The sequence below is a fragment of the Juglans microcarpa x Juglans regia genome, chromosome 2D (genome assembly GCF_004785595.1).
Source record: "Juglans microcarpa x Juglans regia isolate MS1-56 chromosome 2D, Jm3101_v1.0, whole genome shotgun sequence".
Lineage (NCBI taxonomy): Eukaryota > Viridiplantae > Streptophyta > Magnoliopsida > Fagales > Juglandaceae > Juglans > Juglans microcarpa x Juglans regia.
In genome coordinates, this window is record NC_054596.1 from 19,319,725 (window position 1) to 19,391,813 (window position 72,089).

Genomic DNA, 72,089 nt, shown 5'->3' on the forward strand with positions numbered 1-72,089 from the left:
ATGTTTATATTATTTGCTGCGGTCCCGTGTTGCCGTAAATAAGTCCATAAGCGGAAAACTGTCAATTCCATGTTGCGGCGACTACAATTACGCCATTATTAAGCATTAGCTGTGATTTTCCTGGTGGACAACAAAATGGCCGCAACAATTTTAATCATCTGCGGCGAAATGTCAAGACGCAACAAATAAATGGACTTATTGTGGTGACTTCATGATCGCTGCAATAACACGTAGCTGTATGTATGTTGCGGCGATTGTAGTTCGATTCGGTTTATTAGTGGCGAAAACCCATGCGCCGCTATAGATTTTTTACTTCTATCGCAGCGAACTGGGCAGAAGTGGCTCAGAATCGCAGCAAACACTTCCCCTGCCGCGTCGACGAATCTCTCTCGATGAGTTGCTGCGCCACCACTCCTGGTTAAGTTAGCCTCTGCTGCGTCATGTCTCCTAGCCGGCATACCAACACTCTGAAGCAGATTTATCTCCTCGTCGAGTCTGGTATTTTTACGGGTTCCCTCCCTCTCTCTCTCTCTCTCTCTCTCTCTCTCTCTCTCTCTCTATAAGTCGTTCGACCCTGTGTCTCCCTAGGCTTCCCCACTGGGATTCGGCATCCCCACTGTGTCTCCTAGGCTTCCCCACCGGGCTAGCCCACGCCTTGTAGTTTACAAACTACAGATTTTGTAAACTACAAATTAATTGAAAATTGATCAATTTTCAAACCCCCATTTGAAATTATTTACTTGTTCTATTTTCTTTTATTTTTAAGTTGCTATGAGTTGGTTAAGATTTTCAGTGATTAATTGTATACTTCCAAGTGCTGGCAGTGCAGTAATTCTGTGTTTACTTTTACTCAAGATGGACATGGTGATAACTTAATAAGTGGGGCTAGTATGTCTATTGTGCATCTCTATCTTTATGGAATTATGCTTCTTGTTGATCTTCGACTCCATGCAAAAAAGTAGAACTGTTTTATAATTGCATCTCTTTATTTGCTAAATTTTTGGAGATCCAATTTTTTTATTATTCAAAGTGAGTTTATGTTTGTGTTGAGAAGATGCCAAAACAGTGATACCCACAGGCTGTCATGATAGGGGAATACCACTAGATTATTCCCCGTTTCAAACTTTTTACAATATCATTCAAGTATCATATTCTTCAATCTATGTAATTAATGTTTTATCTTAGTTTGTTATTTGTTGTTGTTTTGATGGATCAATGTTATTTGGCCCGGTTTAATAGGTGATATGATATATATACTACTATAAACATGTTTTAATTTTGGCTCATACCAACATAACAGCTTATGAAACAATATGGAATATTAATGTAATTTTGGCATGTTAGAGTCATATACAATCTTTATGACCACGTATAAAAAATAGTTTCTCAATAAGTTTCAAAAATATTTATTTCTTTGCTCTTATATAGTTTAATTAATCATTTTAGCAACCTAGCTCAATTATTTCATTCATTGCTTAAGGTTTCATTCATTTTCCTTAATCGATTCAGCTGAACAATGGACAAGAATTGGATGCATGTGGCAAATAGGTTTATGTCACGGGAATATGGTGAAGGGATAGATAATCTCCTCACCATGGCAAAAGCCCATGCACTTGGACAAACTACCATCAAGTGTCCATGTCGGAGATGCCGTAATAACCTATTCCTACCATTCATTGAAGTCAAAGATCATCTATTCACGATAGGTATTGATCCAAGTTATACACATTGGATATTCCATGGAGAGGGTGACGGTTGGAGTGTGAATTTGTCAGACTCTGGTAACGATACTAATAGTGAATCTAATAATTTCATTGATGATATGGATGAGATGATAGAGGACACTCGGGCCGCATCATTCCTTGACCATGTGCTCGGTGAACATGACAGTACTTCAGAACCAATCATGAGTGATCGGCAATCAAAAACATTTGACCAATTGTTTGACGATGCGAGACGTCCACTTTATCCAACTTGCGAGAAGTTTTCTAAGCTCTCATTTATAGTCAAGTTGCTTCATATCAAAACTGTTGGTGGGTGGACTATCAAGTCATTTAACATGGTTTTACAGTTGTTAAAGGCTGCTTTTCTAGATATTCAGATACCTAACTCATACCACGAGGTCCGACACTTGGAATGTGGCTTGGGTTTTAGTTATATGAAGATAGACGCTTGCCCAAATGACTGCATGCTATTTTGGAAACACGATGCGGGCAAAGAAGCTTGTTCTAAATGCCTTGAGCCAAGGTGGGTGTCAACTAGGGGGAAAAAATGGAAGATTCCCCAGAAGGTATTGTGATACTTTCCTCTAAAGTCGAGATTACAAAGACTTTTTATGTCAAAAAATATAGCGAAGTCCATGAGATGACATAGAGATGAACGAGTTGATGACCATAGTACTTTAAGGCATCCTGCTGATTCTAAGATGTGGAGACAATTTGATAAAGATCACACTTTGTTTGCCCAAGATGCTCGCAATGTCAGACTGGGGCTAGCCAGTGATGGGTTTAACCCGTTCAATAATATGAGCAGACCTTATAGCATATGGCCAGTCATACTCGTGCCATATAACTTGCCCCCTTGGTTATGCATGAAAGAACCATACTTAATGTTATCCTTGCTCATTCCTGGCCCCAAAGCACCAGGAAACGACATCGATGTTTATTTGCAACCTTTAGTGAATGAACTCAAAGAGTTATGGGAGGATGGTGTAGATAGCTATGATGCATCAAAGTTTGAACATTTTCGCTTACATGCTGCACTACTGTGGACTATTAATGACTTTCCTACATATGCCAATCTTTCTGGGTGGAGCACAAAGGGAAAGATGGCTTGCCTGTTATACAATGAGGATACAAATTCCATGTGGTTGAAACATGGTAGAAAATACCGTTACATGGGTCATCGTTGCTTTTTGCCATCCGCTCACCCTTGGAGAAAGAAAAAGGCTGTGTTCAATAGAAATGAGGACCATCAGTTGCCTCCTCTAGAACTCAATGCTTCTTTTCTCCTACACTAACTACTGCAGGTTGGTAATGTGGCATTTGGCAAATGTGCTCAAAAGAGAAAACGCTTACCAGATGAACTGAATTGGACTAAAAAAAGTATATTCTTCAAATTACCTTATTGTTCAACGTTGCCTTTACGACACAATCTCGATGTCATGCACATTGAAAAAAACATTTGCGACAATGTCTTAGGAACATTGCTTGATATTGAAGGAAAAAATAAAGACACGGTTAATGCACGTAAGGACTTGGAAGAGCTTGGGTTAAGAAAAGAATTACATCTACAACCTACTACTAGTGGGTACTCCATGGTGCTTGGCTCCTACACACTGGATTTAGATCAGAGGAGACGTTTCTGTGAATGGCTCGCAGCTGTTAAATTCCCAGATGGGTTTGCCTCGAACATTTCTAAATGTGTTTCAGTTGGTGATGGAAAGATATCAGAAATGAAAAGTCATGATTGTCATGTCTTCATGCAAAGGTTATTACCAGTTGCAATTGGTGGGTTTTTCCAACCTAATATACGAAATGTATTGACTGAGTTAAGTTCATTCTTCAAGGCTTTGTGTGCACGAACATTGACGTTGGAAGTATTGAAGCAACTACAATACGACATTGCAATCATCCTCTGTAAGCTTGAGATGATTTTCCCACCTGGCTTCTTTGATATAATGGTACATCTCGCCATCCATTTACACCGCGACGTTTTTCTTGCGAGACCAGTTCAATATAGGTGGATGTATCATTTTAATGATATTTGGAAAAATTCAAGCGTTATGTTAGAAATAAGGCTCGTCCGGAAGGCTCAATTGCTGAAGCCTATGTTCATGTTGAATGTTTGACCTTCTGCTCCTTATATATCCATGATGTTGAGACCATATATAATTGGGAGGAACGAAACAGAGATATAGATAAATCTACAAAAGGTGGAAATGACTTCTCTATTTTCTCCCAGAAGGTACGTCCTTTGGGCTCCCCTACCTCTACTCGATTGGATCAGACTCTACTTGCAAAGGCAAGGTGGTACGTGCTTAATAATTGTGCAGAGATTAGTCAGTACGTTGAGTAAGTATTTTGTTTTTTCTTTCAAATACATCTACATGATAATATATTTCAACTTGAACAATGGAAATGAGGACCAACCTAATTTAAGTTTTGTCTTGTTGGATTCCTAGTGAGCACTATACGAAGATCAAAGATGCTTCTCCAGATAATGTATATTGTAGACATCAAAACGAATTCCCCACTTGGTTTTGCACACGAGTAGGTTTATATACAGTAATTAATTTACACCCCGTAAGTCTACACGCTGGGTAACTATTATTTCTAACCTTTTACTGCATTCAATGGATAGATTCAAGAACTCCTTGCTGCAAAGCTTGAAGACATATCTGATGACATAGATGCACTAGCTTGTGGACCAGACCCATGGTATGCTTCATTTTCTGGTTGCATCATGACTGGGACCAGATTCAACACACAACGTCGTGGGGAACATCTCCGAACCCAGAATAGTGGGGTGGTTGTTAAAGGGGAACACAATTCAAAACCCATTGATTTTTATGGTGTTTTAATAGATATATTGCAATTACGCTACATGGGTTGGCGTCATGTATATTTGTTCAGATGTGAATGGTATGATGTCGGTGATACGAGGAGAGGAATAGTAGTTGGGAAGCACATAACAAGTGTAAACACTTCACGAAAATGGTATAGGGATGAGCCATTCGCCCTTGCCTATCAAGCATGCCAAGTGTTTTACCTTAAAGATACTAGTAAAAGTGGTAATTGGTCCGTCGTGCAAAAGGTGACCAATAGGAACATGTATGATGTTCCAACATTACCATTGGTCAATGATGATGATGATCCTGAAATGGATTTTGCAGCTTTCCAAGAGAACAAACCATCATACGCAGAAGTAGAACGTGAATATGATGATAATGGTATTAGGAATCCCTTGCATAGGTCCGACTTAGAACCTATCCATGTTGCTGCTGATACAACATTGGAAGACACAATACTCCTTCCCAATGATGAAGACTTCATTGATGATGGTACATCCAGTAACGAGGATGACGACATTGGTAGTAGTGAAGATCTTGAATCTAATTCTAATACCTTGTCTGAGAATGGTATCTATTAGATAACTATAAGTTTAACCTGGACCCCCTCCCATAATGAATAAAAATCTGAATACATAACATAGTATGCTGACTTCTATTGGGAAATTATTTCATTTTGTTACTTAACCTTCCATTTTTTTCCCTAATTTATAGGTGAATGAGGGTAGCTCATGTGATGTTCGACTAGCTACAGAATATCATGAACAATGGTATCTCTAATTCACTCCTCATTGCCATTTATAAGCTAGCTTCTGCATATGTTGTGCCGGGGCCTAATTTATCCTCTTTAGTAGAGCATATGTATATACTCTGTTGTGATGTTGAATATTACTGCCTTGGTAGATATACTGTTGTTTGGAATTTCAAAAACGAGTGTCAACTAAATTGGGAGATGAGTTGTTTTTTTGTTTATTAAAAAAAGAAAACCAACAAGTTGCTTTGAGATGTTTGTTTCATGCTAGAATATGTAATTTATTTGGTGGTTAACATCACGCTGTTTTGACAGGTTTAAACAGTCTTGTGGACTTGAGCGTTATATATGTTCGTTTCCCGAAAGTAGCAATAAGCAAGGGCAAGGACATATTTTTGGTAGTCCGCGATACTTGAGTTGTGGTTTGAAGTGAAGGTGAAGATGTTCACAGTAATGGCGTGATGCTTTAAATTCCAATATACAGATGTATAAATCAATTCCTTTTGAATACTATGCACATGAATAGTGTGACGGTCTGATATTCGTGCTGGTTTTACTAGTGAAGTATTTGGGGTTTAACTTGTAATGTGATATCTTGATTGGTTTTCAGCCTCTTTATATTTACTTATAAAAATTCTGGTTTTGGGTGGAGCAATGTTTCGGAACATGGTTTTACAATTGATCACGAATGATCCGTCTAAGATAGTTCCTCAGCATTTCTGTGCTCTTTTTTTAAGAAGATTAATGTGTTTTATTATGCCTTCTTATTAGCTTTGCCACAAATGGAAAAGGGAAAGTTTATTTTTCTTTTCTAGATCTATCATTTCTCCTTGCTCCATGTGGATAGAGATAAATAAATAAAATTAAGATCAACTCCTAGAAATGAATGGTGGAATCGTGTGACATCGAGGGACGGAAATTTAGACCCCGTTTGGATAGTAAAAGTATTTCATCTCAACATTATAATTTTATTACAATGTTATAGGAAAATATAATGTCGTATTTTATTTTATTTAAATTATAAAATAAAAATAATAACTCTTGATGGTCTGTTGATAAAGAATTGCAATTGGCCAAATGATGATACAGGCTAATTAAGAATTGACCATGGCATCTGGAACGACACTACTAGGAAGAATATATGCTAATTAATTTATATATATACAAGGTTTTATATATGATGATAATGTAATTACAAGGTTTTATACATGATGATAATGTGGATATGGAAGTAATGTGATGAGATACACGTGTGGTGATGAATATTTAATACACGTGTTGGTGAGGAATATACACGTGTGGTGAGGAATATTTAATATACTCTCATCAATACCTAACCTCCTTGACAAAATGACACATTTATGTTGGTAATACACTTAAATACACATGCCGTACAGTTCTCTATCCACATGCACATATATAAGCCTCTTTTATATATGTGATGATGCCGTAGCTTTTATCACATGCACACGTGTGATGATGACCTGATTAGACGCAATAGATGCATGGTGCCGTAGCTTCCAATAAAAATGACAATTTGATAAAAACGTTTACACATACAGGTATGATGACTTGAATTGCTTAATATAGATGGTGTCGTAGGTTCCCATCTGAGCATCTATTTACATAATATATATATATATATATATATATTAAATCTGGGAAAGATGGCATGTCTTTTACTCGCCAGTTGTAAATACAGTTGGCTCAACATGGTAGCTTCTCCTTATAATACAAAAGTAATATATAAAACCAAATGATGGCTAACTGCTGCTGATGTATGTCCTTCTTAAGTGACATATTACTACAGAAGCTACGGACTATACTTATTACGTTGGGTCTAATTATCTAAGCGGGAGACGGGTAAACATTTAAGCGGGAATGTTGTTTTTCATTACCAATTGTCATCAGTCTAGCTAATAGCTTGAAACATTTAGGCTTCGTTTGTTTTCAGGAAATATCTCATCTCATCTCACCTCATTATTACAACTTTTCTAAATCTCCACACAAAATAAAATAAACAATTCAACTTTTTCAAATCCCAAAACAAAAATAATATTAAAAAATATATTCTAACAATATTTTATTCAATTTTTTAACTTTAATCTCAACTCATCTCATCTCATCTCATCTTTGAAAACAAACGAGCCTTTAAGTGTGATACTTTTTTTCCATTTCTGCTGGGTGGAGCTGCAAATTTGCGAGAAGCTATCTTCAGTACCCTCCATTTCTGCATATCTTCAAAGGTGCATGATTTCCCATTCTGGACAGCGCTACTGCCTTGGTAGCCAAACTCTAGTTGATGTATGTTAGCTGGAGTTTACAGAGCATCTATTTACTTGCTTCTCTTGTGCTGGTTTCATGGCCATAGTGCAGTTGCAATGATTCATAGCACCAGAGGGAGAGGCCAAGGAGCTTCTGGACCTATGCGAGGTGGAGTGTTATAGCCTGTTGGACGAAACCCACAGCCAAAACCAGCAGGTTGGAGTTTGGGAGATGAAGTTGCTGCCGTGGACTCTGATGATTCCACTCAACCCCCAGATGACTTACATCCATCATTTTTGCATCCTTCTACTGCTGCAGAGGTGAATACCACAAACAATGGTAAGTATAAGTTACATCCTTTCCTGCTGGTATTTCATAAACATTATGCTTGTGTTGCTCCTCTATAGGTAGTGTATATATATATATATATATATAGTACATAGTTTAATAGCAAATCCGAATGTTTGTATTGCTGGTATAGTAGCAAACACTAGCCAACGTCGTAGGGGTGTATCGAAAGGTACAAAGTTTGAGAGGATGCGGAAGTTTGGCAGGATACCACTTGAGATAAAAGATGGGAAGATAGGACCATCATGCAACAACAGAACAGTCTACACAACGAGAGTTACATGGATCGTGAAGCACTATGCGGAAATGAGGCATGTTAGTTGGAGTGTTGTCAATGAAAAAGAGAAAGAAGAACTTATTGAACGTGTTCGAGTATGGCTTTCGTCTTTCTGGTTCATACCATTGATTTGCTAAGTGCAAGTAATTAAATAATTTCAATAAGTTCTTTTGATGGTGTTTTACAATATAAGGATGCTGTAATTTGAACAAGAACTACTATAAGAATTTTCCTGCTTATTAGAAGTTATATATGCTTATTCTGAATTCCCAAATGTGAAGCAAGTAAATGAACTTTTTATGAGTTAAAACTCATGAGCTTTTGGAAGAAACTATGCAGATATTAGGTTTAAAAAATTGCTATGAGTTATTGACACAATTGTGCAAAGTAATAAAAAAATCTGAGATGGGTTTTTAACTCAATGACATTGATAGGCTGACTTTGTCTTGGATTGGACCAAGAAAAATCATCGTCGGACAGTCACAAGTCAGCTATCTCATGCATATAATGCGTTTCATTACAAGCTACACCATAAATACTTGAGTTATGCAAGACATGAGGAGGCACTAGCTAATGGAGGTGGGTTGGTAGAGCAGACAATTTGGGAGTGGTTATGCAATCGGTGGGGGAGTGATGCATTCAGGTAAGAACTATATATTCAAATCAAAATTCATATGTTTAAGATTGTGATAATGTGGCTGTAAGCTTATACTTAAGTACTGTGAAGGTGATTTAGACTTGTGTCCATTAGTGGATGACATATAGCTAATAAAAATGGTAAGATGGGAAAAACTATACAGATTTGGTTAACACTGAATTTGCTGTTGCTATAAGTTTATAATTGTGTCTATAAGATAACTATTACATATGGAATTTCCAACCCCCATATAATCTGAAAAGACTAATTTAAGTAGAGAATAGTTAAGTGATGACATGTTATAAAACAGATACATAATTGGGTAGCCAATGTGATTATATAGCTATATTACTTAGAAAAATAGATTTTTGGACAGATTCTAGATATGGAGAAGTAACTTAATAATTTCCCAAGTCTGATAACTATTTTAAGTTTAACCTTTTTCCTATTGGCATCCATTCATTCAAACTTAAGAAAGTGAAGCAAAAATCTATGTTATTGCAGAAAATGTCTAGGCAGAACAAAGAAAATAGGAGTAAACAAAAAGTCAACCACACAAGCGGAAGGACATCATTTGTTGTACTAATGGAGAGAAAAGTATTGCCTATATTCCATGTCATAGGTGTTGTGGCAAACTCTAGTTGGTCAATATGTGGAATACTATAGTAATGTGACTGGTCTTTTTATGACAAGTAGAATGACAAGAATTTGATTGATTTCTACAAAGATGTGCATTTGTCAAACAAAAGGGGAGATTTATCACACCAACACAGAAGACAATTATGTGAGCATCTATTTGTTTAAGCAAATATAGCTGCACTAGTATTAATTATTACTTGTTTATTATGTAGCGAGTGAACTGATTTGGTGTTAGCAAGCATACATACACGTGTAAGGTTATAAGTTAAGTTGTTAGTGATATGATGGTGATGGTGGTTCTGATTCATGCATCAGAATCATATGGTAGAAAAGATGAATGCTATTGAGCCAGATGCTCGCACAGATGAAGCAGCAGCAGGAATATTTAGGGAGGTTTTGGGACATAGGCCAGGATATTCCCGAGGGTTAGGCCACTCTGTTATGTCCGAATCTCCTAAAGTTCCTGGAGTACCCAATGAGGAGTATGAACGGCTTGCCGAGAAAAATGAACAAAACAGAAAAAATGCAGAGTATTACCAAAATCGGCTTAAAGAGTTTGAAAGTGGTCTATTGGAAATGCAAGAGCATATGCGAGAGTATGAATCACGTTTAAACATGAGAATGTCAGAAGTGGAGACAGAAGTAGAGTCTCAAAGAGAGACTCAAGCTGAAGTTCCTTAGGCATCCGCTATAAGCCAGCAGTAACTACTACCATTATTTTGTCGTACACTTTTGCTAACCTTTTTTGATGAAGTTGTCGTGGGGAGAATGAAGATGGTATATTAATTTTGTCTAAGATTCTACTCTATTCTACTCTTGTTGGAGAGGATGAAGGAAGCTTATGGAGGTAATGTGGAACTTGAAAAGTTAAAGATACTTTTCCCTAATATTTATCCTGGTTACTTGGTTTTGTGATTAGTCAATGGGTAAATAATTTAACTTCTTTTAAATGCTGCTTAAAAAAGTTAGGGAAACTACTATTTCATTGATGAATGAAGAAAAAGTAGTAAGAATAGGGATACTACTATTATTTCCAGCTTTGACAGCTCATGTATGAGTCATTCGGTTGTTACATAGAATATCTTGAGGATAACATGCTGTATAGTCTAACTGGATTACAGAAATTGGCCCACATATATGCTTGCATGCTATTTAATTCATAGGTGATAGGTGGTAGATAAATTGGTCAACTTTGAATTTATAGCCTATTGCATGGAAATATCCTCTTAATTATTTAAGTGGGTGTCAATTGTTGGTCTGCTTTAATGTTGTATAAGATAGGCAAGTGTAATTAAATCAGAACTATTGTTATAGTGCTCTAGTAAAATGGAGTTTAATATATAACATTAGCCAATTTTGTAAAACCAGAATTACTCTTACATTACTGGTATTATACACAGGGTTCTTGTATATACAAGTTATGATTCCAGTTCAGGTGGTACACAAGAGGTTGGTAATGGCCCTGGCAACTTATCAGGTAAATATAAACTCATGAATTTCAAATTATCTCATCATTAGTTATATTTTCGAAAAGGCCATTAATTTCCAGCTTCTAACTAAATGACATGTAGCCCCTTCAAGGAATTTTGTTTAGGATGTTTTAGGATGAAGCTGGAAAAAGATGAGTGCTTTGTTCTTTTGGCCATTGTAAGTACTTCATGATGCGTGGTATAAGGATGACCAATGAGTCATTATAGGTTGGTGGTTGTGTGGAATTGAATGTAGGATATTAATTGATTTTATGAGATTGATGTGTTTTGTAACAGGTCAATCCACCTTCTAAGGGCAAAGTTTTTCTGGAATGTGCTAGCCAATACCCCAAACAACTTCTAGAAGTAAAAATTCCTGTGGAGTAGATAGAGATAGTAGAACTGTTGGCATGTTGAAATAGCAAGTATGGATGCATTGTGGGCAAAAAAACTTATAAGTTATCAAATATAAATGTTTGAAAGAGTAATTTGTAGCTGATGAGATGATGATCTCATCAAGTAGAAATTGCCCTCCAGTTTCATTTATATATAGCATCCTCTCTAGTGGTTTTACATGCATGCAATTTGGTTGAATGTTGTACCTACAGGCCGAATTAATATTGATTTTTGGCATGTTTTAAAACCAAATGCAGGCATTGGTTTAAACCATAGTTTTGTATGCTTGGTTATGGCTAGAACACAAGTGGCAAGACTGATTAGGATGTAAATTATATAAGGCCTATATGTGTGTGTGTGTGTGTGTGTGTGTCATTATCATCATGTGTAGGAATTACCATATAATCTGCAGAACCAATGGAGCTAAAAAAGTAAGAATAACATGACAGAAACGTACCTTAAATGTTTATGGTGCCAATTACTTGCAAGTAATTGATTTGTAATCCATCCAGCACAAATCATGCTCAAACACCAATATACATGCGCAAATCGTGCTCAAACATGATTTCGTGAGCATGGTTTGCTCAAACACCACAGATCTTGAATATAGAACTTTTATAAAATATAAGAAATTTGATAAAATTTATGAAATTTTGTGAAATATTAGAGCCAACTTAATGGGAATTACTTTAACAATCGTTAGATTATGGAATAATTTAGAAACCTAAATTAAATCCCTAATGCGCCGAATAAACCCAAAAAAAATTTACCTCGTAGATTTTGAGAATCGGCGTTTTGCGCAGACCAAACCATTCCGTCGGATGGTGATAACGGCGGTCGGGTTAATGGCTTTTCTGGCATGTAAATCGTTGAAAATATTGCACATCAGTGGCGGTTTTGGTTTCGGCGAAAAACATAGCAAATGTCAGCGTAAAATCGCGACGTTTCGTCTGCGATGAAATAATCGTGGCTGAAGGGTATTTTCGGCAGAACAGAAGCTTGTTGCGGCGATGTTCTAGCACCACTTAAAACATCATCTGTCGTAGTGTAAATGGGATTGCTTTAAATATATATTTACAGAGAATAACTACAGGCACAAAAAAATTACATAAAGTAAACTTATAAATTGATGTGGTTTCATGAAATCGGTTAGATCTATTTTATAATAAAAGTAACTTTACAATCTGACGTATCATATCGAGTCATATCAATTTGTGGGTTTACTTTCTGTAATCACTTTGTTGCTGAAGTTTTTTCATTTATTAAATATGAGTTATGTGAAATTATTATTTGTTTTAAAAATATAGACAAATGATAAAAAAAAATAGATTGTAATATTTATATTTGTCTTAACATCGGCCATCTGCACACACGTGTCTAACATGTGAAATATTTAATTAAATTTGTAAAGTATAGAGTCAAATTTGAAATCAATATCAACTCTAATACCGACTCTAATACCGTGTGAAATGCAACTTGTAACAAATCATGAAAAGATATCTAACTATACATGTAGGAAATATTCCTAGATACACTAACTGGTTCGATCTAGTTGCAAATATAACTACTTTTGTAACTGTGGTAATTATATATATGATGTGGATTAAGGATGCATGCTGTAAGGCCCAGTGGGTTGTGAAGCCGGTCCGTGCTTGAGGGCCTAGCCCTTTCATTTTTTTCGGTGGGCGAACGACTTCGTTTGGAGGGGTAAGCTTTTCTTTTTCCCTCCCCCGATTTCTTTTCCTTCTCTTTCGGCATTGCAGTTACTCTGTTTAGTTTTTTTTTCTTTCTCCGCAACTCTCTCCGTCCCACGTTTCTTTCCTTTTCCTTTCAGTTTCAACTTCATTTCTTGTTGTTGGCATTAGTTTGAGTTTCCGAATCCCATGCCCTAAACCTCCTCACGTGGATTTCTGTTGCTGCGTTGCTTCTAGTTTCCCGAGTGTTGCCGTCTGCTACACTCTGTTTTCTCTCCATTTTGCATTTCGGTTTTCGTCTGCAACACACGGGCATCAATTCGCATCCCCTCCATTTTCGACTGGTAAGGGTTTCTTTCTCATCCAAGTTTCGGTTTCTCTTTCTGTAACCGTGCGATTTCTTCTTCTTAGTTTTGGGTTTGGTTTATCTTCATTTTGATGCAGTATCTGTTTTGGCTGTGAGATTGAGTAGTTTTTTTGTGAGTTTTTCTGGTTGTTGCGTGGTGAGTATTTCGGGTTGGTGCTTTGTCCTAGGTTTGGATTATTTGAAGTTTCATTGTAGTGGAATTGTTGGACTGGTGGTTGAGGAAATATTTGGAAGTATTAGTTTATACTTTATGTTATGGAGTTGAGATTGGAAAGAAGAGTGCTTTGTGTGGTGTAAACTGGTTAAGTTGACAAAATCTGCGTACTTCGCTCGAGCGAACAGCCAAATGAACATTGGCTTGAGCGGAGTGTCGAGCGAGACTCGAGCAAACCTCTCTGACTTGCATTCGCTCGAGCGGAGTGTCGAGCGATACTCGAGTGAACCTCTCTGACTTGCCTTCGCTCGAGCGGTCTGTCGAGCAAACTTGGCTCGAGCCAACTGTCGGACTTTAATATTTAGTTTATATTATCTTATGAATAGGTGGCGAGACGGATAGAGACCGTATTCAAGTCATAGATAATACACTGCAGGAGTCAGGTAAGTGGGGTTCCTATGCTAGGTTTTATACAAGTTAATAAGACTGAGGCTGATTTTATGAAAAACTTGCATATTTTGTGTTATGTTGGGAACTTGTGAAAATAAAGATCAACCTCGGTCACTCATCTGCATTATTCATGAAATCTGTGTGAAAAAGGAAAAAATATGTTTTGGCATGCATTGTGTAGACATGAGCTAAATTCTGTCCTGTGGTTTCTGAAATCTGGAAAAAAGAGCGATATTGAGGATATGAAAAGTTGTGCATTTATTTAGAAAGATGTTTTGGCTTTTGTGTTCAGCGTGTGTAACTGTATGATTTTGTTTTGGTACTCTGTATTATTTTGTTATAACATCTGAAAACCTTTGGCATGGTGTACTGGTTTTCGTATCTGACTCTGTCTCTGCTTTGCTCTGCTCTGCTCTATTATGCTCGGCTCTGTTTGGGTTGGTACCAACTTCTCTGTCTCTGAGTGCACCCACTTTGGAAACAAAGTGGTTTTATTGTGGTCTTTCCTGTGTGTACACTCGGGGCTCCGAGAAGAATAAAGGAAAGATTTCACCTCTGTCTCTGCCTGGTTTGGCCACTAGGGTTAGCACAACCCTACCACGGGGGTGAAACATGGTCTCTGCTCTGTTTGATGCTCTGTTTTGATTTGATAATGATACTCAGTTTATGTTATGCCAAAGTACCATGGGTTTTACTTGTTTTAAAACCATCGCTCTGTTATTTTGAAAATATGTTCTGTTCTGCATGATAACTCTGGAAAAATATTTTGTTCTGCATACTCTCCTTGATAAATGCTCATGTTTGCACGCTAGCATATGATTTCTGCTTACTGAGTTGTTGATAACTCACCCCTATCATTATAATATTTTTCAGATGATGTGGTGAGTCTAAATGAGGACCTGGATTAGAATGCTGTTTGTGTCTATGCTGAGGAGATGTTGGTAGAAGAAGGACTTCTGGTGTTCTTAGTTTTAATATCTTTGAGTTTTATTTATGTCTTGAGTTTAGTAAAATTTTTGAACTATTCAGTTGGTTTGTTATGACTATCAGGAGGTTATGGACCCCTTTGATTTATTATTATTGCATTAAAGATTGTGTGGAGTTTGTAATGAGATTATTGAGAAGATTTGAGATTGATTTTATTTATGAAGTTTTTTGGAGTTTATTCTTTGGATGTGTTGGGAGATATGTTTATGAGTGACAAGTAGAAATTCTCCAAGCCACCCGGGTTTGGGGCGTTACATTTTGCATCAGAGACCGGTTAGAATTCTGCATACTATAAACCTAGGAGGTTTAGATTTCTGTGGGTGCATAGGATTGAATATTGTTGAAGTGGGAAGTCTTAGAATTCACAGGCTTTGCGAATAATTATGAAGTGTGGTATTTCATAGGTCTATGAACTAAATTCATGTTGATTAAGGTTTAGTTTAGTGGCGGAGCCTTCTTAAATACTCAGATGGAGTAAGTTGTTAAATTTTGGAGAGATTGACTATTACTACCGTTGTGTGTTCCTCTTTTGTCTCTGTTATAGATATTCTTATATTTTTGAATTCTAATATATATACGTTTTGTTTTTACAAATACCACTAATTTTCTATGTTCTTATAAATTCTATTTTCGAAGCGATTTTTAAAAATTCTAGTTATTTTGTCAGGATGCCACCTCATCGTAGAGAACGAAGCATGTCGGATCTGAATGCGATCGAGAACGAAAGGGAAGCAAACCCGAGTGCTTCCGACGTATTACGAGCAACTGCACATCAGTTAATTGATGACCTTGTGCAGAATCCCATGGGTCGCCAGCGTAATTTCAATGAAGGGGGTTGTACTGTTGAGCAATTCAATCATATGCACCCTCCTTTATTTAATGGGAGAGGCGATCCAACTTTGGCGGAGGATTGGATTCAGGACATTGAGGAGATTTTGCGAGTCCTAACTTGTACTGAGGAGCAAAAAGTGGCGTACGCCACATTCAAGCTTACTGGGGAAGCGAAGAGGTGGTGGATCTCTGAAAGATCTATCAGGGAAGCAGAGGGGACAAAGATAGTCAGTTGGCTGCACTTCAAGCAGATCTTTCTTGAGCGCTTCTTCCCTAGCTCTTTCCGGAGGACAAGGCTGTGGAATTTGCCACCTTGGTTTAGGGAACAATGACGGTACATCAGTATGCTGCTAGGTTTACTGAGTTATCCCGTTTTGCTACTTATTTGTTTCCCAATGAGGAAAAGAAGGCACGCAAATTTGAGCAAGGACTGAATGAGAAACTGTATGTGCGTGTGGTGGGTTTCCAGATTCGGAACTTCTCAGAATTGGTGGATAAAGCAACAGTTTTTGAAAGAACCCTTCAAAGAAGCGCTGCAATGCATGAACAGAGGAAAAGGACTACTCCTACTGGGTACCAGTCTGGCATGGATCAGGGACCATGGAAAAAGAGGAATGAAGGTAGTAGTTCGGGAAAAAGGCTGGTTCAGAGTAATCAACAGCCCTACCAGTGTAGGACATGCAATCAAGTGCACTCTGGAGAGTGCAGAAAAGGGGCGGGATTGTGTTTTCGTTGTGGCAAAACAGGACACTACATCAGGGATTGCCCAATGCAAAATAGGAGCAACCAGACATTTACACCGCCACCTCAGAGGAATGAAGTATCGGCCCGGGGCAGCAATCAACGTCCTACTGCGCCTGCTCGAGTCTTTGCACTAACACCTGGAGAGTTTGAGGGTAGGAATGACGTGATCACTGGTATGACTCTTTGGTTTTACTTTAAGGATTTATAGTTTCTACTATTTTCTTTTCTTTGATTGATTCTGGTTAAGACTTTGAATATTCTTGGTTCATGGATGAGTTTGAATGTGATCACAGGTACTCTTTCTCTGTTTTCTAATAATGCTTTTGTGTTATTTGACTCGGGAGCGACACATTCTTTTGTTTCCACGACGTACTCTAGATTTTGCACTTTAGATACTGAAAGGTTGAGGAACAAGTTAGTGGTTGCGACCCCAACAGGAAATTCTGTAGTCTGTAGTGAGATTTTACCTGGATGCCCTCTTTCTATAGAGGGAAGACTGATGCCAGCAGATTTAATAGTTTTCCACATGGTTGGGTTTGATGTAATTTTGGGTATGGATTGGCTGGCTTCCTACCACGCCAGTATTGATTGTGCTAAAAAGGAAGTGGTATTCAGACCCCTAATGAAGGTGAATTTCAGTTCACAGGGTCAAAAGTGAGGTTGACTCCACCCATCATTTCTACCATTCAGGTTGGAAAACTGCTGCATGATGGTTGTCAGGGGTTTCTAGCCTGTGTGGTAGAAGCACCAAAGGGGGAAGTGATGTTGGACCAGATACCTGTTGTGAGAGATTATCCAGAGGTCTTCCCTGAAGATTTATCAGGACTTCCACCCGAGCGGGAGGTAGAGTTTGCTATTGAGTTAGTTCCAGGCACGGCACCCCTTTCGAAAGCACCTTATCGCATGGCGCCATCTGAATTAGCGGAACTCAAAGAGCTGTTGCAAGATTTGTTAGACAATGGTTTCATCAGGCCCAGTGTTTCACCTTGGGGAGCTCCAATTCTTTTTGTGAAGAAGAAGGATGGATCGATGAGAATGTGTATTGATTATAGGGAACTTAATCGGGTGACCAAAAAGAATAAGTACCCGCTACCCCATATAGAGGATTTGTTTGATCAGCTTCAGGGTGCTCAAGTATTTTCGAAGATTGATCTTCAATCAGGTTACCACCAGTTGAAGATCAGAGCTGAAGACGTGGCTAAGACGGCGTTCAGAACCCGTTATGGCCATTATGAGTTTTTGGTCATGCCTTTTGGCCTGACTAACGCCCCAGCCGTATTTATGGACTTGATGAACATGGTGTTCCATGAGTTTTTGGATAAGTTTGTGGTTGTCTTTATTGATGATATACTGATATACTCCAAAAGCGAGACCGAGCATGAAGAACATTTGAAGTTGGTACTTGGGACACTCAGAGACAAGCAGCTGTTTGCTAAGTTGAAGAAGTGTGAATTTTGGCTTGATTCAATCACGTTTCTGGGGCATGTAGTTTCGAAGGATGGTATTTCAGTGGACCCAGGAAAAGTGGAAGCCGTGGTTAATTGGTCGGCACCGAGGAATGTTCATGAGGTTAGAAGCTTCTTGGGATTGGCGTGGTATTACCGTCGATTCATTGATGGGTTTTCCAAGATAGTAGTTCCTCTCACTGCACTCAACAGGAAAAATAATAAGTTTGAATGGACAGCAAAGTGTGAAGAAAGCTTCCAAGAGTTGAAACAGAGATTAGTGTCAGCCCCGGTGTTAACAGTTCCCACAGCTAGAGGCGGATTTGTTGTCTATAGCGATGCTTCTAGGCTTGGTTTGGGGTGTGTACTGATGCAACATGGGAAGGTTATAGCTTATGCCTCACGCCAACTGAAATTGTATGAGCAGAATTATCCCACTCATGATCTGGAACTCGCGCAAGTCATTTTTGCACTTAAGCTTTGGAGACATTACTTGTATGGAGAAAAGTGCGAAATTTATACGGATCACAAGAGTTTGAAGTATTTCTTTACCCAAAAAGAATTAAACATGAGACAAAGGAGGTGGCTTGAGTTGATCAAGGATTATGATTGCACCATTAATTATCACCCAGGCAAAGCTAATGTTGTAGCCGATGCTCTAAGTAGGAAGTCAGTGGGACCGACAATTGCAGCTATTACCACTCAGTATAGGTTGTTGATGGATTTAGAAAGAGCCGGTATTGAAGTCTTTTCTAGTGATACAAATGCTGTCATGGCCAGTTTAGTGGTTCAACCTGCTTTGATAGATAGAATCAAAGATGCTCAGAAAGTGGACTCAGAGTTGGTGAAGCTAAGGGAAGGGATCGGAAACGGGGACAAACCTGATTTTTGTATTTCCAAGGATGGAGTTTTGAGGTTTAGGAGTAGAGTATGCATACCTGCTGATACTGAACTAAAAAGGTTGATTCTTGAAGAGGCACACCATTCTTTGTACACTGTTCACCCAAGGAGTACCAAGATGTATCGGGATTTGAGAGAGTCCTTTTGGTGGAATGGCATGAAGGGAAATTGCTAAATTCGTAGAACAATGCCTGACTTGCCAACAAGTGAAAGCGGAACATCAGAGACCTGCAGGATTATTACAACCACTTCAGATTCCAGAGTGGAAATGGGAACATATCTCCATGGATTTTGTGACAGGTCTACCAAGGACCGTAAGCGGGCAAGATGCTATATGGGTGATCGTGGATCGCTTATCGAAGACCGCCCGTTTTGTGGCCATTAAAGTTTTTTATAAACTAGAGAAACTAGTTGAACTGTATGTGCGGGAGATAGTGAGGTTGCATGGAGTACCGGTATCCATTGTGTCGGATAGAGATCCTCGCTTTACCTCGAAGTTCTGGCGAAGCTTACAAGAGGCAATGGGTACTCAGCTAAGTTTCAGTACTGCTTTTCATTCTCAGACAGATGGACAGTCAGAAAGAACTATTCAGATTTTAGAAGACATGTTGAGGGCATGCTTGATGGATTTCAAGGGATCTTGGATGCAACATTTACCATTGGTTGAGTTTGCATATAATAATAGCTTCCAGGCTAGCATTGGGATGACACCTTACGAGGTTTTGTATGGCAGGAGATGTAGGTCTCCATTGTATTGGGATGAAGTAGGTGAAAGGAAACTTCTAGGGCCAGAGATTATTCAGCAGACCACCGAAAAGATAGATATCATTCGGGCTAGAATGAAAGCAGCTCAAAGCCGACAGAAGAGCTATGTAGATAAACGCCGCCGTCAGTTAGAGTTTGCGATGGGAGATAAGGTATTCTTGAGAATTTCACCAATGAAAGGAGTTATGAGATTCGGAAAGAAAGGTAAGTTGAGTCCTAGATACATTGGGCCGTTTGAGATTCTTGATCGGTTTGGACCGGTGGCGTACAGGGTGGCTCTACCACCGGCGTTCTCGGGAGTGCATAATGTGTTCCATGTGTCCATGTTGAGAAAGTATATCTATGACCCCACTCACATCATAGATCATGAACCCTTGCAGATTCAAGAGGACATGACCTACACCGAAGAACCATTGCGGATTCTGGACAGGAAAGAGCAAGTGTTGCGGAATCGAACTATTTCTTTGGTTAAAGTATTGTGGAATAATCATGCTATCAATGAAGCATCTTGGGAATTCGAGGAAGAGATGCGAGTAAAGTACCCTCATTTGTTCAAAGGAAATTATTATAGCTTATAGCAAATTTCGAGGACGGAATTTTTGTAAGGGAGGGAGGATGTAAGGCCCAGTGGGTTGTGAAGCTGGTCCGTGCTTGAGGGCCTAGCCCTTTCATTTTTTTCGTGGGCGAACGACGTCGTTTGGAGGGGTAAGCTTTTCTTTTTCCCTCCCCGATTTCTTTTCCTTCTCTTTCGGCATTGCAGTTACTCTGTTTAGTTTTTTTTCTTTCTCCGCAACTCTCTCCGTCCCACGTTTCTTTCCTCTTCCTTTCAGTTTCAACTTCATTTCTTGTTGTTGGCATTAGTTTGAGTTTCCGAATCCCATGCCCTAAACCTCCTCATGTGGATTTCTGTTACTGCGTTGCTTCTGGTTTCCCGAGTGTTGCCGTCTGCTACACTCTGTTTTCTCTCCATTTTGCATTTCGGTTTCCATCTGCAACACATGGGCATCAATTCGCATCCCCTCCATTTTCGACTGGTAAGGGTTTCTTTCTCATCCAAGTTTCGGTTTCTCCTTCTGTAACCGTGCTATTTCTGCTTCTTAGTTTTGGGTTTGGTTTATCTTCATTTTGATGCAGTATCTGTTTTGGCTGTGAGATTGAGTAGCTTTTTTGTGAGTTTTTCTGGTTGTTGCGTGGTGAGTATTTCGGGTTGGTGTTTTGTCCTAGGTTTGGATTATTTAAAGTTTCATTGTAGTGGAATTGTTGGACTGGTGGTTGAGAAAATATTTGGAAGTATTAGTTTATACTTTATGTTATGGAGTTGGGATTGGAAAGAAGAGTGCTTTGTGTGGTGTAAACTGGTTAAGTTGACACAATCTGCGTACTTCGCTCGAGCGAACAGCCAAATGAACATTGGCTTGAGCGGAGTGTCGAGCGAGACTCGAGCGAACCTCTCTGACTTGCATTCGCTCGAGCGGAGTGTCAAGCGAGACTCGAGCGAACCTCTCTGACTTGCCTTCGCTCGAGCGGTCTGTCGAGCGAACTTGGCTCGAGCCAACTGTCGAGCCAACTTTCAGCAAACACTTTTTCAGTTCCAAATCAGTCTCCACTTATAACCAACATACTGAGTTTAGTATAGAATATTTTGGGTCGAAGTGTGGGCTGTCCGGATTGTTATTTGGCTAGTTAAGTTTGATTAAACTCGTTGAATTATGGTCTAGAGTTTGAGTCTTGAGTTGTTTAAGACCATTTGTGTATTGTTGGACTTTAATATTTAGTTTATATTATCTTATGAATAGGTGGCAAGACGGATAGAGACCGTATTCAAGTCATAGATAATACGCTGCAGGAGTCAGGTAAGTGAGGTTCCTATGCTAGGTTTTATACAAGTTAATAAGACTGAGGCTGATTTTATGAAAAACTTGCATATTTTGTGTTATGTTGGGAACTTGTGAAAATAAAGATCAACCTCGGTCACTCATCTGCATTATTCATGAAATCTGTGTGAAAAAGGAAAAAATATGTTTTGGCATGCATTGTGTAGACATGAGCTAAATTCTGTCATGTGGTCTCTGAAATCTGGAAAAAAGAGCGATATTGAGGATATGAAAAGTTGTGCATTTATTTAGAAAGATGTTCTGGCTTTTGTGTTCAGCATGTGTAACTGTCTGATTCTGTTTTGGTACTCTGTATTATTTTGTTATAACATCTGAAAACTTTTGGCATGGTGTACTGGTTTTCGTATTTGACTCTGTCTCTACTTTGCTCTGCTCTGCTCTGTTATGCTCAGCTCTGTTTGGGTTGGTACCAACTTCTCTGTCTCTGAGTGCACCCACTTTGGAAACAAAGTGGTTTTATTGTGGTCTTTCCTGTGTGCACACTTGGGGCTCCAAGAAGAATAAAGGAAATATTTCACCTCTGTCTCTGCCTGGTTTGGCCACCGGGGTTAGCACAACCCTACCACGGGGGTGAAACATGGTCTCTGCTCTGTTTGATGCTCTGTTTTGATTTGATGATGATACTCAATTTATGTTATGCCAAAGTACCATGGGTTTTACTTGTTTTAAAACCATCGCTCTGTTATTTTGAAAATATGTTCTGTTCTGAATGATAACTCTGGAAAAATATTTTGTTCTGCATACTCTTCTTGATAAATGCTCATGTTTGCACACTAGCATATGATTTCTGCTTACTGAGTTGTTGATAACTCACCCCCTATCATTATAATATTTTTCAGATGATGTGGTGAGTCCAAATGAGAACCTGGATTAGAATGCTGTTTGTGTCTAAGCTGAGGAGATGTTGGTAGAAGAAGGACTTCTGGTGTTCTTAGTTTTAATATCTTTGAGTTTTATTTATGTCTTGTGTTTAGTAAGATTTATGAACTATTCAGTTAGTTTGTTATGACTATCGGGAGGTTATGGACCCCTTTGATTTATTATTGTTGCATTAAAGATTGTGTGGAGTTTGTAATGAGATTATTGAGAAGATTTGAGATTGATTTCATTTATGAAGTTTTTTGGAGTTTATTCTTTGGATGTGTTGGGAGATATGTTTATGAGTGACAAGTAGAAATTCTCCAAGCCATCCGGGTTTGGGGCGTTACACATGCCCTCATGAATGCAAAAGTTGCTTTCATTCCTTCTGAAGTAATAATAATATTAATATATAAAATTATATCATGACGCGAAATTAATCATTTTACTATATATATGAATATAGTATATTGATAATTCGACTGATCAAAGGAAACAGGCCGGTACATGCATGCCGAATTCACAGTAACTAATTTACTTTCATAAGGAGATGGGCTACGTATCTTTGATTTATATAATGATATATACGTCGATTTAATTGACACTAGTTCTATATATATATATATATATATATATATCACGAACAGGGCCATCCATGAGGACATGCCCTTCTAGGAGCATATTAACTCCATGCAATAATATTAGCATAGAGTGAAAGACTCCAACGATTGAGCATGCAGCATGCGTGCTGCGTAGATCACTAGCTGAAACTTACAAATCATGTACTCTGACAAAGCTCAGATATTCGTCATTGATCCAACTATACTTATCCACGAAAGGGTTGACTAGGCCGGTTTTAGGTGGATAACTGTCTATGCAGTCTTTCCAAACATTTCCACCGTCCAAGTCCCTCATCACCTCCCACAAACAATTGTTGCACCGTCACTTGCACTTAAATCCGGCTCCGAAGCTGATCATCAGAATTCTGTCTCCCTTTTTAAGCCTCTTCTTAGCCTCCATGTAACCCAAAACATACCAAAGGCCACCGGCAGAAGTGTTACCAAATCGATGAAGCGCCATTCTAGCTGGCTCGAGGTCATATTCGTTCAGCCGTAAACCCTTGCCAACCCAATCAATTACGGCCCTTCCACCAGGATGGATACAGAAGTGGTCCACTCCAGCCTTAAAAATTCAAATGCGATCCCACTGCTTCAAGTTCCTGGCTGCTGGTTTTGGTCTGCTGGATTGCTACTATGAGGTAGCGGAGTAGTTCCTTTAGTGGCGGTACTTTAGGCACTAGCACTCGGAGGTTAATTGTAAAAGCTTGTGCAGCAGCTTTTGTGTGGCTTTTTGTGAGGCAAAAGCCAAGGTAGCCACGCTCATCTTCTACTTGTGTGCAGCATTCATATGCTTCATCGTTTGAGCCAAGATGCGTTCGAAATAGATATTTTAATCTCAAGATAGCTCGATGCTTTAAAGCTCTGTTGTTTGTGAAGAGCATTGAACAGCCTCCGGCACGGAATAGACAGTTGGAGAGGAGCATGGATTTTTCTTTGCCACGATACCAGTGCGGACCCATGGATTCCGTACTGACAACGATAGCAAATGCTTCTTTATATGTCTTTGAACAAGCGCTGGACAATATCGATTGCTATAAGGCTTGCACTGCAGCCCATTCCAGCGAGGTTGAAAGCCTTAATGTTCTTCCTCATCCTATAATGATTTAGGTTACATTTGGTTACTAAATTACTTTTAACTCTTCATTACAATTTTTTTTTAAATTTTAATACAAAATATAATAAACATTTCAATTTTTCTAAATTTTAAAATAATAATAATATTAAAAAATAATATTCTAATAATATTTTATCATCTCAATTCAATTCATTTCAACCTCTAAACACTCTTATTATCCGCGCAGTTAGGGAGGGCGAGGGAGAGAACAAGGACACGTTCACGACAAGTATGTCGACTTCTGATGGAGAAACTCCTGTCCTAGCAAAAAGCTTGTCAAGTGTGTCAAAGATGACTTCATTCGTCTCAAAATCGGCGTCTACCATTGTTGGACATTCTTCTCTGCCCGCGACGACATTCGGTGGGCCATAAGTTTCTTCACCGAGCCCTGAACTGATAATGGTTTTCAAGAGAAACCGGTATTCTTCCAAACCCAGATTCTTGTTTCGGAGGACGATTTTTGCGCAGGATTCAGTGTCGAGCTTCCTGTCCTCAAGGGCCGGCCTGTAGCACTCGTAGGCCAACATATAACAACCTTGGTCTCTCCATTGAAGAACCATCCTGCAGATGCAGGAGAAAGCATATAATAGAGGTAGCAAGCACAGTACCATGAAGAGATCCATGGCTAGAGATCAGAGATGAGAGCGAGAGAGTGTTTCTCTTTCGTGTTCTACGTAATGCAAGTTTTGTGGCAATATTGTCTAGCTCTAGACGGAAGTCTTATACACCTTCAATCACCAACTAATTGGGCATTTAACTCTTACCTAACAAACTCCTATAATAAATGATAGTTTTTCTTCTTTGTTAACTTAATAATGTTAAAAGTCACAGAAAATACAGGAAAAGAAAAAAGTGGACTTAAACAGTTATATTATTTACATGAACAAGTAATATTTCACCCAACGGAGAAAAATGGGAAGACAAAAAAAAAAAAAAAGAAAAAGAGAAAAGAAAAGAAAGAAAAGGCCAGTTGGCCTTCCCACATCAGACGGAAGCGAAAAAGGGGAGCCAAATCAAACTCCCTAGCATTTCTCTGAATGAAAGGAAGGAAATGGAACATGTCAATGTCATTGGAGTTTTGAGTCTATCTTCTGTTGCAAAGAAATTGACATAAATTTGGCATTAAAAAAGAGCATCACAAGGTGAACTGTTTGCTTCAACTGCCCGCAACCCCACGTGAGAAAGGCCCATTTGTGTCTTCTAATTAATTCAAGACACCACACAATAAATATCCTATTTGCAAAGGTAACTACTAATCCAAATCCAACCAGGATCTTTTCCTTTCTTCTCTTTTCCTTCTCTCTTTTTGGTTTTTTGCATTTTCAAAAGCAGAAGCCACCAACTTGAGCCCCTTTTATACAGATCGGGTTATCCTATTTCGATTAAATTATTGAGGTCAATCGCAAATTAACATGATTAATATACTAAAGTTGAGAAATATTATAAGAAAATTTTACACCATACATCCCTTTCTAAACAACTTGTGATTTGTCAATTTTATTATTTTATTTATACATCCACATTTTTAAACATTGAGATAGAAATAACAAAAACGACAAATCATATGTTAATATAATGAAAGTTTGTAATGTAAGATTTTTACATCTAATTTCTCAATAAAAATACTTCTACGTTCCAAATGAAAGGAATGCGAATTTATGGTACAAACAATGAGAAAAGAACACACTCAAAGCCTAAATTGTGAACATCAAAATGTTTCTTTTATTAATCATATAAAAAAAGTGATGAACAAAAGAGTGAGCCAGCGCATGTTATCATATTGTACATGCTAGATGCCAACTCATGCAGGGCTTCAAATTGCATACATGACTTCGAGATTTCATGGGGCTGGTTTGGATTTAGAGATGAAATGAGATGGTTTTAGATGAAAGATGAAAGTTGAAAAACATATTGTTAGAATATTATTTTTTAATATTATTATTATTTTGGGACTTAAGAAAATTGAATTGGGATTTGAAAAAATTAAATTGTTTATTATATTTTGTGTGAAAATTTGAAAAAGTTATGAAGATGAAATAAAACATTTTCTAAATCCAAACAGGACTTAAAACTACAAAAAAATTGCTCAAGTCAAATTCGATGGGGAATAAATGAGGCAAAGATAGGACTGATGTTAATTACGTTTTTCCCTCAAGAATTACCACCTCATTATCACTTAATTCATCTCAATTTTGATTTGATAAAACTAGATCACATGAAATATCATATTATTGTCACATAGTCGTTGTTCATTGAAAAGAACTCTCGACCAAACAATTTCTCACATTCTCAGCATGCATAGTTAACACGTATCATTTTAAGATGAATTTGGATTTTTTAGAGTTGGGTAAGGTCTAGAGTGGAAAAGATAAGATACATAAGGTGGACCTTATAACATTTATTGAACATTTAATATTGCCCAAGAAATCCACTCGAACAGCTATAAATATTATGAGCCACTTCATGTGTTTATTTCTATTCCACTTTAAGCCCTAAAGTTCGATCAAGAATTCGGTCAAGAACTCGAAATTTCTATCCTTTTAAAAGATAAGTGTCATTAAGGTTCTGTTATAGGTAAGTGGGTCGTTGTTTGTAGATTTGTATTGTACGTAATCAAAGTTTAGGATTATGGATAACAATGACTAATGCGATACTATTTCGAGATTAGTTCCGGCAGTTATAGCAAATCCCCGAGAGGTGATGAGGGATCAAACTAAAGGAAATATTGATGTAGTAGGCAAGCCGAACACATGGGCAGCATGGGAATAATCAACATTTTGTGCTGTGCATCTTCCCAAAAATGCATGCGGAAAGTCTGCATATTTTTAAAGATATTGCTACGCCCCAACAGACTACAGATTGCTATATATTCAGTTGTATCACTTCTCACACTACCTGCATTAAAACCACAACTTCACAATGGCAATTTCCTTAAAAACAGGTTTTTTTTTTCTCTTTTCTGGAAGTGAAATTGAGTCAATTGATAATTATGCCAAGTTTGAAGAAGACGCTAAATTTATTTGCCAGCCGACCCGGAAAACCCATCCTCACTACTACTGACATGATTGAAGCTGATTTGCGAGGCACTAAGGACTCCTTGGATACAAAAACAGTTTTATTTCATCTTATTATTAAATTTTTTTAAATTTTCACATAAAATATATTAAATAATTTAATTTTTTTAAATTTTAAAATAATAATAATATTTTAATAATATTTTATTTAATTTTTAATTTTTATTTAAAATCATCCCAAACTATCTTACTATGCAAACAGGTGTAAATGCAAACAGGTGTAAAAGGTAATGAAAGTACATTGGTCTGATAGTGCGCCTACCCTCATCAATAGGAAAATGTACATACGGACTTGCGTAAACAGTGAACTAAATTATGAACGTGAAACGCAGAAAAAGCAGCAATAATGACCCCACGAAAGTTGTACCAATTTCCCTCCATTAGCATAGCCATTTTCAGTCACCATAATGTGAAAGTGGGGCACAATCTGCCACAGATTTTTAGATAACCTCTGCCAATCTAATCTATGCTGGTCAATCCCAAACAACTTCAAAACAAAAATGACAGTCGATAAATAACCAAAAGCTCTGTACAATCGTTTTTACATCTTTCATTCTTAAAAAAAAAAAAAAAAAATTAAAAAAAAAATTAAAAGAAAAGAAGACAAAAAAAAAAAACAAAACGAAAGTGAAAAAGCTGGGAAGTAACCGAAGAACAGAATGTCCTGTTCTTCTTCCCAAGTCTCTGAAAAAGCGCAGCAGACGAAACAGATGTGGTTTTGTCACTCGTGCTCTGAGAATGCTTTTAATTGGGTAACCAGAGAGCCATAGAAAAAGATTGATCAGGCACGAAAAAGAGGATTGTCACGTCATTAACTTATGCCTTCTGTGGTGGTTCCTTTCAAGTAGCCCTTCCATTATCACCTTTTTATGGTTCTCTCTTGATTCGATGTTTGGTAACTTGATCACTCTTTCTTCCCTGCCAAAACCCACGTGCCGGTGAGGCACGGAGTATACCCAGATCGACGTGAAAACAATAGCACAAAGCCTTCCCCACAAGATTGTGATCATAAGGCTAATGACAAGCAAGCATATGCCAGAGTGGAGACTAGAACAACACATCTTAACCTTCTCCGGCTTCTTTTCAAAGCCTGACAAAGACATGGGTGAGTTCTTTTTTTCTGAAATTGAGTCTGAACAAGATGATGAACCAGGAGAAGATGAATGTGACAACCCAGAATTTGTTCTAACTTCTTGATCAGTATCAGTATCCACAGATACCGGATTCACAGATTTGTCATCACTCGAATCATGAGACCTTACGGACAGACTACGGCTTGATTGACACGAATCTTGACTAAAGCTTTTCCTATCACGAGCCTTCGCCTTCTTAGTCTGTAAACAAAAAAAGGTTGTATGGATGCTCATCAAAAGGCCATCAAAAACTGCCAAATCATTTAACTAATCCTATATTGGGAGTTAGAACTTCAGAGATAGACTAACCGATATTGCTTCAAACATCACGTCTCTAAGCACCCGAGAAAAGGTTCGCTTTCGAGTCAACGTTTCCTTAATTTCCTCCTTGTTTTCCACACGGACATACGGAAAACCTTGACTGCCCGACCGATCGACCACACCTTTGGACTCGAGAACGACTTCCATGTCGACAACGGGTCGAAAACAAAGCAAGAACCTGTTTCTTGAAACGTTCTTCATTGTACGGTTATGTAAGATATATAAAAGGGGCTATGGTTTTGAAGAGTTGCAAATGGTAGGTTCCGGTTTAAACTGGGAAAGAGCAAGCAAGGAAGCGAGATAATTTTAACTTCTTGGTGTTTAAGGTGTGAAAGGCGGCCGGCACTAGTTGGTTCAATCACGAGACAACAAAGTGCATGGGCATCATATATAGTTGGATTGCATTCTTGGTTTTTTTCCTCTTGACCAAAGCGAGAGATTGGGCGCTATATTTGAGTCTGGAAGTGGCCAACCAACGCGAGGGAGGATGGGCGGCTTTTGGGGCTGCTCGTTAGTGGAGTAAAGATATACAAGTCCGTTCTAGTTTTGCTGGTCAAAAGGGTGGTAATATTGGTATTTGAAAAAATCTCACAAATTAACCTGACTTATTATAAAATTATTTTTATTATAAAATACATCCAACATATCATATGAAATAATTTCAATTTATGAATTTATTTTTATAGAATCTCGTTATAGCTGTAACACTTCTTGATTGATATTATTGCTTAATTGGTTGGTTGAAAACTATAATAAGAGATTTCTTATAATCTTTGGATGGCCGTTGATGCCAGGTATAATAAAGATTATTCTACTGGCTAATTAATCAACAAAAACTAAGGATTGAGACCGCGACTTACATTATTTGAATGGCTGTTGATGCCGAGCATAATAAGGATTATTCTGCTGGCTAATTAATCAACAAAAACTAAGGATTGAGACCGCGAAAAAGACGCAATAGAAAATAAAAATTCATAAACCTCGAATATAGTTTTGAAACCCACAAACCGAACTCAAATAGTTAGGAAATTTGAGATTTAGAGAATTTTGTCCCAAAAGACAAAATCTCAATTATTGCCTAAAAATAAAATACAGAATAAAATAAGTATCTTGCAAAAAGTTTGGCTCAAACCAGAAATAAAATCATCTCTAAAACCGAGAGCAAAATATTACCATAAAAAGAAAAATAACCTATATAGATGATTTGGAGGGGAAACAACTGATTTCGGGGTCGAACCATGGACCACCAGGCATTGTGTGGCGACTACAACGTTTGGGTTGAAAAGTGCTCACCGAATTGGGATCATATGTCCGATTTCGATTCTCGTAACCAAAATACTGACATCTAGGCAATATTGCCTCAATTCGTAGAATCTTCACATTTTCTTGCTATATTTGTGTTGATTTGCCTTCTCTAGGTAGTTCAGGGCCATCAATGTCAAATCTATCAGCTCAGCATCATCAGACCCAGATCACCCTACATCAGCCGTCCATTAAATTCTTGGACATTATCCATGGAAGTGTTTTGTAAATATGATTTTTTGGCAAATAAAGATATTTTCTAAGAGCATTCACATCCGGCTCTCTATACCTCCATTTTCTCCAAAAGTTAGACTTCAAATTTAGGGAAAACCCCCAATGCACTTGTTAGCATCGTGTTTTGCACATTTTTGGATCAAGCTTTGACAACTTGGGTCTTCCAAAACAAGCTTGCAAAAGATAAAGGGGGGAGACAGCTAAGGGGGCGGCCTTGGGGCCGAGGAGTAAATAAGTGAAAGAGTTTAAGGATCAGAGAGCTTTCTCATACCTAAACCTTGCTATTTATATCGTGGGTTGGGGGAGGTGCAGATCGTCTTTATCTTCACAGAGTTCGTGCCCTTCCTACTATTTCTTTTGTCAGAGTCCTTTAATGCGGCGTGACTCTGTGGCGGCATCATAAATGTGGCATGTAGCTCGGTGGCAGCTCCATTAATGCGGCGTGGTTTCCAGGCCTTGCTTCCATCCCATGTGAGCCGTAGATGTTCTGAAGTCAATGGATCGAAGGCCTTCCGCATTTCCCGTTGCGTCTCACGCAAGTCCCTAGGTTCAGAATGTGGCCATGTGATGTCAGGCTGACTTGTCCTATCGGTTACTCGACTCATTTCCTTGGTAGACACTCTGCTCCCTATATGGTCCTGGTGACCCTTGGGTCAGGCACAGGGCCGTGGCCCAGTGGGCTTTGTGAAGTGGGGAAAATTCCCTTACAGCACTAATGCACCTTCCATCTGCCTCCTAAAAATAGGGTATGGATTTGGAGATGCTACAGTGAATCCCCATATTTAGGGAGCCACTTCGCATCCACTTTCCTTATTTCGGCTCCTTTACTCTTGTGTAGCTTCTCTCTCTCGTGCCCTACTTGCTACCAAGTCTCCTTTGTGTCTCCATTTGGCAACCCCTCCGATCATCTTCTTCCATAAGTTTCTACACCTCTGACATGTACACACCCACTCACAAACAAACACACACACACACACACACACACACACACACTCTCTCTCTCTCTCTCATGGGAATGCTCTAGAGTAATAGACTAGAACCCGTGTTACAGATTTATACATTGTTGTTATTCCATTCTTTAACCGTTCGATTGTGGCAGTTGAGATTGGGTCTCTGTATGTGCTTGTCTAAGGTATCTACAGTTGATATTTCTTGGCTTGTGTTAACTTCTTTAATTTGTACTGCTTATGCGCTTTCATCCTGGGGCTTTGCTAGATTTCCATTGTCTTTGATTTGTACAAATTATGTGATTTTTGTTTTTGTGCAATTTGTTGCTCTCACTTGTTGGTTGGCTGTGATTTATGAGATTTGTGCTTTGTATAATTTCCACTGTTGTTTGATATGTTCTTGTAAACTTATCACTAAACTGGGCGAGCTTAGTGGGTTCTATTGCTTTGTTGTGATATTTTGACTTTCTTGTTGCTGAGATATTTGGGATCCACGATGTTGGAGTGATATTTTGGCTTTCACTCTATTGTTAATCGCTTTGTTCTTGAGTTATAGCTTTCTCGTTTGCAGCTTTTGGGATTGATATGCATGGGCTATCGTTGGGCTATTTGTAATGTGATGAGGTTGTGATGGTGGTTGGATTACAAGTTGGGAGTATAATATCAACAGGTATAGTGAATGCTCCTCGATCGCTATGGTAGGGTACCCTAGATGACCATCTTTATTGTGAAATTTTCATAAAGGCAAACGAGATTTGCAGTCATTCGATCTTGTGCTAGTTTGCTATGCCTAAAATTGGACAATTCTGAGCCCCAATATTCTTGAGTTATAATATTTGGTTGTGGTAATTGGCTTTGTCAAATTCTGATACTATGTATGCTGTTACTTGTTTTGACTTGTTGGTTGGCCCATGGATGTACGATGTGGCAGCTGGTGATGTGACACTTGTTGGTTGATGTAGCAGCCCCATTTTGCTTTGCTGATGTGCCAACCCCTTGGTAGTTGATGTGGTAGCCTCATTTTGCTTTGTTGGCAGCCGCATTGTTATTTCCTACAATCCACTTTTGTGCTTTTCTTTTTTTCTTTTTTTTTTTTTCCAGCCTTATAAACTATTTTGTACATTATTTTGTGCTTTGTTTTCATGTTGGTTGGGTGTGCAAAATGGATTGCCCTTTGTTGGTTGATGTGGCAGCCCCATTTTGCTTTGTTGCCAATCCCATTGTTATTTTTTGCAATCCACTTTTATGCATTGTTTTGTGTCTTATAACCAATTTTATACAGTGTTTTGTGCTTTGTTGACATGTTGGTTTGGTGTGCAAATTGACTTGCCCCTTGTTGGTTGTTGTGGTAGCCGGTTGTTTGTTGATGCGGCAGCCCTTTCGATTGATGTGGTAGCCCCTTGTTGCTTTGTTGGTAATCCCATTATTATTTTCTGTAATCCACTTTTTCTTTTTGTGCATTGTTTTATGCCTTATAACCTATTTTATACTTTTTTTTTATGCTTTGTTGACATGTTGGTTGGGTGTGCAAAATGGCTTGCCCATTGTTGGTTGAGGTGGTAGCCCCATTTTGCTTTGTTGACCGCTAGATTGTTATTCCCTACAATGCCCTTTTGTGCATTGTTTTGTGCCTTATAACTCATTTTGTACTTTACTTTGTGTTTTCTTGGCTTCATTGCGGTGCTTTGTTGGTTTGCTGGGTTTCATTTCCTCTTCAGTTGTGATGATGTCAACCTTGATTGGGGATGAGATATGAGCACAAACTCCATGGCAAGGTAACCTGGGTGGCCAATATCTGTGTCAAGATTTAGAATATTGGCAATCGATTATTTCAATCATAATTTATTGCTCCTTCCTTTATGTTGCCATTATTTTCCTGAACTGGTTTGCAAAATGCTTTCACCATTGATTTTGAGTTTCTAAAATGTCTAAATTCCTTAATAATGTACAGTTTTATAGAGGTTGACTCAAAAAAGCAGGAAAATATATTCTTCACAAACCTCCTAAATTAGGACCTTAACATTGACCATACTTTCTTAAGTCCTGTGGCGTCCCCGACCCCCATGTAAGGAAATACGGGAATCGAGACGCCATTATGATGACAACACGGTCATGCATCCCAACGATAGTGCCAAGTGTGTGTACAAACATCAGTGTATAATAATTAATACAGCGGATAAATATAAATAAGTCAACAAAGTACCAGAATTTTTTAATATAAACTAACATAAGTAAAATGATTAAAAGAGTTATACAGTCATCTGAAATATAATATAATACAAGTCTCAAATAAAGAACGACTGATCCCAATCATTCCTCGGGTGGAGCCGAATCCTCAGGCTCACCCTCATCCTTCTCTGTATCAAAATCTACGTTACCATAGAACGGTACCGCAGGTAAGTATAAACTAAATAATCACGAGATAAAAACATATTAATGCAACTAATATGCATGCATATAAAGAAATATGTGATAGACCCAAAATATTATTTTCCCTGAAAATGGATATTTTCAAACGCACGCTAAAATCCCATTTTGGCCCAAAAATAATAATCCGTCATTTTCCCAGAAAATGATCCAAATCAATAAATCATCATTTTCCCAGAAAATGAATCACATAAAAATTCTTTTATTCAACACACGCAATTTTTCCATAAAACAGCTCATTAATCCATTTTACCATATGCACCATGATCTCTCCTATGGACCATCCGCAAGTCCTGGCTTCTTAGCGATGCCCAGTTTCACGTCCAGCGCGTTAGTGGCCAAGCATCCTCTACGCAACGAATGATGCCTAGTTCCGCGCCCAGCGCGTTCATGGTAATGCATCCTCTAGTCCTCGCCAGCAGAGGGGCCACGGAGTCGGCACTAGACCATCTCGTCCGATCCCGTTGTCGCCCAGCAACAACCCAGGGAATGCCACTCAGTATATTCCGCTCCCGAGTGACCAGAGGAGCTCCACCGAGATAATGCCCCATCTCGGCTTGGGGTTGTGATACACACGCACCCAAAAATCTTTCAACACATGAAAACTCAGTTTTCAATAAACACATGAACATGTATGCAATTACACGAAAATCCAGTTTCTTTTACAAACGATCATGCGTGCAAATATGCCATGTACATGAATGACGCCATAACCAACAACCAACAACTCACAATGCAAACCAAACACACAACAATTTCGTCCACAATCCATCCGACCCCCGAACTACTCGGACTCAGTCCGGCATAACCAACCAGATCACAACAATATGAGTTAGTGCAAAAATATATTTAAATCACGAAAGTTCTTTGGAAAAATACTTACAGTGCTATATAATAATTTCTGAAGGATCACGGAGGTGCAAGAAGTGGCGACACAACAACATAACAGTGCAAAATGCATTATGGCCGTGGGTCTCAAAAATCCACTTTTGAATGAGGACGAACCAAGACCCGAAATTGATAGGGTAGGGCTTAGGGATGTCGGTGAAGCTAGTGGTGGTGGTGGTTGGCCGTGGGTGACGGAGTAGAGGGTGGTCGAAGACCACAAAGCTCAAAACAAAAATGTTGATGGATGTGCTTCATCGGTGGTGGATCGGGGCTAAGGATGGGTGCATTGGGTTGCTAGGAGGTCGAGGATGAAGTGATGAAGCGATGGTGGCCAGAGGTGGCTTGACGGCGGCGTGCGAGCTCAAAGCGTGCCGCGGCTTGGTGTTGGGCGTGGGGACTCACGGCGGCGTGAGGGAGGCTGAGGTTGAAGGGGGTGGTCGCCGGAGGGAGGGGAAGTTAATGGGATGGGCGGTGTCGCTGGACGGAGGCACAGGGCGACGTCGAAGAAGACGTCGCGTGCGGGAGAGAGAGAGAGAGAGGAGAGAAAAAAGAAAAAGAAGAAGAAAGAAAAAGGTAAAAGGAAAAAATGGAGGGAAAGAAATGAGGTCCAATTCTCACATCTTGAGTCACCAAAAATGATCAAACGAAAAAGATTTCAAAACAGCAAGTCAATTAAAATAATTTAAACGTAATGATAAAATGAAAATAAAATAATTAAATTCAACAATCAATTAATTTAAAATGAAGAACAATTTCAATGCATAATAATAATATATTAAGAAAACATATCAAATTTAATTTTCACAATTAAAGATCATAAAATAAACCATTTAAAAATCTGACAATTTTAAAGAAGAGAATAAATTTTTAAATCAATAAAAATAATATTTTAATAAAAATACACTAAAATACGGAGTGTTACATCCTCCCCCCTTAAATAAAATTTCTTCCTCGAAATTGACACGGTCAAACATTAAAACTAGGACATGAATAAGATTCGACTAAGAGCAATCTTAAGAAACATACCACCAGGGTCAACAAACGTGGCTCTTGTTGTTCAAAACTCTTCTTCAATGACGACACATGGAACACATCATGAACTTCCCCAAAATAGTTCGGCAATGCAACTCTATAAGCAACAAGCCCAACTTTCTCTATAATCCGAAAAGGGCCAACATACCTTGGACTAAGTCTTCCCTTCTTACCAAAGCGCTTAACGCCTTTCATAGGAGAGACTTTGAGATAAACCAAATCACCTACCTCCAAGGATAAGTCTTTTCTCCTTGTATCTGTATAACTCTTTTGGCGACTTTGCGCTTCCGCCATTTAAGTCCTTATAAACCGAACTTGATTTTTCATTACTTGAATTATCTTAGGCCCAATTAATTTACTCTCGCCAACTTCATCCCAACACAAAGGTGATCTACACTTCCTTCCATACAAAACTTCATACGGGCCATCTGAATGGAGGAATAAAAACTATTATTATAAGCAAACTCAACTAGCAGCAGATGATTCTCCCAACTTCCCTGAAATTCCATGACACAAGCTCGCAACATATCCTCAAGAGTCTGGATAGTATGCTCTGATTGGCCGTCTGTTTAAGGGTGATATGCAGTACTAAACTTCAACTTAGTGCCTAAGGCTGCCTGCAAACTCTTCCAAAAATGGGACGTGAACCGCGGGTCCCGATCTGACATGATACTCTTGGGTACTCCATGCAAACACACTATTTCCTTGACGTACAACCGAGTCAACTTACCCAAAGAGTCGGTATTATTAACAGGCAAGAAATGGGCACTCTTGGTCAACCGATCAACAATCACCCAAACTGAGTTCTTTTCACTAGGGGTCATTGACAAGCCCATAACAAAATCCATACAAATATCATCCCACTTCCACTCAGGAATAGGGAGAGGTTGAAGTTTACCAACGGGTCTTTGATGCTCCATCTTAACTTGACGGCATGTGACACATTTCTCAATGAACATGACGATATCCATCATGCTCGCGTTAGTCCCCCAGTGGCACATCACGCCCAATATTCCTATGGTGGTTATGTTATCCAAAATCTCCTTTCCTCAAGAACCTTAATAGAACATCCAATAAATTCCAATGATTAATTGCTCCATACAATAATCCATGCTAACCTCAATCAACTCCTATGCTACAACTTCTAAACTTCCATTGAATTCTACCTCTGGTAACCTAATGACCACTTCGAAAGTTAACCATCAATAACAAATTTTGCACAACCAAATGATTAATCTCCAATTAGAAGTATCGTCTCAAAAATTCAAGTCACCACTAATTCCTCAAGATCAGCGCAAAATCTGAACTCCTAACTACAACCACAAATATCACGCTCCTGCTACGCACTCTGATAATTCATCACATGCATAAAATTTATATCCTCATAAAACTAACACCATCGAGTACAAGACGGTTCCATACCTATTAGTGAAAAACTCTTATCATAATTTGGTAGAAAATACTCTCTTTCCCAAAAGCACGAGTTACACCCATAGTCTTCAAGTAACTTCGTTGCCTTAATCAAAATCAATATTCCGCAAAATACATCCATGATCATTGATAGAAAACCAATATCAACCAACCTCAGCATCCCAAATTGAAAATAAGTGACCTCAACCCAAAATACATCCGTCTCATCTACGATAAGGAACATACCTTAAAAGGCTCGATTCCAACCCGACCAACCGATAAGAGTGCCTATAAACTTCTACCCGACAACCTAAACCCAAAAGCTCATTACCTACATTCTGAATAACATCTAATCTATCGATAACTAAACTCACTACGAACCACCATTGACTTCACCAAAACATTCATGGTAACTTGCCCACCTACTTCTACTCCTATAAGCTAGTATTAGCACGACTAGTTCCTTCAATAGCACATCACTATTAAACCTCAAGGCAAGCCATACTGCTCAAATCATCAATCCACCAAAAGCTAAAGCAAAGCACCCAAGGATCCTAATGCTATATTAACTCACATACTTGATCATGTTATCCACCGCTGATTTCTAAGCTTCAACTTCCAAGATCTTATCATACACCATACATGACGACCCACCAATCTCTCTTCAAGTTAAATAACAATGTCTTTAATTCAACCAACTGGATGCTCAATCTCCCAAGAAAGTTAACCTCAAAATTTAAATTCCTAAGTAACCTCACGTCACAATTAATTCCTGTAGATAATCACAACAATTATTGCCAACCATCATTCCATTGAATAACCCGCTTCGACTACACACTCTGATCGACTCACCAAAAAAACTCCAAGCCAAAATCCCTTTAATTTAATACTATTGTATTTACTCCTCTTTAGCACCTACCCAAGCCACTTCTTCCAAGCCAAAAATGAGACTAGAACCTGTACTCTCCAAAATGCATACACACTCACCACTACTTCGCATCGATCTCCTGCACCCTTAGCCAAAACCAATAATCCTCCAAATGTGCAAGTGGTCCAACACTACCATTTCCATCAATTGGACCTATATCCTCAAAATTAACAAGAATCATTTCCTAAATCCGCACCATCTATTATCCTTAAAATTGATATGGATTAAATCTTTAACTTGTCACTGTAATCCTGAGCTAAAAACAATCATTTTCTCAACTAGATCAACATCTTCAATCCTTAGAAAATAAACAAACTAGATCATTACCTTCCATCTCCAAAGAAGTTCTCCCCTGAAAAATTCTCATATCAGTAACTCAACTCTGATCAATCCCATTTAATGGTTACCAACTAATCAATTGCTAGAATAGACCAAGCTAGCGTACCAGGTCTACAAAACTAAGAACTCAAATCCTATCATAATTCAGCCCTTCAACTCTGCAATTCTAAAACCATAAACTAGATAAGAATCATTTCCCGAAATCCTTAAGATCGATGACCTTAAATCTAAAACATTTCACCTTATAAAGCTTGAAAATCCTAAAGTTCCAAATGTTAACAAACTGCTTATCAAAGTCGGCAAAATCGTAAACTTCTAATCTACGTAATCCTTCAAATGCTTGTTGAACTTACCATCTTAAATCCAATAAACTTATTTCCTAAAAACTATAGAGCCACAAAACTTAGATGAACTTCTCATAAATCTAACCTTGAAGTTCGTTGAACTTACAACCTCCTACCCCACAGACTCATTACACAAATTGTACGGAACCTAAGACCTCAGTTATCCTAAGTGATTTAAAACTATTCTCCTCCTCAATTGCAACTTGAGTTTCTAGTCTATAGAGTGAACCCAGACCATGTCGTTCAAGTCTCGATATTAAAAACAAACCAATCACCAAGAGTTCAGGCCTGCTACACTAAATGTTCAAGCCTAACAATGGCATTCACCGTCGTACCATCTTCCTGCCATAGCACAACCCTTAACCCGCCTTTCAACTCCGAACAAAGCAAAACAAAACAAAACAAAATAAAATTCCATAAATAAATAACATACAACAAAATAAATAAAACAAATGAACTAATACACAATAAAATAATTAAAACAAATAAAATAACATACCATAAAATAAAACAAATAATATAAAATAACATACAACAAAATAAATAAACAAAGAAAATAGTATACAATAAAATAAATAAAACCAATAAAAACAACATACTTTAAATTAAATAATTTAACTTACAACTTTAAAAATTTCTAGTACCTCACCCAAGGGACATGTGGGTTTACCCAGAGCCGAATAGCTCTGATACCACCTGTGGTGCCCCCGACCCCCATGTAAGGAAACATGAGAATCGAGACGCCAGGATGATGACAACACGGTCACGCATCCCAACGATAGTGCCAAGTGTGTGTACAAGCATCAGTGTACAATAAACAACGCATCGGATAAATATAAATAAGTCAACTAAGTACCAAATTTTTTTAATACAAACTAACATAAGTAAAATGATTAAAAGAGTTATACAATCATCTCAAATAAAATATAATACAAGTCTCAAACCAAGAACGAGTGATCTCAATCACTCCTCGGGCGAACCCGAATCCTCAGGCTCACCTTTATCCCCCTCTGCATCAAAATCTGCGTTACCATAGAACGGTACCGCAGGTAAGTATAAACCAAATAACCACGAGAGAAAAATATATTAATGCAACTAACATGCATGCATATAAAGAAATATGCGATAGACCCAAAATATCATTTTCCCTAAAAATGGATATTTTTTAACACATGCCAAAATCCCATTTTGGCCCAAAAATAATAATCCATCATTTTCCCAAAAAATGATCCAAATCAATAAAACATCATTTTCCCAGAAAATGAATCACATTAAAATCCTTTTATTCAACACACGCTATTTTCCCAGAAAACAGCCCATTATTCCATTTTACCATATGCACCATGATCTCCCCTTGGGACCATCCGCACGTTTTGGCTTTGTAGTGATGCCCAGTTTCGCGCCCAGTACGTTCGTGGCCAAGCATCCTCTACGCAACGAGCGATGCCCAGTTCCGCGCCCAGCACGTTCATGGCCAAGCATCCTTTAGCCCCCGCCAGTAGAGGGGCCATAGAGTCGGAATGAGACCATCTCGTCTGATCCCGTTGTTGCCCACCGACAACCCAGGGGACGTCACTCAGTATATTCCGCTCCCAAGTGACAAGAGGAGCTCCACCGAGATAATGCCCCATCTCGGCTTGGGATCGTGATACAGACGCACCCAAAAATCCTTCAACATATGAAAACCCAGTTTTCAATAAACACATGAACATGAATGCAATTACACGGAAACCCAGTTTCCTTTACAAACATGATCATGCGTGCAAATATGCTATGTACATGAACGACGCCATAACCAACAACCAACAACTCACAATGCAAACCAAACACACAACAATTCCGTCCATAATCCATCCAACCCCTGAACTCCTCGAGCTCTGTCCGGCATAACCGACCAAATCACAACAATATGGATTAGTGCAAAAATATATTTAAATCACGATAGTTCTTTGAAAAAATACTTATAGTGCTATATAATAATTTCCGAAGGATCACGGAGGTGCAAGAAGTGGCGATACAACAACGTAACAGTGCAAAATGCACTGTGGCCGTGGGTCTTAAAAACTCACTTTTGAATGGGCATGAACCAAGACCCGAAATTGATAGAGTAGGGCTTAGGGATGTCGGTGAAGCTAGTGGTGGTGGTGGTTGGCTGTGGGTGGCGGCGTAGAGGGTGGTTGAAGACCACAAAGCCCAAAACGAAAATGTTAATGGATGTGCTTCATCAGTGGTAGATCGGGGCTAAGGATGAGTGCATTGGGTTGCTAGGAGGTCGAGGATGAAGTAGTGAAAAGATGGTGGCCGGAGGTGGCGCGACAGCGGCGCGCGAGCTCAAAGGGTGCTGCGGCTTGGTGTTGGGCGTGGGGACTCATGGCGGCGCGAGGGAGGTTGAGGTTGAACGGGGGTGGTCGCCGGAGGGAGGGGAAGCTAATGGGATGGGCGGTGTCGCCGGATAGAGGCGGGCTGGTGGTGAACGACGTGGACGCAGGGAGAGGAAGAAGACGTCGCGTGCGGGAGAGAGAGAGAGAGAGAGAGAGAGAGAGAGAGAGAGAGAGAGAGAGAGAGAGAGAGAGAGAGAGAGAGAGGAGAGGAAAAAGAAAAAGAAGAAGAAAGAAAAAGAGAAGGAAAAAGAAAAAGGAAAAGGAAAAAATGGAGGGAAAGAAATGAGGTCCAATCCTCACATCTTGGGTCACCAAAAATGATCTAACGAAAAAAATTTCAAAACAGCAAGTCAATTAAAATAATTTAAACGTAATGATAAAATGAAAATAAAATAATTAAATTCAACAATCAATTAATTTAAAATGAAGAACAATTTCAATGCATAACAATAATATATTAAGAAAACATATTAAATTTAATTTTCACTATTAAAGATCATAAAATAAACCATTTAAAAATCTGAGAATTTTAAAACAAGAGAATAAATTTTTGAATCAATAAAAATAATCATTTAATAAAAATACACTAAAATACAGGGTGTTACAAAGCTTAACATAGTCCAGTGTTGGTGGAAGACTCTCCACCCTTACCCCAACTAGAGGTTCTTACCACAAAAAAACCACAAAGGGGTGCCAACTTTACTCAAGAGAAAGACAAACTACTTGTGTCAACATGGTTAAATACTAGGTTACATGCAATCCAAGGGACAGATAAAAAATATAGCCAACTTTGAGAGAAATTTTTGTTATACTTCAATGAATATAAGTGTAGTACAATGGAGCAGACCATTGGGTCCTTAAGGCATCGGTGGTTGACGATTCAAAAAGTGACCAATAAATTATGTGCGAAACTAGTGCAAGTGGAAGCATTAAATCAAAGTGGTTTGACTAAGGAAGACAAGGTATATCCATTCACTACTTTCTTGTTGCTATTGTACATACTATGTTGCTTTGGTTTTGGATAAATACACACTAATTGCTTTTTGTTTGTTTGTATTTTGCAGGTATGAAAAAACAAAACTTATGTACTAATCACTGGAGAATATCCAATTTCCATTCAAGCATTGTTGGCATCTGTTGAAGGACCAACCGAAATGGGTTTAGTGTTGCTCCAAGGATGATCCAAAGTGAAGATTCACGATGTCACCGACCCCAACTCATACATTTGTTGTTCTAGATTTAGTAAATGATGTTGGAGGGAGCATGTCCTTGATAATGATGTTGTTGACTTGGATGGGCCAATGAGCATGAAAGCGGAGAAAGCAAAACGGAAGGCCCCAAATAGGCCAACTGAGGCATTGTCAAGATCTCCAGGACGAAGTATACCTTCTTGTGGAGTCACACACTCCAGATAAAGAATATTTATGTCTTAAGGAGAAGATAATGCATTATGATCGAGAAATAGAGGATCATAAAATGCGGCAGGAGGACAAGAGACTAAAGTTGGAAAGGGACAGACATCAATTTGCCAGGTTCAAAACTGAGGATAAAGTGGAGAGGAAGCGATTTGAAAGGAAGGAACAGATAATGAGCATAGATGTCACTGCCTTACCTGAATCACAACGAACATATTTTCAGCAACGTCAAATGGAAATTACGAAAAAACATAATGCAGATAAGTACTGACAGTTGGGAGTGTTAATTTTGTGTAATTTATTTAATCAATGTGACAATTTTTACCAATGACAAGCATTGGCTAATTTATATCTCCTTAACTGCGTTTTATATATATATATATATATATATATATATATTTGAGGACATTATTTGTGATGTTAGACAATGTTTCTTATGTTAGATGCATATTAAATTTGATTTTGGATGCTTGTTATTGAGGATGATGTTTGTATAGAAATTTTTGTTTTATTTACAATAGATATTAATTAGATAAAACTAGTCCAAATCTTCTTGTGATAACTTTTTTTAGGGAACTGAAATCGTACATAGGAATGAAAACACCAAACTGATGACATATATCATACTTGGTGAGGACATTTTCTAAAACTCGCTATATAATTGTCATTAATGCTTAGTTAGGTCCGATTGGAGCTAATAATGAACTGAAGTGTCTCTAATTTGATGATGACTTTGAATGAATTCCATAAGTTCAGTTTTGTGATTGCGTGATAGTTCAGAAAGACTATAATCAACTTATTTGTTACTTGAAGTTGGGAACTTCATTATCATCTAGCTCGTCTTCAATAATCATGTTATGTAGACTTATGCATGCTTTTATAATATTTTTTAGATCACTGATTTTGAACATTCAAGCTAGTCGACGAACAATTGCAAAGCATTGTTGAAGGAGACTCCAAATGCACGTTCTACATTATTTCTTATTGATTCCTTGGTTGTTGCAAAATATTTCTTCTTGTTCCCTTGTGGAGATAGAGATTGAGATGTAGGATGTTTTGGAAATTAAATATGAGTAGTTAAAATAAGAAAAGATGATTTTTGAGTAAAGTTTAAGGAAAAATTTGGTCATCCAAATATGGATGCTTCAAGTATACCATTGAAATAGATGGTTTAATTTTGAAAAGTGATAAAAACATTATATTGGTCTTATTTACAATATTAAATGATGTTGGTATAAGATTGTCGAACAGTTTATACCGCACATAAGTATTCGAAGTTTACATTAAAAAAAAAATGTATTCGATGTATATGTATCTTTTTATTGGATCATCCAATTCAATCAAACACCTACAGAAAATCTCAATTGATCTTTGGTTGTCTTAATTAAGAAAAAGAGAGAGAAAAATGAAAGAGAGAGTGCCTCAAGTGAAACAGTTGGGTAGAAAATAAATTCGACAGCTTTGATTCACTACAACAAATTTACTTTTTAGGGATGAAGATTTTCGTCTCAAAAGGTCTGAATTTCGTCTCTAAAAATTTTTTGAGACAAAATTTTTTTGTCTCTAATTTGTCTCAATAAGTCTATCTCAAAAAGTATTTTGGGATGAAATTCAAATCTAGTCCCAAAAAATAACTTTCTCAAATTTCTACACAAAATATAATAAACAATTCAACTTTTTCAAATCTCAAAATAATTTTCTCAAATTCCTATATAAAATATAATAAATAATTCAACTTTTATTCTACTATTCACAAATCATTTTAACTCATCTCTGAATCCAAACCACTCAGAAACTCTCTTCCCTAATAATCATAATGGAATGGATTTTTGTTTTGGAGAATTAGTCGCAAATAGTCATTTGCCACGATTAGGGATGAAAATAGTGAAACAATTGGGTAGAAAATAAATCTGACAGCTTTGACTCGCTACAACAAATTTACCTTTTAGGCACGATGATTTTTGTCTCAAAAAGTTTGAATTTCGTCTCTGAAACTAAAAGTTTTTTGAGATAAAAATATTGGTCTCTAATTTGTCTTAATAAGTCTATCTCAAAAAGTTTTTTGGGATAAAATTCAAATTTAGTCCTATAAAATATTTTTTGTGCAAAATTTTTCATTTCCCTTCGATAGCGTTTGAATGGATTTTTTTTGGGGCGAAAAAAAGTTTGTCCCTAATAGTCGTTCTAACTCAAAAACTACCATTTGAATAGATTTTATTTGGGACTAAAAGAAAATTTCATCCCTTATAATCATAATGGAATGGATTTTTGGTTTGGAGAATTAGTCACAAATAGTCATTTGCAACGATTAAAAACGTCACAAATAACTATTGCACCGAAAATATTGGTCGCAAAAGCCATTTTTCAGTGAAATTATCTCGTAGGAAATGATGTTTGTGACCACAAGTGTCAACTGTAGCAAATTGATCTCCTAGCAAATACTTTTATGTAAAATTAAAAAAAATATAAGCATTTGTTGCTTTCATCGAGCAGCAAATAGTCATATAAAATCAGAAAGGTTAATATAAAAGCTGCAAAAAAATCTTCATTACAAAATCCCCTCAAATTCTTAACCATAACAAATTAATTGACAGTTTTTATACAACTCATTACATAGCCTTGAATCTGCACAAAATACAAAATAATGAAATGGACCAAGTTTGAAACTTTAGTTCTTTTGTTCTTCCCGGATTTGTTCAACTTAAGGATATTCAAGTCTTGAACTTTTATCTTCCCTTGTAGTCAAAAGTAATCCCTAAAATTTCCAAGAACAATAAGAGTATTAGTTTACAAAATATTTCCAAGAACAAAACCTACAAAATATAAATATTAAGCCTACACCAAGCATCCAAAATTTGTACTAAATAATATTATAACAATAGAGACTAGCGTAAGGTACCAAAAAAATTAAAACAACATTTATAGCGAATGTTTATTGTTTCATGGAAGATTTGAGATACGCGTTGTAAGGCTCGGCACGAAGATAAGGAGGACACGGTAGAGTCGGTCTGGCCTGTTATTAAATTATGGCTTTGCCATATTATGGATTTGACCATGAAAGTTTCTACCATTTATTCCAAGGATGTTGCTATTTTATAAAGATTGGAAATCCTAATCTTAGAACCTAGACCTAAGAAGGTTCGTGTGGTGAAGTAGACTTGGCTCCCACAGGATTGGGTGAAACTTAGTGTGGATGGTAATAGTTTTGGTAACCTAGGACCAGCTGGAGCAGAGGGTGTCATTCGTGATGATTGTGGCCGGTTACTTGCAGCTTATTCTGTGGCTTTGGGACCGGGTTCTAAAAATTTTTCTAAAATGAGAAGTTTGTTGGAAGGTGTTCGTAGATGTTACCACTTGGGTTTTTCTCGGGTTGAGATTGAGATAGATTCTCAAATCCTAGTTAACTTGCTCATCAAGGGTGATTGTAATATCTGGTATTTAGAGGATTATTGAGATAAATTACATGTTATTTGAACTGCATGGAGTATAGAATAAGACATGTTATTCGGGAATGTAATGTCGTGGCTGACCTTCTTGCCAAGTGGGGAGTTGGTAGCTCTAATTTGGACTGGTCTGAAGATCATTTGCTGTGTAGTAATCTCAGAGGTTTTCTTCACATGGATAGAATTGGTCTCCCTTATTTGCGGATTTCCTAAAGAGTTTCCTGGTATGTATTTTTTTGTGCTTTATTTGTTTCTCTAATCCTTACTGGCATGTATTTTTTTTGCAAGTTTAATTGTTTTGTCTAGGGTTGGCGTTTCAAAATATAGTTTTGGCCTATTGTATTTTTATTAAATCTCTGTATTGTAATTCAAGATGTCTTAGTCTTTTTTATTCATGGGTTTGATCTTTCTTGACTATAATGTATCCTCTAGGAGTCTTGCTGTAACCACGATTTTCCTCTGCCACAAGTGAGGGCTATCAATAAAATTGAGATACCGTCGTTCTTGAAAAAAAAATCAAGTTTTTATATATTTCAAGAAAATTGAAAACAACAATAAAATCTATGTGAGTATACCTCAAATACAAACAAAAAAAGTGATTTTTGAGCACTAAGCATTCCTACAAGAACAAAAAAGAGAAACAACATTAGTAGAGTATAGAAAAAAATGCATATTCAAACTATAAAAAAAATCTGATTTGTTTGAAAGAAAAAGTAACTATTCTCATTCCCTACTTCCCAAGAAATTTTGTTCATGCTAATTAAGAAACATGGCTTATTATTTGGGTAAAATGAATGTCTAGTGGAGGATAAGCAATTAATATGTGAATACAAAGCAAATGGAAAATTAAAACGTCATTTTTTTTTAAAATGAAACTGATCTTTATTAATGTTGAAGACTTACAATATCTCACTTAAAACAGTGGAATGAATACATTAAGGATAATCCTCCAAATCAAACAAGTTTTGATCAAAATTGAGAGCATCTTTAGCAAGGTGATAAGTAGCTATATTAGCACCTTTGTTAGTATGTGTCACTGACCAAGAGGCAAAAGAATTCAGAATTCTCCTTGCATGCTCTATCAATAAACCCTTTAAGCTTCAATTTGATTTGTTCTTCTTCAACAAGCTTACCACTTGCAATGCATCACCCTCTACAATGATCTGTGTTAAGCCCATTTCTTTGCAAAATACAGCAACTAACACCAGGGCATGAGCTTCTGCATCAAATGAGTTATCACTTAGAATTTTGGCTCTTAAAAGTGCCAATGACTTGTCCCTTAAAGTCCCTAGCAATCACACCTATGCCAATTCTTCCTTCCGCACTATTTACAACAGCATTCCAGTTCAGTTTGTATACTCCTTCCCTTGGTTTTTGCCACTTAGGTTGCACAGGTGCCATTTGAATGGATCTCTTCTGAGATGGTTGTCTTGAACTTTTAAATAACTCCAATTCATCACTAGCCTTTTTGAGCAAAAAAGTAGGATGTTTGAAGCCTTTCCATGTGAAAACTCATTTCTTATCGTCCAAATCAATCTCGATATTATAGTAGCCTCCTCAAGTTCCTTTTGTTTGAGAAGATTATCCATATTGTTCCAGATATATATCAAGAAACAAATCACTGTGGCATACCATCTTTTGGAATTTTCTGCAGCTTTGGCTCCACACATCTCTAGCAGCAACACACTCCCATAAAACATGTCCTGAGGTCTCATGCTCCAATCTACAAATGGGGCATAAGTTGTCCCCAACCACTTTTCTTTTCCTTAAATTGGATAGGGTGGGGAGAGCTTAACTGCAAGCCCTCCAAATGAACATCTTTATTGCATTTGGAACCTTCATTCTCCACATTGCTTTTTAACTTTCCTGACCCACCCTCCCATTCGATGATTCTCCCTCATTACTAGTCTAAAGCTCTCTATAGAGTTGATAACCCTTCTGACATAATACTTGCCATCTATGTAACCATGCCGGTTTATGCTTGTTATGTCTACTTTCCTTATATATAAAACGTCATTTATTATGCTTGTTATATGTCTACTTTCTCATAACAGTTTGCTACCCAGTCTTTGTATATATATGTTGAACATCATGCATTGACACAGTCGAGGCAATCGATGGATTATATCAGAATATATATATATATATATATATATATTTATATTTATATGAGGAAATAATAAAATTGATCACTTGCATATAGAATTTTGGGCGAGAGCAACAGCCACCAAAAGAAATCTCAATTTGCCTGAAGTACTTCAACGTTTTTGAACTCTTTTTCATGAGCTTGTCCCCTGCTATTGATCACAGAATATTAAATTTGGTACACATAACATCTAAAAAACTGATCAGTGAATTCTAAAGGCAAAGCTAGCAAGAAAGCACCTATATATAAACGCTCATAAAAAAGGACAATGATACACAAAAATGCACTAGGTTTACATGGGCACACGTAGTACTTTTGAATCTTGTTCGACATTCAATGAAATATAGGCGTTTGAATTTAAAAAATAATAAATTTTTCTTAAAAAAGGCTGTAAAAAAAATTAAACATACTCGTGTTCCATGTTGATTTATCTTTGCATTTATGAAAAATCATTAATTAAATCGTGCGCACTAGAAATAAATTAGACTTTGACATCTTTGTAGCCAAAAGTACAGCCAACGTACGTTATTAATTAATTTCACAATGTCACTACTCATGATCATGACAAGTCCTTAGGATGCAGAAACTTACAAATTTGTGGGGCAAAAATTTGACAAGAGTTACAAACTTATATATATATATATATATATATATATATTTCCTTATATACGGAATTTATTGTACTTATTAAATCTTAATTGGTGTGAAGAAATTTTATATAGTGCATTAATAAACATGGGACTAACAAATAAAATTTTCTACTATTATTTATATTTTTTATATAGCTTGCATATAATTTTCTTTTTCTTTAGAAAAAAGAGATAATATGAAATATATATTAGGTTATAAATAGCTATCATTTACCACCAAATAAAAAACTAAATGAATGAAGAAAGAGTGATGAAGAATTCACTCGTAAAAAAACAAAAAATATACAAAACAATTGATATTGCCTAATTAATAGCTTGAAGATCCAATTGCAATGATATTTGCGTAGACCTTATGTAACTCGTATTTAACACGTTGAAAGTTGGACGTATATTTCTTGTATTTAAGCAAATTAAAGAATTAAATACCATTCCGTAGAAGATTAATGGAGTTTGTCACTACAGCTACAGTTATACCTTATATATACAGTGCCAAGATCGTTGTATTCCTATCACTCATATCCTCTTTGCCGATGATTTTTTGTTGTTCACTAATGGATCAAAAAGAAGTTTATCTGCTCTTATGGGATTTATATCTAAAAATGAACAAGCATTAAGCCAAAAGATAAATCATCACAAGAGAACTTTCCTAGGTCATAAATCTGTCTCATGAGTTAGAAAGCATCTGACAACTTCAACCACTGCATGGTTTTTTGAACACTCCATTTAGAAAGATATATAAATGGATTTCTTAGAAGAAGATAGCGAGACCTATTCAGGAAGGTGGTGCTTATATTCGAAACCTTTGACACTTTGAAGACTCTTCAATGTAAACAAGCATGGAAAGTTGTTGTTGGGGACTTCCCTGGCCAAATTATATGAGGCAAAAATACTTATCAAATGTTGGTGTAGTTGAAAATGTGGTGCCAAAACTCTTAGATTCTCCAATCTGGAAATCTATTTGTCGTCTTCTCCCTGTCATTGTTCAAGAAAGTCAATGATTGGTGAAAGATGGGTAAACTAACTTCTGGTATGAAGAATGTATAGGAACAAGTTCTCTAGCAAATAAGTCATTTGCTGTTGTTTCCCCCTTCACTAAAAATTAAAAACACGTGTTCATGCCCGGGTTAGAATGATACAAAGTTGCTTTCATTGGAAGGACGTCCCTTATTATGTAAAGTCATGAAATACCCTGTCAAGCTGAAACTTGGAGAGGACTGTGGAGTTTGGAAACATACTGTAAGAAGATTTCCTCCCACTTCACAAGTCCACTGGGTTTCAACCTAATACCCGATCCCAGGGTACAAACTTGCTCATAAAGTAGGTCGCCTATTAGGAAAGGTAAACAATGGTGGTTGATGGGACGGACAGGCCTGACGTCGCTTGGCCACACTCTTCTCATGGAGACTTGTACAGAGCAGAACGGGAAAGATGGATAACCTTTGATCATTTGACATGGGGACATCAATGGACCATTGAAGGTAAAGTAAATTGGGGAATCACGCCGTCGCAGAGGCATGGACTCCACGGGGGTAGACACGATCTGTCCCCCCTTCAGACTCCTGGTATAAATAGTAACTTCTAGGTACGTGAAATTCTCTCAGATCCCTAGACTCTTTCATTATTTACAAACTTCCAAATATGATACTAATTTTGGTATCAGAGACTTCCTGACCCAAGGCCATCCTCTCATAGTGCCCTTTTTCTTTATTTTCGCAGGCTCAGTTATAAAGACTTTACAAAACACGACATTAACAAAGGCGCCCTCTGTGGGATCTTGGTAGATCTTGCGTGTACTTTGTATGCCTGTGACAACCTGTTCCAGACAACTTGGAAGCTCACCAATAGTGCTGACGAGCATGGAAGCTGACCAACTAAAAAGCTGAACTTCGAGGATTGGAGGAGACACCGCGGAAGAGATGGGGGAACCTACCTAAGAAGGAATGCCTCAGAGTGTCGGGGTGAGCGAGGTGTGCCTTACGGTGGATGACTGCACCTTGCCACCGCTTCCAGTCTGTACCCTGATCGAAGGCAAAATCTGAGATGATCAGAGGCTCAGAAAGGTGGAACCAAATGAGTCGTTGGAGTTCGTTCCCCTAAACCAAGATCAACCGGAAGCCATGGAAATGATTAGCAACGTACTGACGCCGAAGGCGCGAAGTGCCATGCAAAGACACCTCACCAAACACAAAGACGTATTCGCTTGGAGCCACAAGGTCGTGCTCAGAATAACCCCTGAAGTCATACATCACAATCTTATCGTAGACCCAAAGGCCAAAGGAGTGAGGCAGAAATGCTGAAGTGTTAGTGCAGAAAAGAACGTTGCCATAGCTAATGAAGTGGACTGCCTATTAGCCGCTGGATTCATTCGAGAAGCCCATTATCCAGAATGGCTATCCAACATGGTGCTCATGAAAAAGCCAAGCGACAAATGGAGAATGTGCATCAACTTCATGGACCTCAACATAGTTTGCCCGATGGACAACTTCCTACTTTCCTACATCGATCTGAACGTCGACTCCACGGCAGGCTATCGTATGGTCAGCTTCATGCATGCTTACTCTGGGTATAACCAGATTTGCATGAACCTAAAGGATGAGGAGAATACCTCCTTCATCACCAACTGAGGCTTGTATTGTTACACAACAATGCCTTTTGGGCTAAAGAACACGGGAGCCACCTACTAGCAGCTGATCAACTGTATGTTCAAAAATCAAGTAGGAAGAAGCATGGAGGTCTATGTGGATGACCTGTTGGTTAAGAGTGAGACTCTGGAACAACACTTGAACAATCTGAGGGAGGCATTCGCAATACTGAGGCAGTACCAGATGAAGTTGAACTGGGCAAAGTGCGCTTTTGGCATCGGATCGGGGAAGTTCCTAGGATTCATGGTGTCGAAACGTGGAATCGAAGCCAACCATGAAAAGGTGGTGTCCATTCTCAACATGGCCCCACCCCGAAGCATAAACAAGGTACAAAGACTGGCCGGGCGAGTGGCGGCTCTCAGTAGGTTCGTGTCAAGACCCAACAACAAGTGCCTGCCTTTGTTCAAGGTTCTGCGAAAGGCACAGAAATGGGACGACGAGTGAGACCTGGCGTTCAAGGCTCTCAAAGAATACCTCATGAGCCCACCACTCCTCAGCCAACCCAAGTGTGGGGAAAAACGATGACCCTTTACCTTATAATCTCCCCCCAGGTAGTCTCAATGGCACTGATGCGCAAAGAGGATGGAGTCTAGAGGCCGATCTATTACACCAACCTAGCATATTGTGACGCCGAAGCCAAATACCCCCACATAGAGCAACTCGCCTTCATGGTAGTGGTAATCACACGCAAGCTACGCCCATACTTCCAAGCTCACCTAGTAAGGGTCTTCACAGAAACCCCCCTAAAAAATATCCTACAAAGACCAGACAATTCAAGCTGACTCATGAATTGGGCAGTAGAGCCGAGCGAATTTGACATCGACTATGCACCATGAAACACCATCATGGGGCAAGTGCTGGCAGACTTCGTTGCTGAATTTACTGGTTTCCTAGCAGGGAGCAATCATGCACCTCTCCTGAAGTCCTGGCAAGTTTTAGTGGATGGCTCATATTGTCGGGTTGGAGGGGGAACGGGGGTGCATACCATTACATTTGAGGGAGAAGAGTACAATTACGCCATCAAAACCACGAACAACAAGGCGATGTATGAAGCACTGCTCTCAGGACTGGGGATAGCCAGGTTTCTGGGTGCCACCAAAATTGAAGTATGAGCCTACTCCCAAGTGGTGGTCAATCAAGTATGAGTGGAGTTCTCCATGAAGAGAAAAAAAAAATTGAAAAAAATACTTGGCACTAGTAGAAGCCGAGCGCCCCCATTTCAAGTACTTCCAGATTTAGCAGGTGTTGAGGGCAGAAAATCAAAAAGCAAACCTACTTGTGCATGCAGCATCTAGGCAGGATGAATCCCACCTACCATAGCAGATGGTGATCCGAACCGTTGAAGTACTTGCTGTAGGAATCGAGGTAATGGAAATACAGCCCAGAACCTCGGATTGGGCGAGGGACATACTCAAGTACTTGGACGCCAATGATGTGCCTGAGGAAGATTAGAAACCAAGTAGCACGCTACACTCTGATCGAGGGAATCTTGTATCGGCGGGATCACTCGACTCCTCTCTTGAGGTGCATCTCCCTTGAAGAAGCGCAATATGTATTGGCAAAAATACATGAAGGGATCTGCAGCAGTCACTTAGGAGGAAAGGTGCTAGTCAGAAAGGTATTAAGGGCTGGGTATTATTGGCTCCGTGCCTTGCAAGATGCCGAGGAGTATGTGTGGAAATGTCGTAAGTACGAAGAGTACACCAAAGTGCCCTATTGCCTGCCAGAATAATTGGTGTTGATCACCTCACCTTGACCCTTCGCCCAGTGGGGAATTGACTTGGTTGGCCTACTCCCCCTAGCAAAGGAGGAGTAAAATTCGTGGTAGTAGATGTGGATTACTTCACCAAGTGGGTAGAGGCTGAGACCCTCGCAACCATCACGGTGAACAACATCATGCGGTTCCTATGGAGGACGATGGTTTGTAAGTTTGGAAACCAATGCACTAACATATCGGACAATGGGAGACAATTTGATTCTGATCACTACTATAACTAGTGTCAGGAGTTGGGTACTCATCCCCAGGCCACCCTAGTCTAACGGGCAAGTGGAGTCTAGCAACAAGAAATTGATGGGAATGCTTAAGAAGCGACTCGATGACAGAAAAGTTGTGTGGGCAGAAGAACTTCCTACAGTCCTGTGGACCTATAGGGTCATAGTGAAGATACCGACAGGGGGAGCTCCTTTCACCCTCACTTAAGGCCATGAGGCAATCCCGCCAGGATAGATCGAGATCTCCACCTACAAAGTTCAACACTTCAAGCAAGACTCCAATGACAGGCAGCTGGAAAAACAACTTGATTTGCTAGAAGAAGTCAGACTGGAGGTAGAGATAAGAACCACCGCCAACAAAAGGAGGGTCAAGCGATGTTTCAACAAGAAAGTGTGCCCAAGAGCATTCAGAGTCAGAGACCTCATACTCAAAGAATAGGAACAACAATGCAAGACACCACCAAGTTAGGCTCTCGATGAAAAGGCCCCTATGTGGTCATCTCCACCAATCTCCCGTGCTGCTAATGGCTCCGAGACTACCAAAGAAATGAGCTACCACATTGCTGGAATGCCAAACACCTACGAAAAGTTTATTGCTAAAGCTAGCTTAATTATTATAAATTTATATTTTTGTGCATACACTACGAATTCTAATGAAAGAGGTGTTGTTTTTCAATGTCAAGTTTCAGGGATATAACAAAATCTTTATCAATGAAATCTCCATCAACGTAATCTCCATCAACAAAATCTCAATCAACAAAATCTTCATCGATTTTTTATCTCTCTGTGGGACATCAAAGGGACTAGACACTCCAGACGCTGCTCTATCCTTCCTGCAAAGGAGTGCAGGTCGGCCCTTGACAACCTAAAAATAAAAACTTACCTTCCTCATAAGCGCTAACAAGTGAGAATGGGTTCAGTTATAGATTGTCTGAACAACGTTCCTTCCTTTGGGCCAGAAGAGCGGGGTGAGCAAAAGGCCACTCTGTCCCTCCCACAACAAAGAGCGGGTCCAGCCCCGAGGCTACCCGAGAAACTTACACCGATCTCCACCATGAAGATGTGTGGAATCAGCGCCAGTCTGACCCAAACTTATCATTTCTTGCATAGTCAATGGGCGGGAGCGGGTCCAATCCCAAATTGCCCAAACAACCTACCTCCCCACGAAGGATGATAGGTGAGAAGGAGGCTTAACCTCCTCATTTGGGAAAGCGGAACCAACCCTCCCAATGGCCCTTAAAACTTACCCGAACCCCCATCTCGGTGAAAGAGCTAATCAGCCACATCGTTGTCCTAATTACCTCCCCCATGGGGTACCAAAGGGATGGGTGTAATGCCTAAGGCTGCTTTATCCCTCTCGCGACAGAGTGCGGCTCAATCCTCAGCTACCCGAATGGAAATACTTACCTTGCTGGGAAGGTAAGCGAGTCCAGTATCAGACTGCGCGAACGACCAACCTCCCAACGGACCAAGGAGACGAGTTAAGCTAGAGGCCGCCTTGTCTTCCACAGTGGAGAGAGGGACCAACCCCATGGCTATCCAAATAACTTATCCTGACCTCTGCCACGAAGAAGTTTGGGATCAGAGCTAGCCTGACCCAAACTTACCCTTCCCTACAGTGTCAACAGGCAAGATCGGGTCCAACAGCAGACTTCCTGAACAACTTACCTCCTGCAGTGAACGAAGGGACGGGTCGAGCCAAAGGCCACCTTGTCCCTCCCGTGAGACCCAAATACTAACTCCAACCCCCATCAGAGCGAAGGAATGAACCAGCCACATTGTTGTCCGAATTACCTGTTCGGGGGCAAAAGGGGGAGTTTGGCTTGAGGCATTCCGACCCCTCCCCGATGGAGTGCGGGTAGTCCTTAGCTACTTGAAGAAGAATACTTACCTTTTTTGTAAGCGTCAACAGGTGGGAGTGACTCCAGATACAGACTGCCTGAATAACCTATCTCCTCGCAGACCAAGCAGATGGGTCGAGTCAGAGCCCGCCTTGTCTACGCTCGGTGTAGAGTGGGATCAGCCCCACGACTACCAGAATAATTTATCCCGACCTCTACTATGAAAAATTGTGGGATCAGGGCCAGCCTAACCCAAACTTACCCTTCCTTGCGGTGTCAACGGGCGGAAGAGGGTCCTCGGGAAGTGAAGGGATAGGAAGCGAAGGAGAGTGGGTCCAGCCCTGAGACTGCTCAAAAACTTACCCTGACCCTCATTACGGCTAACAAGTAGATCAGCCACATCGCTGTCCAAATTACTTCCTCTAGGGGCAAAGGGCGGTTTGGCGTGATGCATTTCGACCTCCCCAGAGGAGTGATGGTGGAGTCCTTCGATCGCCCGAATACTGTACCAAGGAATGTGGACATCCACAACCCAGTAAAAGTGGCAAGCAAATTGTGTTACAGGCTAGAGGGCCCAAGTTTGCGAAGTTCAACTCCCACGAAGCTAAGGGTAAAATTATGATGACATTCTAATCTTCCAATCCGGGATTAAATGCACAATGCCAACAGACGGGAGCAGGTCCACTTCCAAACTGGCCAGACAGCCTACCTCCCCGCGATGGAGAGAGGGATCAGCCCCACGGCTACCCGACTAACCTACCCCTACCCGCATTGTTAGAAAAAGCTGCCCGATCAATTTATATTCAACTCAGCGGCCACGGTGGTACTCAGAGGGCATAAAGGTGGGTTAGCAAAACGCTTCCTGGCCTCTCCCCCGTGTAGACAATAGGAGTCTCCCTGGCACGGCTTAATGCTTAGGGTGGATTTTCATTCCCCCCAAGCCGACGATAGAGGACGAAGGCCAATGAATGCTGACAACACTTCTCTTCTTCTCTTTCAATTACATGTCAAAATAGGGGTGTAAATTTAGACCGAAAAAACCAAATTGGTTGGCCTGGTTTTGAACCAGTCTGGTCTGGGACCCATTCTTATATTAGGAAAACTGGCCAAAATCAGTCCGATTCGGGTCCTAAGATTTCCTAGACCGAACCGGTTGGAGAAATATATATATATATATTAATATTTTATATATAAATTTTATACAAAATTAATATTGTACAAAATATTTTTTATATATAAGTTTTATATATAATATATAATTATATGTGAAAGTTGTATATATAATATATATAATTATATATCATATATGAAATAATTTCATATTATAATTTATAAATTATAACATAAAATGTTAATCTTAAATATGAACATTGTTATATTTGTAATTTGTTTGATCATATGTTATTAATATAAATTATAATTATATATAAGATAATGTTATATAATTTATAAAATAAAAGTTTAATCTTAAAGATGAAAATTTAATTGATCGTATGCTTTAAACACAAAAATTTATATTATATTTAGTCTAATATATTGTATAGCTATACTAGTATAGTAATATATAAGTTTATAACTATATTAATATTATTATATAGTCTAATTTATAATATACCTATACTATGTCACTATAAGTTTATAACTAATACTAATAGTCTAATATAGTATTAGTTATACTTATACTAATATAGTTATACTAAATCACTATAAGTTTATAACTAATACTAATATATAACTATACTAATAGTATAATATTAATACTATTATATAGTCTAATATATTATATAGCTATACTAATATATAACTAATAGTAATAGTAATAGTAATAGTCTAATATTAGTACTATTATATAGTCTAATAATCACTATAACTAAATCATTATAGTCTATAACTATGATTTAAATGTATTACAAATATGATTAGCTCTCTCGAACCCGTCTGCTCAAGGCTCTCGTTACTGTTCTGGCTTGAGGGGGTGGGAGCTTCAGCTCCTCCCCCTCCCTCCTTCTCTCCCCACCCCCGTCCCCTCTGTGTAGAGCTCCATTTTTTATTTTGTGTTTTGCAGGCTAAATAAGGGAGAATCGCGGATTTGGTACTTCCGGTGACCATAGATCAGAAAGCGCCTCTCAAGACTACCGAAGGCGGCGCCAAACGGAGTGGCGAGTTGCTCGCACGCGCGGCCAAAAGAATCGGAGGTGTTCGGCGAGTGGCTTCCTCGCGCCACCGGGAGGCCCTCTGCCGGCGCCACGCGTGGCGCCGCTGGGGTCTGTGAGTCCGGAACCTCCTAGATCGGTTGTTGGTTTTCTCTCATGGTGGAGCGTGTACTACACGCGCCTTCGAAGCCTCTTGGAGCTTTGTCTTTTTCTGTTGTTAAAGTTGTTTTCTTTTGTATTTTTCGTGTCCTGTAAAAAAAAAAAATCCAAAAATTTTGTCCCTTCGGACCTTGATCTGATAGGTGTGATCCCCCCTCTTCGCTTAGGCAGTGTATGGGGTTAGTACACCCTACTTCGCATAGTCGGGGTATGGGTTTTGTCACCTGGTTATTGTTTTCTCTGTCGGAAACAGAGATATGCATGATGGATCTCTTAGACTTAGGTCTTTAGAGTTCTGTCGTCTGGGCTAGACCATGTCACCCACGAAAGTGTGCTGGAGAGCTATTAACGTATGTAACTGACTTGTTTAAGTCAAAGTTGTATGTCCTTTTTTATGAATGGAATGTGATCCCTTATTATCAAAAAAAAGAAAATGTATTATAAATATATAAAAATTATAATTATCATTTAAAAAAAAACCATCTACATAGAAGAAACCAACAGGAAACGACACTATTTCCTCTATACCAATAGGAAACGGTGCCGTTTAAACTTCCAGAAGGCAATAATGCCAATAAACCCTAAAATTGAACCACACTCTCGTCTCCTCCTTGCCTCTGTCGATTGCCTCACTCTACTCCACTCTCGTCTCTACCTCGCCCCTCGTTTCTACCTCTCTGCCCCACTCTCCTCTCTGCCTTGCCAGTCGCAGCCTTGCCTCTCTTCCTCCGGCCTCACCTCACGGTAATGTTTCTCCATTTTTTTTTTCATTTCATTACTTGTTAGATTTAGTCTTTTGGATACATACCTGAATCATTTTGGCCATGTGACAGAGAGCTAAGAGTCTAAGACCTAATCGACCCTGGGTTCAGGGATAGAGTAAGGGGAAGGAAAAAAACTAAGATCTAAGAACTAAGCCTGGGTTCAGTGATAGAGTAAGGGGGAAGGGGAAAAAAAAAAAAGAGTAGAATGATTATGGATTTGCTTGTAAAAACTTGTCATGGCATGTAGATCATTCAAATGTTTTATAAGGATTTTTGTTATTGTTATTCATTTCCATTCCATTTCCTGCAACATTCCAGCCATAAATACATCATTCCCCATTTACATTCAATCCTCACATCACCATCACAACAGGAACCTAACATAGAACTTCATTATCAGATTTATTAGAGTTATGGCATGTAGATCATTCAGATTTTTAATGACAAACTGTCAAACTTACATTTTAAAAAAACTAAAAAATCGTACTGGATCGAAAACAGGTAAAATCAAAAGTATCAGTTTTGGAGGGTAACCGGTGCATAATCGGTTTTGAAAAATGCAAAACTGGTACATACCGGTCCGATCTTAGATTTTGTCCAAAATCAGACTGGACCGGTTACACCCCTATGTCAAAATAAAACACATCAATGCAAAAAGGAAGAAGAGAGGGATTGGATGGGGTAAAGCGCATTCAAGAGACAGATAACAAGGAGGAAATCAGCGTAAAGGAAAAGTCGAGAGACATTCGCCTAGTTAAACAGTATCGTTAAAGGCCCCAATGGGACAGTAGCCTAATAAGGGCAAACGAAGACAGTATAAGCGGGAGAGCTGTCAGCTAGCGGGGACGTTAGGAATAAGTTGGGCGCTAGCGGGGTGGACTGTAAACATCTGGATGACGGCAATCCGCCCCCTTCGTGCCTAACGACAAGCGCATAATTTTCTGCGAAAAAACCCCCAGACTGGACATAAAAACAAAAAAGAATTAAACATCAGAGAAAAATATACAAAAACAAGCAGCCTGACACAAAAAAGTATAAGGTAGTTTCATTAATGATTAGAAGTTATAACATGAAGCCATAGGCTTACAAAGAACAAGTTACAACATGAAGCCGCAGGCTTACAAAGAACAAGTTATAACATGAAGCGGCAGATTGCAGTGATATACAACATAAGTCAACTAGATACGACAGAAATTTATGAGGGTACAAACAAACAGAAACTTGATCAGATCATATTCCAATAGAAATAGTAGATAGAGATCTCCATCATTACGGCATCCCGAAAATGCTCGAAATTACCTCGAAGAAAATCAACAGGGATGTAATGAGGCAACTAATTGAGTCGTTTGCTGACAAGAACCACTAAGGCATTACTAAAAGCCGCTAGCCAGCTGAAGAGGGGCACGAGGAACTGTTAGAGGAGGTGAAGACAGGAGGGCGAGATGAAGATAGGAGGATGAGATGACGACATGAGGGTAATTTTAGGGCTTGAGAAGAGGCGTTGTGTGCTGGAGTGTGCGAAAATGATTGAACAATAGAGAAAAGTGTATCCAATGGTGCGACGTGGGAAATAAATAACTGCCTGATGCGAGTAACGACAAAAGGCCTGAAGAGGAGCCATTTAATGCTAAACAGAGCCGTCAAAATACAACCATGCAAGCTAGAGGTGAACCGTTGCCAGATATAGTGTAAAGCGCCACTCTAATATAACTGGAAAGTAGAAGTGCAACAAGTGAATGCCAAGAAATCCGCAAGCCCCATCCCTGGAAAGAAAAGGCCTCATAGTCACAATTGCAAAAGCTGATTAACCAAGGAAGGAAAGATAGAATTCTCCTCGGACCCAAACTTGTCCATAAAGTTCGAGAGGAATTGGCAGGATAACTGTAAGAGGATTTCCCCCCACTTCACAAGCCCACTAGGCTTCGAACCGATACCTGGCCCCAGGGCCCAAACTTGCCCATAAAATAAGTTGCCTATAAGGAAAAGTAAACAATGATGGCTAATGGGATGGATAGGCCTAACGTCGCTCGACCACACTCCGCTCATAAAGACTTGTATAGGGCAGAACAGGAAAGACGGAGAACCTTTGATCCTATGACATGGAGACATCGGTAGACCAACGAAGGTAAAACAAATAAGGGAATCACGTCGTATTAATGGCACTACTACCTCAGCTACACTTCAAATTAATGATGTTGTCACAGAGGCACGCTGCATTGAAGAACTCTGAAAAATGGAATAGCAAAGGAGATGGACTCCACGGGGGCAAACACGATCTGTCCCGCCTCCAGACTCTCGGTATAAATAGCGACTTTCAGGTACGAGAAACTCTCTCGGATCCCTAGACTCTCTAATTATTTACAAACTTTCAAAATATGATATTAACTTTGGTATCGGAGGCTCCCCGATCCCAAGGTCACCCTCTCCCATTGCCCTTCTTCCTTATTTTCGCTAGCTCAGTTCTGAAGGCCCAAGTTGCTGGAAACTGGCTCAAATGCGTGTGAAACACGATGTTAACACATACCTTAGATGGTTCTTTCACAACAAAGTTACCACGGAATATCATCAAACAATATCATCCAGAATTTGTTTATACTTATTCCTTTGTTACCTCTATATATTAATTTGTTTATATGAAGCTGTGGCAAGGTGGAGTGGCATCAGACTTGAAAATACAAAGTTGTGGCATTCCTTTAGTATCCCGGTGCAGTTGTTGTAAAAAAGATACTAAAAGTGAAGCACATATATTTTACTCCTATCCTCTAGCTAATGAGGTTTGAGCTTATTTCTCTAACTATTTTGGAGCCTCTCTCTTTGATCTAATTCACGGAAACAAAATTGTTCATGCTGTTGGTCTTTTTTTAAGGGATTAGATTAGGTTCACATAATTGCGTTTTTGGTTCCTTCACTTATACTATGGGAGATTTGGTTAGCTTGAAATGTTGCCAGATATGAAATCTCTCCAAGAACTGTTGCACAACTATGCAAGAGAATTAAAGTTTGGTTGCACGAGCTAAATTCATTGGTTAGGCATTTAAAGCCTACACCAAAGTTAGCAGAATCTGTATTGGGTCTCTTCTAGTTTGCTGGCCTTCAAACAAGGGTTCTTAAGTCTTTGTTAGCCAAATGGCATCCTCCACTCGTTGGTAAATTTAAGCTCGACATTGATGGAGCTTCAAAAGGAAATCCTGACATATCTAGCAGGGGGGCGGACTAGAAATCATGATGGCAAGTTTGTTTATGAATGTTCTTGTCATCTGGGTCATGAGACAAACATTTTTTGCTGAACTTTCAACTTTGAAGTGTCGTTTATTATTATTATATCAATTGAAAATTATAGAATTAGTAGTGGTGACAGATTCTTTACTTGCTATGAACTGGTAAGAGCCTCCTTGGAAGTATTTTGAAATCTGGATTGACATACTTAGCATTCATTCTTTATTTCCTTCTGAATTAATTCATACCTACAAAGAGAAGAGAATAGCTTGGCTGGGGTCTTAGCAAATTTAGGAGTTACTAATATAGATGCTTATTTTTGCTCAGTTTTTCACTTATCAAAACACTTATATGGAATATATGTTTTGCATAAAGCTGGACTTCCTCGCTTTAGACACTAGCTTTATACTTTTGTATTATGATAGATAGTTTGAAACAATTATTGCATGGATTAGTTTCTTAGAATATGTGGCTTTTGCAATAGTTTTGGTTTCAGAATTTATGTAACCCCAAAGCTCTTCTTCAGTTTGTAAAAAGTATTCATCCACCATAAGAAATGGTTATCAATAAAATTGGGGTTCCGTCCATTGAATTAAAAAGACAAAAGAATCACTAGATCAACATAGATAACATGTTTATTGCATTTCCATGTTCCGTCCTAATCAATTTTGAGGAACTCTTCAGCATCCCTTCGTCTTTGGATGACGGTGGCCGATGTGTCAAAGAATCTATGGTTAGCAATTGCACCCGTTGGATGATTGTCAAAGTTAATGATGACACATTAGGTGATACTTTTTGAAAAAATTAAATATGAATTGAGAAATTATACTACTTTCTCTTGTTTGGTAAATGCACCATAATTTTTTTTGTTTTTAATTCATTTAATTATTAAACAACTATACTCAACTTAGTACCAGCTGAGTTGTAATTCAAATGGTATGTCCTCCATTTATAGTAACAAAGGGATGGTGGAATTGTGGGTTCTAAACCCTACGGATGAGTCATCTCTTAGTAGAAATAATAAAGGAGATAGAGGTGGTGGATCTAATTGTCACGAGTGATGTGTACGTGTGGCAGAAAGATGCAAACTATTGGAGATAAGAGGAATACAAGTCTTTAATATGTTATTATAAGATTGTAACTATCCTTTGGCAAAATTAAAAAACAAAAAGTATTCGACTCAAACTTATATGATCGAACCCAAATGATTCATAAAAGGCATAAGTAATTTATGGTACTACACAAATCTAAGCATTATTATGGACTAAGAATTTGGGTTTTTGCCGCCAAAATTGATATAGGTAACTATTTTACAATTTTATGCAACTTTTTAATAAAATGTTATTATCTTTCAGAACCACTTGAATCCTTTCAAAACTTTTGATGGGCTTCAATTCAAAAGGTAATAATATTTTATAGAAGAATTGTGTAAAAGTTGTAAAATACTCGTGTCTATGTCATTTCTCTTAGGTAAATTGGTTGCAAAAAGTGATAGAAAGTCATATTCTATGTTGATTTAACTTTATCTACCATTAAGAGTGGTCACTCAATAATCTTTGGATTACTCTAAAGTTAATTGGCATGTAATAAGTTTTGGGTTCAAATCCAAATATGGATTCACCTAATACGATTAGCATTGGTCATCTAAGGATTTATTGAATTCCTTGGTGAAGTTGGGATCTAAGATATGACCCAAACTCGACTTGAGGGAGCACTTATGGTTTCCAGCCTTCTAGTCTTTTCTATCCGATTTTCAGTAGATAGAGTGTTACTATGGACATGTCCAACTTTTTCATAAAATATTTTATTTTTTAAATTTATTTAAATTTTTATAACATTTTGATGGGCTTGAATAGGGCCAAGAAAAATTTTCGTAGACTCCATCCTACACCAGATTTGACTCTGATTCCGTCAGAGTCGAAAAAATTAGAGTTTTGAGTTGGAGGTGGAATGTAAAAAATAGTCGGAGTTTGAGTCAAAGTTCGGAGCTGAGGTTGGCTCCGAAACTCTAATTCTAACTCCAACTCCGATTTTTTCTTTTTTTTTTTAAAAAAAAAAAAAGTGTAAAACAACATTGTTTTACATCTTATGTGATGCATAGCAAGTCTATCATTGAATGAAATGACGTTGTTCCATTTAAAGTAGAACAACATCGTTTAACTGTAAAAGGGGTCCAAAATGACGTAACCCTTTTCTCCCTCCCTCACTTTCTGGAATCTCTTCTCAGTCCTGAGTCCTAGACTGCTAGAGGCCAGCCCCTGTCGCCATCTTGTCGCCCGCCCAACCCCAATGTGAAACAATACTAACCTCTGTGATGCATTAATTATACAACTATCTGCCATGACGCCCTTGAGGCTTGAGCATTTCACTTCCCTTTAGGCCATGATGTACAACCTGTACCCTGATGGTCAGGGATAACGTGAAAAACCTAGCATCCAAGAATTTATCCAACATAGATAATAAGAATATTCACAAAGTCTTAATAAAAGTCATCAATATTCTAAAATACTACTCAAAGAAACAAAACAAACTTTCTGAATAAGTGTCTTCACTGATCACTTGTACCCTTTGGCCTTTATTCATCTAAGCTCAACTAATCTCACATGTGCTTCCTATTCTTGGTTCCCAGTTGAAACCTCAAAGTCATATGAAAAATATTGAAGATAATTGAGTGAGTTATCAACAACTCAGTTAGTAGCAAATTTATATCAGTATGTAAACATGAGCCATTTACAAAATGCATAAACAGACAATTCTAAAATATATGGTGGTGGTATTTTCAGAAACATTTCATTACAATTATAACATACCTTAGCACAAAGAACTGAACAACATAAAAAACAGAAACAGAGTCCATGTTTATCCTCGTGGTAGGGTTGTGCATGTTTGCAGATAACCAAGTAGAATGTAAATCACTATTTTGTCACCAAAGTTATGCACTCAAAATAGAAGTCATGTTTACTCCCGTGGCAAGATTGTGCAATCTGCAGATAGTCAAGCAAAATAAAAATCACTCTATCACCAAAATGGTTTGCAGTCAAACAGAGGCCACCATTATAACCCGTGATAGGGTTGGAGACACTACTATCACCTGTGGCTGGGTCGGAGGCCACTACTATCACCCGTGACCCAGGGGTGGAGGCCCCTACTATCACCCGTGGCTGGGCCAGAGGCCACTACTATTACTCTTGGCAAGGCTAAAGGCCACTACTATTACCCTTGGAAAGGCCATAACCAAAACAGAACAGAAACTTGTGTCTTAGGATTTTGCATATGCAATATCATATCATAACAGAGTACTGAGCAAATAAATATCATATACTTGAATAAAATATTTCAGACTTCATATTCATGTTTTATGCAATAGAGAAATAGAATACAAAACTTGCTCATATCTACACCAGTCATGATAAAATGTCATATTTGCAAAGTTTAGAACAGAGATTAGTGCAAAAACATAACGAGGTTGGTTTCATAAAAGAATATGCAAGTTTTTCATAAAATCAACCCTAGTAAGTTTTTGGCAAAGTATAGCACAGGATCACCATTTACTCGACTTTTATAGAGTAATATCTAAGACTCAAACCCGAACCATAGCAGAATTGCAACCTAATCCAGAAAGGTATCACTAACGTATTAATAACTTGCACACATACATAACCAAACAACTAACAGAACTATATAACCCAAAACTAAAGTTCAAAGTGAGCCCATAAACAAAATAGTCCATTCTAGTGCCTTGTGTTTATAATGGCCCAAGTAAAACGTCCTCACACTTAAGGGTGCTACCTGCCCCGTACGGGGTGGGGCCATCTCTTCCCCATCACCCGTCCTCACATGGGCGGGGGTAGTGAATTTTTCTCTGCAATCTGCCCTCTTTCATGAATTGGCGGGGTACCTCGTCTGCTGCACAGGGTGAAGGGGCGGACCTCCATCCGTCCACCCCCCCACCCTCCCCAACTACTCTGCCCTCTGTAGAGCTCGCGGACGTGTACTTGGTGCCGTATGGAAGAAACAACTCCACAAGCAAAACAAAAGCTTCAAGAATACGAAGCTGATCATAGCAAAAGGCTAGCCTTTCCAATTGAAAGAGAGACTGCAAACGAACCTAGTTGTTGGCTGTTGTTTGTATAAAGAGAAAGTGATGAAATGGTGCGCAACACGTCAACACGAAACGATGCGCAACACCCTGACATAAACGAAAGCTTTGACCCAAGTACAGATTGCTCCACGTTGTCGTATCCTCTAGACCTCTTTTTCTTCAAAGTTCATCACTTCTCAACACACACACACTTCAACAGACCCTCCAGAGTCCAGAAGCCTCTTCTCAGTTCCCAAGTCCTTGTCTTTCTTCTTCATCTCTTCTGTTTGAACCCTAACAAATCATAAGGATATCATAAAACTATGGGAGATAGATCGAGAGAGAAGAGGGACGAAGGCTACGATGTCTTGGAGTAGGCCCAAACTTAGTCTAGGAGAGAGATCGAAAGAAATGAGGTTGAAGATTCGAGAAAAGAAAAGTGAAAGGGGGGTTTCCCCTTCTATATGCAAGGCCGGGGTGGGGCCACCCTCATCCCGCTCTAGCCCCCGCTTGGGGGGCTAGATGTAGGCGGGGCCACCCACCCCCTGCATGTGGCTGACGAGGGATCCTTCCAGCCCACATGGGGGCAGGGCAAAGGGGGGAGCGCCCCGTTGCCCCACCCTACACACACTACATCAAAATATTAACCCAACCTCATTGGGTTCGCGTAGATTTCACCTCAACGCACATCACGATTTACAACCATACTCCCTGCACATCATAACACCAACCCACATTCTTACTTTCATTCCCATCTCCAACCATGACAATCATAAACAAGGGAACCTCCAAACGCCAACAAATCTTGAAAGCATAACTACAAACTCTAACTCACAAATCTGGACAACCTAACTTCTAGTTGGAAACAATCATAAAAGTCACTAAATTAAGTTTCGTTTACGAGGTTAAAGCTTGAGAGTATCTTACACAATCTCGAAACGGTGGTTGGAAGGATTCAAGAGTGAGGCGACATTGCTTAGAGATGGTCCATGGTGGTCTGAGGCACTTGGCAAGATGAGGCAATACAGCCTGCTCCGGTGGCTTCCACTGATCAAATAAGTTATCCTACAACACAGAGAGAGCGAAATAAGATGGAGGGAGAGAGAGAAGAGAGAACTAGAGAGAGAGAGAGAGAGAGAGAGAGACCGAGTGAGAAAAAAATGAGAGGCGAATGGAGGGAAACCAAAACCAAATTGGTGAGGGGTAACAGTGATGTAGGGAGGGTGGTGCTGCCACGCAAAGGCACAGTAGAAATGGAAGATGGGCTAGAATGCGAAATCATACAGATTTAGGGGAAAAGAAAGAAACAAAGCCGGATGGGGAGTGGTGCTAGACATAGCGGCTAGGTACGGTGGGACCGGGCAGCGTAAAGGCCTTACAGGGAGGCCAATGTGAGGCTGTGATGCAAAGGACGAGAATGAGGGCATGGGGGAGAGAGAGAGGGAGAGAGAGAGAGAGAGACAACGCGAGGGAGAGAGAGGCCGCGCGTGGAGAGAGACAGAGAGATAGAGAAAACACTAGCAGTGGACAGAGAGCTTACCAGCATCGGCAACCTGGAGAGTGAGGTAGCGGCTTGGCAACACAAAGAGGGAGAGGGAGCAACTGAGAGAGGTAAACGACAAAGAGAGCAAGTCATTGAGGGAGGTTTGTGCAGAAGAGATGGTGTCTGTGGGAAGGAGGGGGTTGCATAATACCCGAGGGAAGAGCAAGAGAAGAGAAAGAAGGAGAAAAAGGCCTCGTTTGCATTCAAAACTCACTTCAACTCATCTCATCTCATCATTACAACTTTCTCAAATTCCCACACAAAATATAACAAACAATTCAACTTTTTCAAATCCCAAAACAACTTTCCCAAATTCTCACACAAAATATAATAAATAATTCAACTTTTATTCTACTATTCACAAACGATCTGAAACCATCTCAACTCATCTCTGAATCCAAATCACTCCTAAATGTAGGGTTTGTGATGACTTAAGGCCTACGCTTAAAAAAAATTGGGCTTGGGTTTGGGTTGGGTGATTACACATCTTGCCGTTACCTCAAGACCTTGATTTCAAGCCCAACTTTCATCATCAATGAATTCAAATCGGTAGACTCTTCATTCCTGAATCCTAAACTTACTACATTAATTTTATTTATTGATTAGATATTAATTAAAATAGACTAGGGTTTGTTTAATTTTTAGGGTAGATTCAAATTTTGGACTTGAATTTTGTTTTTAACGTTTTGGATGTTTTTAATCATTCAAAATTGAAGATTAGTTTTTTTAAATGCTTGATTAAAGTTGCTAGGGATTACCGTTTTGTTTGATTAAAATAACTAGGGATTATGGGCTTGTTTGATTAAATTGGCTCTCTTATTTTAATGCTTATGGGTTTTGTTTTTAATGTTTGAAGATTTGGTGTTGTGGTTTGTTGATGAATATGGCTTGATGTTTTGTTATTATTTATTTATTTACTTTTTAAAAAAAAAAACAAAAAGAGGCCAGCACCTCCATCCTTTATTGAAAAGCAACTCTCACTTATGGTAGAAGAAAACCGTAACAATTAAAACTCAATCCTATCTCAACAAACTACAAAAGAAAACAATGAAACATCCACAATAAAAAAAATTAAGGCCTAATACTAGGCAAACCAAGAAGATCCAAACGTAGCAAACCTCTCACACAAAGGAGCAACTCATCGGAAGCCACATATGTACAATTTAAACCCTCCTCCCCATACCTTGCTAAAAAATTTGCCACTTTATTCCCCTATCTAAACTGATGAGACACCATGTAATTAAAACCAATTATTGCCTACAATAGTTCATCCGAAAAATCTCATAAATACCATACAGTACAAGACTTATTTCTAAGCCATTGAACCACCAAAGTTGAATCACCTTCAATAGCAATATTCTGAAAGCCCAACTCCCTGCAAAGCAATAAACCACAAGTAAGAGTCTTGAGTTTCGCTTCATTATTAGTGCCAAAGCCAAACTTAGTAGAAAAAGTCACCAAAATTTTTTCTCTATCATCCCTCAAAACCCCACCTCCTCCACAACTACCAGAATTACCTCTACAAGATCAATCCACATTTTGTTTCACCCATCCTTCCCTCAGCCTAATCCACGAAATTAACTTCGGCCTCCTCACTGAATTATCCCGCACAGGAACTTCTAGTTCTGAGAGCACACAACAATCCACATTTGACAAAGATCCAACCTTCGACATCTTACTCGAAATTTGTTGCAACCAGAATTTAATTGAAAGCCATATCGCTTCCACAGTATCATACCTCTCAGTCATTGTAGTCACACATTGCCACTGCCATTGTCTCCAGGAAATGATACTCGAAATTAAACCAATCAAAATAACTCTCTACGACGTCTTCTTAGCGCAACTTAACCAGCAACAAGATCTTGCCCACCAATTGCTAAACTCCATACACTGGACTCCTAAAGCTCGAGCTGCCCTTCGCCAAACTGCACTTGCCACCTTTCCCGAACATAACACATGATTAGAGTCCTCCATTTTACCCTTTGTGTAGGAAACACAACTAGACACTAAGGGTATTCCCACCGACTGAACTTGTTCATCAACTGGGAGCAATTAAATCTAGCCTTCCACATACAAACATAAATTTTTTTTAGGAAGCAACCTGCACCATATCCACTCTAAACCTTCCATCTGTGGCCGCTTGATACGAGTAATTTCCCATGCCGTTGACATCAAAAAATGCCCATCACTGCAGGGACGCCAAATCAAAATGTCCTTACCCCATCTTCCTCCTGGAACCTTTGATATTATATCATCTGCAACGCTAGAATCTACCAAATTAGACAACAGCTCCCTATCCCACTGATCATCCACCCAACAATCCTTAACTTCTAACCGAGGTTGTACCATGCTAGGCACACAAGCAGCAAGAGGCCCTCGCTATAACCATCTATCAAACCAAAAAGAAACAGCTCCCTCCCGCACTCTTATCGACATATTTGCCATCACCTCAGGCATCACCATAGTAATGGATTTCCAAAAAGCTGAATCTGAGCTTCTAACTTTAGCTTCCAGAAAATGTTACCCTTCAAATACTTGGCTTTAAAAAACTGAGTCCACAAATTATCAATAGAAAGCAACCGCCAAGCAAACTTCATATGTAACACCCTTTGAACCTTAAAAAAATCTCTAACACCAATCCCCCTTCCAAAGTTGGCTTATATCGACCACGCCTGCCATTTTCGCTTATTCCTACCATGATCCTCCCCCTAAAAAAAGGAAGCCAAGATAGAATTCAATTTTCTCAAAACAAGTTTCGAAACATTTGAAACCGCTAGCAAGTGTATTGCCATACTAGCTAGGACATGTTTAAGAAGAATCAACCTCTCACCTTGTGATAAAAATTTAAATTTCCAACCGACAACTTTGTTCTGAAATTTATTAACTAACGGCTCCAACACCCTCGCATTCAACCTGCCAGCAACAAGTGGCGCACCCAAATAGCAAGTGGGAAACTTTCCTTCTGCAAAACCAGTGAGCCGATGTAAAGACATCCTTCGTGTCAAAGGAATTTTCTTAGAAAAAAATAAAATCGACTTCTCTTTGTTGATTATTTGCCCCGACCATAGAGCATATTTGTCTAAATTTTTCAGGAGCTCCTTCAAGGACTTTCTCTCACCGTTAGTAAAAATCAATAAATCATCTACACAAATGTGAAATTAAAGGAGCCCCACGAGGATGGACAAATCTCCTAATTCTCCATTGCTCAAAAGCCTTCTTCAATAGCCTGGAAAGCATCTCCTTCATAATAATAAACAAATATGGCAATAAAGGATTACCTTGTCTCAACCCTCGTAAAGGTTGAAAAAAACTTTTATACGTCTCATTCATCATAATAGAAAACCACAGAGACTTAATGTATACCTTTATCAATCCACAAAATTTATCTGAGAATCCGAAACCTGCTAAAATAGTCAATGAAAAATCTCAATCCACCTGGTCATATCAATTTTCATTAGCACATTGTTGTTTTGTTATTATGTATATTCGAATTTACTGATGAATCTTTAAATATGGCTTGCTATTTTGGCTTGGTGTTTTGGTGCATTGTATATGGCTTGTTGTTTTGGTATTATGTATATTTGAATTTACTAATGAGTCATTGAATATGGCTTAATGTTTTGGCTTGGTGTGTATATTTATTCTTGTGCCTTTTATTTTTCAAATGGATATGGATGCTACAACTATTCCGGACGATCTCCTATTGTGGATGCTTCAGTGCCTACACCTACCCTTACAATAGGGACATCCATCTCTAGACCTACATCTGCAACTATTTCTATTCAAGTTGTCGAGTACCCAAACCTTGTGAATAAGAAGAAGTGGAATGTGGTGACGGTCGACAACCCCAACCTATTAATAGAAGGTTGTGGACATGAGACCATTTCACAAAAATTGACATTGATCGTGAAAACCAACATGCAAGGTGCCACCATTATGGAGATTGTATGGGTTGACAATGAATATTTTGGCAAGATGATATAATTTGTGATCATGAGTTTATGCATATTAGATGTTGTACTCAAATTATCAATCTCATAGTCAATGAAGATCTGAAGGAAGTTGATGAGTCCATTGTCAAGGTCCGCAATATTGTCACGTACATCAAGGCTTCCTCCCAAAGACTTGCCAAGTTTAAGTCCTGTGTCAAACAACTAAAAATTTCATGTGGTAGTATGTTATGCTTCGACATTCCCTCAAGATGGAACTCAACATACATGATATTAGATGTAGTAGAAAAATATCAAAGCTCCTTCAAGAGGATGCATGAGGAAGATGGTCTATATCATACATTGGTCGAGGACACACTAAGGAGAAAGGGGCTCCGACCGCCATACTTTTGCGATTCGGAAAATGTGAGGTACTTTGTTAAGTTTTTGAAAATATTTTATGATAAAATTGTTCGCATCTCTAGTAGTTTATATTTTACTACAAATTTGTACTTTGAGGAGCTTTCAGAGCTTTATGAGCACTTGAAAAGGAGTTGTGAATGTAGTATGGTTGTTAAATGGTATGGATATGATATATAAATTCAAATATGATATACATTTGAGGGATCTTGAGAAAACAAACAGGTTATTATTTGTGGTTGCAATTTTTTATCCTATATTTAAGTTGGTTATTTTAGGTTATGCTTAGTTGCAAGACTCAGCTGAGCTCAGTTTAATTTTATGCTGAGTCTAACATTTAAATATCCAACTCTCAAATTACTAAACTCATATCAACTCAAAACTTCCTTACACGTGGAACCCACAACCTTTTTCAACTTAACACATTTTTATATATGGGATCCACAACTATAATACTAAACATCCAAATACACTTTAAATTCAATTTAGATGGGCCCCACATAACTCTCTTCTCTACTCAATTTACTATTATTCATAAAAAACTGAGCTCAGCCCAACATCCAAATGTAACCTTAGAGTTTTGGATTAGGGATGTCCTTGGTAATGAGAAGGCTTTATCAGTTCATTAGAACCTTGAAGAATGATATTGAATCCTTATATCACCATTACAACAATAGTGGCTAGTTTTCAAGCACAAGTGGGAGCACCTCAAGACCAACCAATTTACCTTCTTCCTCAAATGACACACATGCCCTGAGT

The 72,089-nt window shown here is 38.7% G+C and overlaps 2 protein-coding genes and 1 pseudogene across 2 annotated transcripts; 1 reads left to right on the forward strand and 2 right to left on the reverse strand.

Moving 5' to 3' along the window:
* Positions 1 to 19,724: 19,724 nt before the first annotated feature.
* LOC121249344 lies at positions 19,725 to 20,267 on the forward strand. The gene has a single exon (XM_041148054.1). The coding sequence runs from the start codon at positions 19,764 to 19,766 to the stop codon at positions 20,265 to 20,267; it is 504 nt and encodes a 167-aa protein (XP_041003988.1). The 5' UTR covers positions 19,725 to 19,763.
* A 2,847-nt stretch (positions 20,268 to 23,114) lies between these two features.
* LOC121251256 lies at positions 23,115 to 24,909 on the reverse strand (annotated as a pseudogene).
* Positions 24,910 to 27,589: 2,680 nt separating this feature from the next.
* On the reverse strand, positions 27,590 to 29,207 carry LOC121248661 (uncharacterized protein At5g23160-like). Its single transcript, XM_041147199.1, has 3 exons — positions 28,693 to 29,207; positions 28,401 to 28,584; positions 27,590 to 28,364 (listed from the first exon to the last, which is right to left on the reverse strand). The coding sequence occupies exons 1-3, from the start codon at positions 28,903 to 28,905 to the stop codon at positions 28,054 to 28,056; spliced, it is 708 nt and encodes a 235-aa protein (XP_041003133.1). The 5' UTR covers positions 28,906 to 29,207; the 3' UTR covers positions 27,590 to 28,053.
* Positions 29,208 to 72,089: the final 42,882 nt, after the last annotated feature.

Coding starts and splice junctions, on each gene's coding strand:
- LOC121249344 (XM_041148054.1), top strand. CDS start 19,764: ATGAAAGCAGCTCAAAGCCGACAGAAGAGCTATGTAGATAAACGCCGC.
- LOC121248661 (XM_041147199.1), bottom strand. CDS start 28,905: ATGAAGAACGTTTCAAGAAACAGGTTCTTGCTTTGTTTTCGACCCGTT. Junction 28,585..28,692: donor TGATGTTTGAAGCAATATCG/GTTAGTCTATCT, acceptor TTTTGTTTACAG/ACTAAGAAGGCGAAGGCTCG. Junction 28,365..28,400: donor GTCACATTCATCTTCTCCTG/GTTCATCATCTT, acceptor TTTCAGAAAAAA/AGAACTCACCCATGTCTTTG.